We start from the raw sequence: 70386 nt of genomic DNA on the forward strand, positions 1-70386 counted from the left end.
GGAGTTGAAGTCCACAAGTCTTAAAAGTTGCCAAGGTTGGACACTCTTGTAGTAGGCCCAAACCAGATTATGTGATGGAGGCTCCAAGACTGGAAGTTTTTAAGTAGATGCTGGATAACCTTTTGTCTGAAGTGGCATAGGGTTTCCTGCTTGAGCAAGGGGGCTGGACTGGATGACCTTCAAAGTCCCTTCCAACTCTGTTATTCTGTAAGGGTCTCCTGCTTGAGCAAGGGGGCTGGACTAGAAGGCCTCCAAGGTCCCTTCCAACTGTGTTACTCTGTATTTTGTATGACCTGCTCCATACACGATGCTGAGCCACAAAATAAACCCTTGTTGTGGCTTGTTTAAATGCCACCATTTTGCGCAGGAGAGTCCCGGGAGCTGAAAGAAGAGAGTCAACAGCTACCTGGTGTAACCCAGAGTTCTCCCTCGTAGCCAAACTGAGACTCCCAGGTAACACAACCAATGGTATCAGCAGCAGTAGGTGTCCAAGGACACAAGTTTATCAGTTTAAGTTTAGACTTCGATTCCTTTCTCCCAAACCTTTTTGGAATTAATTGTGGGGAGGTCTTACATTTTCACCCCACCCAACTCTCACTACCAGACATTGTGGGTGCGTCCCTGGAGGCTTTTAAGAGGAGCCGTTTGTCTGGAATGGTATCGATCTCTCGCTTGAGCAGGGGGTTGGACTAGATGACCTCTGAAGTCCTTTCTATAATATATAGAATGCAAAATTTATAAGAAGTATACAGTTCTGATGCGTAAGTGGATGCTATCATAATTTAAATAAGGATATCATCTGGGATAGTGATACAGAGTTAGAATTTTTGCAAATAGGATTGTTACGAAAGATATTGATACTGATATGGAAAAGCTATTATAGGTATACATTTGTGTTTCATGTTTTCAATGTTGGAAAATTTAATAAATACTATTTTTTTTTACAAAAAAGAGAAGAGGAGACCGGATAGCCAATTGTCCAGAATGGAATCAATCTCTAGCTTGAGCAGGGGGCTGGACCAGATGACCTCTGAAGTCCTTTCCAACTCTGTTATTCTGTTATTCCTGCCTCCTTGCTTTAGGAAAGTTTTAGAAGGAAGCATTTCTTGAAAGACGGATGCCTAGAATTTAATGTAAAATTAAAAAGTGAGATTTTACATTGTTTTTCAAGTCCACTTACAGCCCTACCCATTCGTCAGTATGAGTGTTGACTTACGGTTGCAGGAACCGGGCCTGGCTAGTCTAGGGAAGAGAAGGACCAGGGCAGACAGGAGAGCATCTTCCAATATTTCAGGGGCTGCCACAGAGGAGTTAGGGGGCCAAACTATTCTCCATGGCACCCAAAGGCCAGAGAAGGAAGAATGGATGGAAACTGACCAAGAAGAGAACCTGGAAATAAGGAGGAATTTCCTGACAGGGAGAACAATCAACCCATGGAACAGAAGTTGCCTTCGGAAGTTGTGGGAGCTTCATCCCTGGAGGCTTTCAAGAAGAGAGGGGACTGCCCATTTGTCAGAAATGTTGAATGGTCTCCTGCCTGAGCAGGGGGTTTGACTAGATGACCCAACTCTGTTAAAAGTGCTTACAAGGAACTTGTATTTGCAGAAAAGGTTTGCGGTTGACACCAACCCTCAAATCAGAACCAAACACGGTGTTTTAACATTTTGATAATTTATTAGGAAAAAGGCTTTTTATACACCTTAGTTCAACAGTACAAAATATAATTAAAAGGCAAATAATACAAAACAAGCAGAACAGTGAAACAAACAGTTTTAAGAAAATAATAACAATCAGTACACCCATTTGCGACACACAAAGGTATTTGTGGCAACAAAACCTGGGATGAATTAACACTTCGGCTATGCAGTGCAGTCATTTCAAGTGCATTTTTTTTCTGACGCGGGGAGAACAAAAACACACAAGTTGGCGATAAACAAGTCGGGAGTGTCGCAGGATGGATATGGACCAAACATAAATGCTCCTTGAAAGATTAAAGCTCTTTGCTGATGGATTATCTGTCTACATTCGTTTTTTGTAAATGCAGATTTTTCTGGCACCATTTGTGGCAAAAGCATTTTTGATCTCCTGGTGGCCCCCTAGAAAGGGGGAGGGTTTCAATGCTGAGACCTCCCCCCCTCTCAAACCTGCCAATCAATTCCCCCCCCTCTGAACACAAACACTGGCTCACCTATTGGAGATCATAGGCAAAACAGTGATTTCTCCCTTACCAAAAAAACAAAGTTTGCTTAACAGATTTATAGACAAAAAAAAATAACAATATTTAAGTGCTATAAAAAAAAGTTAACAACTCAAGAGGATCCGAGTTGCTACCTTTGCATTGTTCAACAAGCTTTTATTTGCTTATATAGGCTCTCTCAGCCTTTAGATGCTGCAGGTTTTACTGCTATAAAAGGCTTTCTCCTTCTCTTTCTTCGCTTCTCCTCTCTCCTCCTTTCTCCTGGCGAGAGGAAGCCCACTCCTCACCTATCCACTCTTCCCCCCTACATGCTCCTTCCTTCCAAGGCTGCCACTATTTAAGACGGTGGGGTTGAAATGACTGGAAAATCCCAGCTCCCATTAAGCCCCCCCCCCCCAATATGAGCAGCTCAGGAAATTCTCCCCTTCCCCACATCATCAAAAACCCTCCAGCCAATTATTCCCTCCCACACCCCAAGCACGAAGGTGGCTGAAGCCCTTTTTTTTTTGTTCGTCGACTACAGAAATTGTAGAGATATGCACATTTCTTTGTGCTGCCTGGGTAGCAGTGAAGTCCCAACTACCAAGCCTCCAAATCTTTTTGGAGTTTTCTTCTTTCCCCCTTTTTTCCAAAGAGGGGAAAAAAATGAGGATTTTCTTCCAAGAACCTGCCTCTAAACCACCCTACAAGTTGCATTAGCACCGGTCAGTTTTGCAGGGGGGCACACGCTCTGCAAAGGCTTTGAGGAAGGAAACACCCCCCCCATACATGCCCCCATTTTTTTTGTCATCTGGAACACGTGTGCTAAGTAAAGGCACCAAGGAAGTTGGTTTCTTGCTCCTTGTTTCCTGAGAAGTCGATTTGACGACTGAAAGTTTTCTGTGCCTTTTTCTGCTGTGTGCAGAATTGCTACGAGGGCAATTTTTTTTTTCTTTTAAAGTCCAGAGAAAAAAAAGCTGGATAAAATCACAGCCACGCCAGGACTTTTCTTCAGCGTTCACTGGACAATGTTGTTGTTGTTGAGAGTGCAAGGATCGATCTGAAAAAAAGAAACAGAAAGGGGGAAGTGTCAAACGGAGGTGAAACGGGCTTCTTGGTGCAGACTAAAAAAAATCTGGAGGTTTTTGAAGAAGAGACTGAACAGCCACCTGTCTGGAATTGTATAAGCGTCTCCTGCTTGAGCAAAGGGGCTGGACTAGAAGGCCTCCAAGGTCCCTTCCAACTCTGTTATTCTGTAAGGATCTCCTCCTTGAGCAAAGGGGGCTGGACTAGAAGACCTCCAATGTCCCTTCCAACTCTGTCATTCTGTAAAGTCTCCTGTTTGAGCAAAGGGGCTGGACTAAAAGACCTCCAAGGTCCCTTCCAACTCTGTCATTCTGTAGTCTCCTGTTTGAGCAAAGGGGCTGGACTAGAAGACCTCCAAGGTCCCTTCCCACTGTTATTCTGTAAGGTCTCCTGTTTGATCAAGGGGGCTGGACTAGAAGACCTCCAAGGTCCCTTCCAACTCTATTCTGATTGAACTAAAACTCAGCTGGAAATCATAGCTTGAATTGAGGGGGGTTAATTTGTCTCATTCTCAAGAGGAATTGGGAGGGGGGGTTTCATAAACTGATTGCCAGCATCACAATTCAACCCCAGACCAGCCTGGTTGGGGGAGTGGAAGGGGGAGCTACCCCCCCCCCCCAGGCAAGGCAACCTGGAACAGACCCTCCTGCTTACAACAAGACCCAATAACTCTGCAAAACTGACTTGTGTAGTTTCCCGTCCCCCCAATTCCCTTATAAATAGAAATCTCACCTCTGTGTAGGTTGGTGGTGGCATGAATTTGAACTCGGGAGCGTACATGAAGATGGGGCTGTCGAAGGAACTGTCCAGCTCGTCCAAGAGAGGCGTGGTGGGGCTTTCAATCCGATGGTCTTCGGGAATGATGTCCAGGTAGCATGGAGGCGCTAAGAGAGGGAAAGAGAGGGGGGAGTCAAACTCTGGACGTCAAGGGGGCAGTTGCGGACATTGCAAAAGGCGGGTGGTCTAGGCTGCTCTCAAGATACAAAGCCAGTGAGAAGGCTTGTGAGGTTCCTCAGAAGGGCCCCCCAACACAGCCCACCTCAAGAGGTAGGCGTGGAGACTCCTCCTTCTCCCCCTGGAAGGGTTGACTCTCAAGACATCGAGGCCTCTCACCTTCTGGAGCATCGGGGATGTTGAGATCCACCCAACTCATCTCGGAGCTGGTCTGGCTTGCCATGCTGGAATTGCGACTGCCAAAGCTGGATTTGTTGCCGATGACCAGGGGCAACTCCAGGATGATCTTTTTTGAGCCCGGGACGCTGACGTAGATCTGTGGAAGGACGAGAGGGACAACGGTGAGGAATTGCTTGGTGGGAGCAACACCTGGTTGAGAGACTCTTTAATTCTTAAAAGCTTAATCCCCATGTGCAGCCAGAAAGCAGGATTGCTCAAGAGCCTCCCTGGAAAAGTGGGTTAGGATGGGGGCCCTGGATTTTAGGTTCTGGGGCCAAACCTTGGCTAAATCACACAGCTAGCTGAAGCTGGACGGTATCTTATTAGACTCAATCAATTAACAAATTAAAAACTGGATTTTGAAGCTTAATTTAACCCCTTGAAGAGGACTGTGATTGACTCCTAGCACTGATGTTAGCTAGTTGGGCAATGAAACGCCTGCAAGTAAACCACAATGCTCAGAGAGCACCAGGGACATCCTCCTCATCCCTTAGACCTGATGATGTTACCTAGTTGGGTCATGAAACGTCTTGCCAGGAAACCAGCAAGCTCAGAGAGCACCAAGGACCTCGCAGATCAACCCTGAGCTACAGAATATCCTCTCTCTTCCGTTAACTAGATCTAACCCGACCTGCGATGGGGGGGCAAAGTAAGAGCTGTAGGGTTGGGGCTCTGCCTCCAAGGAAATGCCCTCACCTGCAGGAAATACTCCACACGCAGGATATTGCAGCCCAGAATGGATGGCTTGATCTTCCTGACCCGGAGTGTCTTTCCCCGCCAGGACTCGGACATGCCGGAGGTGATGTGGTTGCCTCGGACGCAGGAGAGTTTCTGGGAGAACACCTTGGTCTGCCCATTGGCCAGGTAGGTGTGCTTGGCTATGATAGCTGCCTTGGGCACCACGATCCGAGAGCAGGTGTTCTCAAAGTCGGCATTGATGCAGATGTCATCACCTGGGGGAAAGCAGAGGAGGAGGAGGAGGAGGGGAGGTTAGACCCTCAAGAGCACTTAACAGCCTTTGCACTTAAAAGAGTCTCTGTGCTCCGGTCATCCTATGAATCCCCTCAAATTAATTCAATGTTGCCAGGGAGGTTGTTTTCTTTAAAAAAAAAAACACCCCCAAGATTTCATTCAAATCCAGATTCTATACCAGTGTTTCTCAACCTTGGCAACTTTAAGTCCTGTGGACTTCAACTCCCAGAATTCCCCAGCCAGCTATGCGGGCTGGGGGATTCTGGGAGTTGAAGTCCACAGGACTTAAAGTCGCCAAGGTTGAGAAACACTGTTCTATACAAAAACCTAGATAACCAAAAAAGAAAAGAAAAATCCCACAATAGTTTCAAACTATATTTTTCCCTAGGGTACAGAATAGAGAATAGCAGAGGTGGAAGGGACCTTGGAGGTCTTCTAGTCCAGCCCCCTGCTAGGCAGGAAACCCTACACCACTTCAGAGAAATGGATATCCAACATCTTAAAAACTTCCAGTGTTGGAGCATTCACAACTTCTGGAGACAAGTGGTTCCACTGATTCATTGTTTTCAGGAATTTCATCCTTAGTTCTAGGTTGCTTCTCCCCTTGATTAGTTTCCACTTAAACCTTGATAACAAACCAGCCTTAAACTACATTGTTTTGCCCATTTAACATATGCAATATAATGCCATGCATGTAGAAAAGGTTTTGAAATAAAAAACCCAGACAAGAGATCAAAACCCCAAAGCTGGACTTAAAAAAAAACACCTCAGTGCTGTTTTTATCTGCTCCACCTCCAATGGGTGAGAGCTAAACGTTTTACAAATGTAGTTAACAGGTGGAGGTAAAAAGGCAGAGAAATTGCCACGCTCCAGAATCTCACCTTCGCAGAAGCCTTTGCGGTCGATCCTGGCGCTAACCGAGACATGTCCGTCTGGGATGAACATGCAAGAAACTTTCTTCTCCTTTTTGGCAGAGACAGGAGACTGTGGGAGAAACACACAACAAAAGTGAGATACTTGGAGGATAACCAGCACCTGATCCACTCTGAACTACATTCAACTGGATTTTTCCCCCTTGCAAATTCTTCCTTAGCTAACTTCCTTCAAGCCAGGCAGTTATAAACTAATGATCCAGAAACATTTCGCTTCTTGGACACAGGCGATTAACTCCCACCCGAAAGTCATCGCACAAGCCCAAAACTTCACCAAAGGTTTTGAGGGAAGACGAAAAACATCCAGGCATTTAAAGCTGCAATTCTAACCAATGTAACCCTGCGTGATTGATGGGCAGGAGGCAGGAAAGATGGAAGTAAATAAACAGCGGATAGTCACCATAAGATCTGGCGTGTTGACGTCGATCTGGTCCATGACTTCGAAGCGCTTCTTGACTTCCTGTGTTGGGAAAGAAGGGCGATCCAAGAAGACCTTCACCCAGTAATCCACACAGCCGTACTTGCCCTTAAAGGTGGTGCCCAGAGGCCTGGAAAGAAACCCAATGCAGGTTAGACAAAGGAGAACCAGGGCAAATCCATGACGGATGGATTTTACACTGATTTAAAGTCTGTATTGGATCTCTTACTTACCCTTGGGGCAGTTCAAATTCGAACTTGTATCGGTAGATGTTTCCCGGTCTCAGCAAGACAGACCCGTCTTTATCTAAGAAAAATCACAAGAAGCGAAGAAAGGAATCAGATTTATGGATCCCTTTTTTTTCCAAGCTGAAAATTAAACATTCAGAGCAGCCTTCCTTCAAAGGATTTCAAGAGGTTCTCCCTTTTCAAAAGGAGGACCGCAACCAGCCTTCTTTAAAAACTCAAAACAAGTTACAGAAACTGATCTACTTCCCTTTCTTTCCAGCTTTCATTCTCTGGCTGTGAACTCCAGCCAAATTTTGACAGCTAAAGCCTCTCTTCTCTCAAGGGAACACCTGGATGGTGGGGGGAATTTCGCTTCCGATTAAAGAGAGGTTGCCAAAATTGTCTCCTGGCAGGAACATCCTGTTACCACCCAGAATGTCTTTTTCTTGGGAAACATCCAACTCGGGCAAATTTTAAAAACTCCAGGATGTCCCCTCATCGGTCCCTCTCTCGGAATAACACATTGGAAGGGTCCTTGGAGGTCTTCTAGTCCAACCCCCTTGCTCAGGCAGAAGACCCTATACCACTTCAAACAAATGAGTGTCCAATCTCTTTTTTTAACAGCATTTTTAAACCTCTTTGCTCTATGCTTAGTGACTTGACTGCTTCCAATGTAATCAAAATTTATCTTAAAACCATCAATTCCTCCTCCTTCACACCAAAGTAAGCAGAATCACAATCACTTGCCTTGAGCTGGGTGGCTATAAATTGAATATATATACATACATACATACATAAGCCCATATATAAAAGTAAATATATAAATAAAACTAAAGATCCTAGAGACATCCTGGGATTTGTTTAGGAATCAGGACCTTGGATTTTTTGGGATGCCATCTTTAAAAATTGTTTTTAAAATTCGATTTCATCCCTTTTTAAAACTTAAGAGGGATTGTTTTAGCAGAGGGAATTTGCTATTTCTAGCCAATTCCATCAGCTTTTCACCCCAGAGCAGGACATTCTCAACCTCAGACGCTCTTAAGAGACTACCATTCCCATAATTGGCTGGGAGATTTATGGGAGTTGTAGTCCGCCCCTCTTAAGAGTGGCTGAGGTCGAGACGTCCCGCTGTCCACTTCTCCTCCTCCCCAGCCATGCCAAGTGTGGGAAGCCCATCTTCTGCCACCGATAGGGGAGCTCCCCCTCTCTCAGGCTCATGGGACTTGGAGTCCCCTCCACCCCAAAGCAGCCAAAAAAGCCCAGCTCGTCCTCCTCTGCTCACCGGCGGGCTGGTCCTCCAGCTGGAGCACCGATTCGTGGCGCAGGTATTCCATCTCCTGCTTGCACTGCTGGGGACCCCGGATCCACAGCACGCGGGCCACCCCGCAGGCCAGGAAGCGCACGGCCGAGACGCGCGTGACCTCGGCCACCTCCACTTCCACGCGGCCGGCCACTTTCTCGCCGCTGGAGTAGACCCGGCTGTTGTCCTCGAAATCCAGCCGCAGCGCCTTGATTCGCTTAAAGACCACCATGGTTGGCTTTGTGTTAATTGCAAAAATGCAAAGAAGTTGCAAAAAATGCAATGCCTCTCCGGACTCCCGAGGCTGCTTTTTTTTTTAAAGAATAGGAAGCGGGACGAGCGAGGAAGGACGCGGCTGTATGTGACTTTGTTTTGGGACGGACGCACAGCAGACACCTCTCTCCTGCTCGGCTGCTCTCCCACTCTGGCTGGCCCGTGACGCAGGCGGCACTTTTATACCCGCTCCCGCCCTCCTCCCCCCGCCCCCTCCGTTGTTGATCTCAGCGCGCGCCATGCGGCCGGCTCGTGGGCCCGCGTGCTGCGCTCGTGAACAGCGCTCCCATTGGCTCCCTCGCCGTGTTTACCATCCCGGCGGCCAATCGGAAGCCAGCCGGCGGCGCGTGAACACCGTGTGGGGAAAGCCCTACCCGGCCGTGATGATGAACACAAGGAGCCGGGAAACACCTAAGGGCTGACGGACGGCTCAGAAGACCAATCCCAATCTGGCAAAAGGAAAGAACGCTGCGTTCTCCGCCAATCGGGCGTGGCGTCCCGGGTGGGGCTGTTCTAATTGCAGAAACTTCTGCTTTCTGCCCCCCCCTTTGCTTACAAGTTTCAATTTCAAACTGGAATATAAATATATATTCATATTGTAGCTATTTTTTCATCTCCTAACACTAATAACAGGTCAGCATACTTGATAAAGGGGCTCTAAACTTGTCTGGGAAACTTCCACCAATTCTAGGTTAAGGTTAATGAGGGCCATTAATTTTGGGGAAAATAAATGGCATAGATTTGCTATTTTCTTAGCATGTTTCGACTTTTTAAATATATATTTTTTGCAGCAGCCTTGGTACTGAAAAAGATCCTGAGGGAGATGCATGACGTTTTCTCAACCGCTTTCCCAATGTGGGACGTGGGTGACCCATAAAAATAGCATAAAAATAAAACCCAGGGCTTGAGATTAGCAGCCCCAAACATTTAGTAAAACAAAAGAAAAGGTTATTTTTACATCATACAGAGTCAAATTTACTGGTCTTTGTGGACAGCCTTTATTTACAGATCCAAACCTGCCCATCCAAGCCTTTGTGGAGCAAAGAATCCTGTGCCATCTTTTAAAAAAAAATTTACACATTTAAATTTATTTATTTTAAACATTTCACATGAGAAAAACCATGAAAGATAAAAGGGAAACATACAAGAGAATAAAACAGTGAAGTCCAATTAGTAAAATAAAGTCAAGTAAACAAGAAGTCCTCTTAAAAACTAGCCAATATTCTTTAGATCAGAGCTTGCTAAGGAGAATTTTTATTTTAAAAAGGTCAAAATGTGACTGAAATGCGGCATAGCCATGGGAAAGGCAATGAAATACATAGAAAAAACATATATTTTCTAGATTGTTTCCTTAGTTCTGTTCTCTACTTTTAGTGACAGCCTATTGCTGACTTTTTTTTTAACCTAAAAATGAAAAGAATGAATTTGTGATTTATGGCATTCATGTTTAGACAGGATAAATTACAGACAGAAGAATAATACCATGTAACTTTAGAGAGGTTAAAACTATGTTTGGACTGCTGTAAATATAGAAAAACCGCTTCTTTATATCTTTTTTCTGTTTCTCTTCAGCATTTTTTCCTTTCCAGCTTTTCTTTCTTTCCCTTTCTTTCTTTCTTTCTTCCTTCCTTCCTTCCTTCCTTTCTCTCTCTTCTTCCTTTCTCTCTCCTTCCTTTCTCTCTCCTCCCTCCTTCCCTTTTCTTTCTTTTTTCTCTCCTTTCTTTTTTCTTTTCTTTCTTTCCTCTTTCTCACTCTCTCTTTCTTTCTCCTTTCCTTTCTGTGAGTTTTTTTTAATCTTGTTTTGAAGACTTCATAAAATTATGAAATTATTACGTATCAAAAATAGTTTTCATCAGCTCACCAACCTAGGAAACCAAAAAGAAACACAACCTCAGCTGAGAAAGCTTGATTGCATTTTAGAAATGGGGCTGTACAAATAACAGGAAGCTTCTAGGACACAGAGGCACTTTAATTTTCCCCTTTCTCCTCTTTCGCTTATGTCTTTGTTTCACTTCCCTGCAAATTAAGTCCCCCCCCCAACACACACTGCATTGCAATGGCATTTAGGGCAAGGGTCTGCATGACTCTTTGGGGAAGTCCACAAGTCCTTAAAGTGGCCAAGTTTGGAGAATGCTGCTTATTAATCAACTTTAATAAACTTAAATTTTATCCCTTCCCACCAATTTCATCTGGAACAGCCTTAAACTGACTTTAAGGGACTCACCCCCCCCCCACCCTTAAAGGACCCTTAAGCACGTCATGCATTCTGCAGATACCCGAGAAGGTTTCAGGGCTGGTAGCCAAATTTACAATCCGAAACAGATTCCTGGCATAGCCTCAAGAGTTTTTTTGGCCAGAGGACATTTAACCTTTGACACCCTGAACTTAATGCGGCCACCGATCTCACCCAAATACCTGAGTGTGTATGTGTCTTCTATACAGGAATGCCAGAGTAGATGCCAAGAAGGCATCTTCTAGAGAACATCGGTGTCCAGATTTTTACAGTGGGGAGTTTTGTGGGACTGGAAGATCTCCAAGGTCCCTTCCTACTCTTATTATTCTGTTCTGCTTTATAATCTACTCTCCGGTTTGTTCTAGTCTATAATCTATTCCAGTGGTTCCCAAACTTGGCAACTTTAAGACTTGTGGAGTTCAACTCCCAGAATTCTCCAGCCAAGTTTGGGAACCACTGATGTATTCTGTTCCATACAGGTAGTCTCGATTTACAACTGTCCATTTAATGACTGAAGTTCCAACAGCCCTGAAAAAAAATGACTGGACAAGAAGCAACGGATTGAATGTAACCAAGGAGAGAAGCAACTTAGAAATAAGGAGGAATTTCCTGATAGTGAGGACAATTAATCCGTGGAATGGCTTCCCTCCAGAAGTTGTGAATGCTCCAACACTGGAAATGTCTAAGAAGAAACTGGAGAACTATTTGACCGGGGCGATATAGGATCTTCTGCCAGAGCCAGGGGATGGACTAGAAGACCTCCAAGGTCCTTTCCAGCGTTATCATTCTATGAAAGAGAATAGCTGACTGTTCACCTCTTAGACATTCGTGGGGGTGGCAAAGCTAAGCGAGAAAACACACACCTCGCTCCATCATGACTCACAACATTCACACACCATGCCAATGGGATGAGAGTAGTTGAGGCTGATATCATGAAACCATTTTGCTCCTGATGTGATCGCAATTGCCTACGGAGCATCGAAGCAGGAACCAAACAAACTTATCACAGTTTAGCCAAACATATAAACCTCGAGTAATGTATTGCTTAGTTAGATTTGGAGTCTGTTTTTCAAGTTTACTCAAAAGCATATCGCAGGAGGCCTCTGTTTTTATCCCATGACCTGGATAATAAATCTTCAGTCAGGATTAGATCTCAACAAACTTGAACAATGGGCTCTATGCAACAACATGAATTTCGATGTGAAGAAAAGCCAAGTTTTACATTTAGGCAGGAAAAATCGAAGGGACAAGTACAGACTAGGTGAGACCTGGCTGAAAAACAGGAACTGTGAGATGGACCTAGTGGACGATCACTTAAATATGGGCCAGCCGTGTGCGGCAACAGCTAAAAAACCGAATACAATCCTGGGTTGTATAAACAGAGGCATAGAATCAAGATTACGAAGCATTAATATTGCTTTATAAAACCCTAATAAGCCCCATCTGGAATGCTGCATCCAGTTTGGGTCACCATACTAGAAAAAATATGTTGAGACTTTGGAAAAAGTTCAGGGAAGAGCAACTAAGAAGATCAAAGGCCTGGAGACTAAAACATATGAAGAACGGAGGCAGGATTTGGGCATGGCCAGTCTAAGGAAAAAAAGAATTGGGGGGTAACATGATAGCATTCCAGTATTTGAGGGGCTGCCACAAAGAAGAGGGGTTCAATTTATTCTCCAAAGCTCCAGAAAGCAAGAAACAATGGATGGAAACTGATCAAGGAGAGAAGCAACCTGGAATTAAGGAGAAATTTCCTAACCGTAAGGACAATTAACCATGGCCGGCTGGGGAATCCTGGGAGTTGAAGTCTTAAAAGTTGCCAAGGTTGGACACCCCTGTAGTAGGCCCAAACCAGATTATGTGATGGATGCTCCATCACTGGATATTTTTAAGAAGAGACTAGACAGTCACTTATCTAAAACGGCTTGAGTAGGGGGCTGGACTAGAAGACCTCCAAGGTCCCTTCCAGCTCTATTCTAAGATTCTAAAACTAGCGTCTCTTGTTAATGCAATTATAGGTAGTCCTCGGCTTATGACTGCATTTGAGCCCAAAATTTCTGTTACTAAGCAAGACAGTTAAGTCAGTGTTGCCCCATTTTACAACCTTTCCTATCACCGTTGTTAAGCGAATCACTGCAGTTTTCAAATTAGTTAACAGGGCTGTGAAGTGAATTGTGCTTCCCTGTTTCTTGCCAGAAGATTGCAAATGGAGATCACATGACCTGGGGACTCTGCAACCGTCATAAATATGAGTCAGTTGCCAATTTGGATCCCATGATCGTGGGGAAGGCAGCTATGGTTGTAAGTGTGGTGAATGGCCCTAAATCACTTTTTCCCCACTGCTGTTGTGACTTTGAATGGTTGTGGACTACTTGAACTCCAATTCCGCTAATGGCTGCAGGGACTTGGTTCGAATTTCATTTTCGAGACGTAGCAGGATGTAAAGGCAGTGGTGAAATCTAATTTCCCTCCCACTGGTTCTGTGGGCGTGGCTTGGTGGTGGTGGGGTCATGTGACTGGGTGGGCATGGCCAACTTTTTTCCACTTTCACCTATTTTTTTAAAGCTTTTTAAAGCATTTTTCCCCGGCCTATTCACCCGAACCGGCAGGGAAAAAATGCTTTAAAAAGCGGGGGAAAAGCTTCCGACAATCGGAATTGGAATCACAGCTGAGCCGCACGATCCTCAAGGCCTTTTTTTTCTTTGACCAGTTTGCAGAACCAAGGTAAAAAATAATGCTCTTTCCCCTGTGCTAACAGACAGCCTTCTGACAGAGGTGGCCTTCAGCAGGTTCTGACCAGTTCTGGAGAACCGGTAGCGGAAATTTTGAGTAGTTCGGAGAACCGGCAAATACCACCTCTGGCTGGCCACGCCCCATCTATGCCTCCTGAGTCCCAACTGATCGGCTGGGTCTTCCTCTGTTGCTCTGCACAGGAGAACGGAGCTGGAAAGCAGGTTAGTGGGATGGGAAGGGAATGGGGATTTTGCAGTACCCTTCCCCTGCCACACCCACCAAGCCACGCCACACCCACAGAATCAGTAGTAAAAAAAATTGAATCCCACCACTGTGCTTCTGACCTGTGTCCGAGGAACGAGCTAAGGTGACCTCTATTATTGTTTTTCAACTTTGGACACTTTAAGAGTCACAAAGAAGAGAGGGGGCCGAATTATTCTCAGATAATACATAAATAATAAATAAAGCACCAGAAGGCAGGATAAGAAGCAATGGATGGAAACTAACCAAGGAGAGAAGCAACGTGGAATTAAGGAGAAACTTCCTGACAATGAGGAGAATTAACCAGTGGAACAGCTTGCCACCAGAAGCTGTGAATGCTCCAATACTGGAAGTTTCTAAGAAGAGACTAGGCACTAGTCACTTGTCTGAAATGGTATAGATTCTTGAGCAGGGGGCTGGGCTAGAAGACCTCCAAGGCCCCTTCCAGCTCATTCTATTCTAAGATGGGTGGATTTCAACTCCCATCGTTCCCTCAGGTGGCTGGGAAATTCTGGGAGTTGAACGCCAAGCCATTTGGAAGATGTCAAGATTGAAAACAATAATGTAGGTATTTAAATCATTGATATGATGACTTATCTCACAAAATTGACAGAGTTGAACATCTAAAGTCCTTCTTAATTGTGGAGAAAGGCATTTTTGGTTTCAGTTTCACTTCTGCATTTTAGAAAATGCTCTTCGTTGTCTTTGCATGATCCACCCTTTGATTTGGCTACAGATCTTCTCATCAAAGTTCACCTTTCTGTTTCTTGGTCTTGGGTCCTTTGTGGGTACCATTCAACTCCCAGAATTCCCTTCTGTTCCCAGGATTCCCAGCCAGCCTAGGGAATTCTGAGGATTGGAGACCAGAATCGGTGCCACGGTGAGTCAGAGCAAATCCGCTCTCTGCCCGCAAACTCAAAATCCCCTCTCTATGCCCATTGACAACACACAACAACCAGTTACTAGAATTATGAGTGTTTTCTCCCTAAATCCCATAGTTGCTGAGACATAGCAAAGCAAATAATCTTTAGTATCTGAATGGCGAATTCTTTCCGTGGGATATGACCCTAGTTTTATGGATACATACTGCCCCCTTGTGGCGATCATTAGTACTTCACCCTGGCATTCTGATCTGAGCGCTAGAAAAAAATTAATCGTGGCTCTTTGCAAATTTGGGACTAATCTTTATAAACTGGAATGCCTAATTTGTTTATCTTTTTATTTATATCCCACCTTTATTATTTTTAAAATAAGCCTCCATCCCAGCCCACCAAGGGAGGCAGTTTTGTTTTCCTGCTAGTCATCAGAAATAGATTTTTCTGACTTTCCTATTTTAAAATGGTAATCTTTTTACTGAACTGTAAAAATAGCAAAGTAATGCAAACTAAGAAAAATGTGAAAAAAAGTGAAGAAACTGGAAAAAGGGAAAGGGAGAAAAAAATCCGTAAAAGAAAATATGTATTTCTTGATTTTTCTGACTTACTGATGCAACTCATTTAATAAAAATGTTAATCAGAAAAGGGTTGGCTGACTTCATAGAGGGTACAAAGGATAAAATACATTTCTTCTGTTTCTTTCTTTTGCTGCTTTTGATATTAGTTTTTTAAAATTCTGTTTTAACTGAAGTTTTTAACGTTAGTGGTACAAAAATCACTTCTGGGGATTTTGATATCATTTCTTTATATCTCTCTTTTCTATTTTCCTTATTATTTTTCTTTCCTTCTGCATTTTTTCTTTTTATATTTTATAAAAATATATTTAAATATATCTTTATATTTTTCTTGCTTTCTATTGCTTCTTTACTTTCACATTTGTAAACTTTAATGTCAAAGATTATTTTGAAAAAAGAAAAACCTTCTAGCGTAAGTATTACAGTCTCTTATGTCTAATGGTTATTCAATTTTTAACCACGTTAAAAGAACATGCTTGGTAATATTGTTGGAAGAAATGTCCTTATGGGTTCAGTTCCAAGTAGGGAAAAAGACACTGGAAACATGAAGGCTGCTTGGAAAGATGGTTTAATTCAGTGTTTTTCAACCACTGTGCCGCGGCACACTAGTGTGCCGTGACATAGTATAAGGTGTGCCGTGGGAGAATTATTTTATATATAGTCAATATAGGCACAGAGTTAAATTTTTTTAACATTTTCTAATGGTGGTGTGCCTCGTGATTTTTTTCATGAAAAAAGTGTGCCTTTGCACAAAAAAGGTTGAAAAACACTGGTTTAATTAATGGTGGACAGGACAACATGGTTTGTGGTCCTGAACAGAAAAGGGGGATCACATGCTTCCAGATGGAAGATGAAGAAGAAAAGAGATAGAGATGCTGAAAGTCCCTGGTTTTATGCTCTCTCTGGATTTTGATCTTGATCTTGTATTCTGATTGGTTGTCAGAGTCCCAGGGGCAACTCTCTAGGTTGTGTTTTGAGTCCAAGTTTGGTTGAGCCTTGCTTCTTCCCAGGTGCCCTGTGGTGAGATGGGTAAAGGGCTAATACTATCATGCCTTAATCCCATTACCCTGGAGCTGAAGGGGGCAGATCTTTGTTATGTAGAGTAGACTGGCTCAGGCCTTTTAATGGCCCATTGACAAAGGTAGGGGCTATTAAGAGTTGAGTCTGCTTCCTGCCTAAAAACATGTTTCTCCATTTCTGATCCAGGCAAATATAATATTCTGACTTTTTCAATATTTCCCAGGATATTTCATTTTTCTAGGAGAGGGGTGGCTGCTAACTTCCTGCAATATAAAGACCAATCTGGTAGTTCAAACCCTTCATTTTCTTTAGATTCTTGTAACGATTTTCAGTTTTATTCTCACTTTTTTTTCCCTTGCCAAATAAATCTCAGCGTCCATTTGTTTGGATCATCAAAAGAATTTTGTTTTCAATTTTCATAAGTAGCTTTTGGAACAGGAAGAGCAGTTTGGGCAGGATATTCATTTTTATCGTAGCGTTGGAAGAAATGTCCATCTGGATTCAGTTCCAAGTGGGGAGAAAGACGTTGGAATCATGGAAGACTGCTTGGGAAGATGGTTTAATGGTGGACAGGACCACATGGTTTGAGATCCTGGGCAAAAGGAAAAAGGGAAGGGATGCTGAGAGTTCCCAGTTTTATGCCTTCTGTTCGGCTTTGAACTTGAGCTTCTGTTCTGATTGGTGGTCAGACTCCCGTGGGGCCATGCAGGGGTAACTTTGTAGGTTGCTTTTTGAATCCCAAGCTTGGTTGAGCCTTGCTGGGTGATGAGGTAATGAAGAGGCTTTGGGCAATTCTCATTATGGCTCTGCCTGAAGGAGGTAGATCTTTGTTATGTAGAATAGTCTGACTCAGGCCTTAATGGCCCGTTGGCAAAAGTTTCTGCCTCCCTTTTAGGGGAAACATTCTGCCCTTTTAATATTTCCTAAAATATCTCATTTTCCTAGGAAGGTGTTAACTTCCTACAGTAGCTATCCTTCCTAACATTGATAGATGTAGCCTTTTACATTTTTATAAATCTAATTTTACCTGCTTAAGTAGCTTTATATCATTGTCTTCTTTTATCCTTGCTCACCTTGCTGTCAAGTAAATTCCCAGATATTTAACTTTTTTAACTATTTGAAAATCCACTTTTCCTTTTTGTTTTTAACTGTAACTTTATAACTTTAGTTCCCCCCCTGTCAGCCTCTGCTTTGCTGCTGCTTTTCAGCTGCCATTGAAACGGGGAGGGAGGGCATGGTATTTGGGGAGGGAATCATTCTGTACTGGAGGACTGTTTATGGGGAGTTATTCTCACCGTCTCCTTGCGCATGTGGAAGTTTAAAGTTTAAAGTTTAATAACATTTATATGCCGCCCAATCCCGTAGGACTCCGGGCGGCTGACAATACAATAAATCAAAAAGAAAAAAAGAAAAGAAAAGATAGATTTAAAAAGCACACCATGCACTCCATTCTGAGTGGGGAAGGAAGGGAGTTTCCCGCCAAGGCCAACTGTCCAGCATTCCACCCTGATGATGATTTCTGAAGATGTCTCCCACCTGACAGTTGGGTGACCTATGATTGGACTATGGACTGGGGTACCAAGGGGAGGGGAATGAATCATGTAATGATATCTATTGCTTTCGCGCCTTTTTATTCAGATTCAGCTTTGCTTTGCTTCTCATCGTTTGTAATCAGTAAAAGTACACATACTTCTGAAACATGGAGTTGAGTGGTTTCTTTCTTGGTTATTAAATGAAGGGGCAGTGACACCCCCCCCCCTTATTCCCCCTCTTATTTGTTTTCGGTCCTGCTACCCCTCTCCAAACTCCTCCGTCTCTTTTAACAATTTCGGAATGGTCTCTTCTACAACAAATACCAAATCGTCTGCAAATGCTTGTAGTTTATACCTTTCCTCTCTTATCTTGATTTCTAAGCTTGGCATTTTCTTCTTCTTTTTATATTTTCCTTGCTTTGTATCTTGATTGCCTCACCTTCGCGTTTGTAAACTTTCATGCCCAGGGTTATTTCGAAAAAAAGAAAGACCACATTTCAAGGTGCTGCTTTTATTTTTTGCTGCCTAGCTAAAAGATTATGTGTTTTAATCGTAAATTTCTCTGCTCCGGGACAGGCGCCTCGGTCTCTGGATTCTGATTTTGGATGCTCAGCGGTAGAAGATCAGCACCGCGGCGTCTACGATGGTCTTTGAAGAGCTCCATCCGCGGTGAGTCCCGTAGCCGTCCCAGTCCAAGCTGGCAAAATCGCCACATTGGCGGGGGTTTCCTTCTGGGAAAAAGCCCCCTCCTCCAATGCAGTGCTAAGGGAGGGGGAAAAAGGGAGTTCAGTGTCTTGCAGTATTTCCGGACAGTGACAACAATCAATCAGAGCCTCCCGAAGTTTGGAGGTTTTCCAAAAGAGATTGGAGCGTCTGCAGGGGAATAGATCCGTGATGATAAAGCTATGACACGCCTGCAGGCGTGGGGCAAGGCGCATGTGCGCGCGGGGGGATGCTCACATTGCATTTTGGGGCCTCATGCCCTGTTTTGGCTTCCAGGTTGCTGCAGGAGGCCTTCCAGGCCCAAAATGGGTGCCATGGGGCGTTTTCTGACAGGTTGGTGCTGTGCGAGGCTTCCTGCACCAACCTGGAAGCAAAAACAGGGTGGGGGGCGGGGTGCATACAGAGGGGGAGCAAGGGGGGTTGCGCGTGCATGCCTGGGTCAGTGGTGGGTTTCAAATATTTTTAGAACCTCTTCTGTAGGTGTGGCCTGCTTTGTGGGAGTGGCTTGCTGACCATGTGACTGGGTGGGTGTGGCCAACTTGTAAAATGTGTTGAAACTCACTTAACAACGCTCTTGCTTAGCAACCAAAATGTTGGTTCAGAAGCTCAGGCCTCTAATTATATTCCTTTTAGGGTCTTTGGCCTGCCACACTTTCTATTACTTCATTATGCTGTTTCATTAGTGTAGTAGTTGGGAGGGGGGAATAGAAAGGAGTAGAATTGTGGAATGTGTTGTCATTCTTTTCTAGAAGCCAAGGTCATCTTTTGTCTCTGCACCTGACCGGAACCAGCTGGGTGGAGATGCCAGCATGGGGTCGAAGAAGATTGCACTATGTGATGGATTTATGGGTGTGGGGATAGGATCATGAACTTTCAACTGGGTGGAATCCCAGGAAGTTTTTCAGATTTGGGATTCCACAGATGTACCAAGATGTCTGATTTATTAAATTGGAACTTTAAGGATTGTTTTGCCTTGGACTCTGATTTAATTCTACATGATACTTGGAACGCTGACACTGACATTTGAAGCACACAAGTCTTAAAGCTGTCAAGTTACAAGACCCTTGCACCCCTAACCTTTTAGAAAAAAACTCCAGGGGTGTTCAAACTTGACAGCTTTAAGACTTGTGGACTTCAACTCCCAGAATTCTTCCTCATCTTGATGAAGAGGGAGAGGAGGAGGGAGGGAGAGGCCGGGGGAGGGAGCTGGAACCGGTTCTAAACAGCACGGTAGATTTGTGGAACCTCTTCTATAGAAGAGGTTAGAACTGGCAGGAACCCACCCCTGGCCTGGGGGCAGGGTGTCCTGGGGAGAGTTGTACACGCATTGCATTATCACGTCCTTTCGGCACACAACGACAAAAAGGTTAGCCATCACTGGTATCGATTCTCCTGCTTGAGAAGTGGGTTGGACTTGAGGACCTCCAAGGCCCCTTCCAGCCCTAGAATTCTGTGTTCTGAAATGCCACAATATGCTGTGTGCATGGATGACAGGGTGCAAAACTATAACATGCACAAACACAAATCTAGCATTCCAGGAATTCTGAATTCTAGGAATGAAAAGCATAGCTCAAAAGGATGTAGATAAGTCCCTGACTTATGACCAATCACTTAGCAGCTGTCCAAAGTTACAACAGACTCTATGTGCCTTTTTGTTTTGTCTTGCCCTTAGAGTAAGGTGGGGGAGGGGAGGTGGGGAAGGTGTTGATTATGAATGCGTTAATTAGAGAAACAAAACATCTCCAGTTCCCCTGAAGCTGATGAGGGGAACCTGGAAGCTTTTCAAGGACATTTTAGCAGGTGTGAAGAAGAAGGCAGATGGTTCCCAGGACAAAGAAATGTTGTTTACATGAGTTATGTGGAAGCCTGGGAGCTTGGCTGGGAAAACCATTGTTCAATACTATGTTCTGATGCCTGGGAATCTCAGAGTTAGTTTTACTTCGTCATTACCACGCCCCGTATTCATTAAATAGGTTTTCAGAACTGAGATGATCCTGCACTTTTATTTGGATCAACCTGGATGTTGTCACGGCATTTGTTGGGAAGGCCGGGATACTCACATGTTCTGAGTTGCATTGGGTGAGTTTAACACCAGAGCAGAGAGCCAGCGCTGCCTTTTCATTATTAAACACCCGGAATTGGACAAAGCCAGAGATAAATTCACCTGAGAAACAGAAGAGAGAGACTCAGGGAGGTTGGGAGGATTGTAATTATTTTCACAATCTTGGTTGATGACAGCCGACAATCTGGGACTTCAGCTCCCAGCATGCCCCACAGCATGTGTAGGACCTGAAGTCCACCCATCTTGAAGCAAACTGGCTGGGGAATTCTGGGAACTGAACTCCACCCTTCTTGAAGTGGTCAAGTTTGCAATACCCTGTGCCAACCTCTTCCTATTTCTGTTTCGTAGCAGCTGGACTTTTGGAGGGGTACGAAATGCCTCCCCATCGCTAGCTTAACCTGCTCAACCTACTTTCTAAACCATCTCAACTAACCTTATTGCATTCTTTGACAAAGTGACAAAATTAGTGGACCAGAGGAATGCTGTCGATATAATTTACTTGGACTTCAGTAAGGCATTTGACAAAGTAGACCGTAACCTACTACTTGATAAAGTAGGAAAAAAAATGTGGGTTAGACACCTAAACCACCAGAGGGATTCGTATCTGGCTGACTCAATATGTAGTCCTACATCTACATGGAGGGCAAAATGCCCTCTCTCAGCGAACTGGTAGTAAGCCGGTTAGAAATCTACCACTGGGTAGAAGAAGAAGCAATGGGTGGAAACTAATCAAGGAGATAAGCAACTTAGAGAACTAAGGAGAAATTTCCTTTTCAGCTAGAACAATTAATCAGTGGAACAGAAGTTGCCTCCAGAAGTTGTTAATACTCCATCACTGGAAGTTTTTAAGAAGATATTGGAACTGGGCCATCAATTTTGGAAAGGAGCTAATTCTTTTCCCTTCCTCTTGGATCTTAGCTTCCAAAGAGGATGTCCCAGCCTAGGAGACACAGGTGGTCCAATGGTCCAACCCCCCCGTATTGTGGGGCAGCCTTCTAACTGAGGCAAGGATGCTTACCCCGTCCATGAGGAGAGTACAATTCTGAAGTCTTCTGGGCATCACCAACATCATAAACAATAGGGATAGCCGGGCCATTATCATTTGGACAGCTACCAGCACCGTATTTCACCGGGTATTTCTGGAAGGCAAATCACAGCTGGATTATTTCCATGCATGACCGGTCCATCAGCAAAGCAAACAGAAGGTGAAGATGATTTATGGTGTCCTCTTCAACCTGGTTGTAGGAATCTGAGATGACCCGAATCCCAGTCATCAAAACTGAGCTTTAATTTTTGGTGACTTCTTGGACCACGACGATCAAGTGAAGGTAGTTGGCTTTGATCCTCTTTTGAGATGTCTTCTTCCCCTTCCTAGTTCTAAGACACAGTTCTGGGATTCTGATGGCCCCTCAACCAGCCATCAAAGCCTAAAGTTGCTACGAATTAAGTCAGTGAGTGAACCAACCAGTCAGTCAGTCAGTCAGTCAACCAACCAACCAGCCAGCCAACCAGTCAGTCAGTCAGTCAATCAGTCAGCCAGTCAGTCAGTCAGTCAGTCAGTCAGTCAGTCAGTCAGTCAGTCATCCAACTAATTAACCAACCAACCAGCCAACCAGCCAGTCAACCAACCAGTCAACAACCAACCAACCAACCAACCAACCAACCAACCAACCAACCAACCAACCAACCAACCAACCAACCAACCAACCATTCAATCAGTCAGTCAGTCAGTCATCCAACCAGTCAGCCAGCCAGCCAACCGACCGACCGACCGACCGACCGACCGACCGACCGACCAACCAACCAACCAACCAACCAACCAACCAACCAATGAATATTTAGCATTTTAGGATCAGCCAGATCAGGTCCAAGAAAGTCAATGGGCAGAAATATCAGGTTGGTTGGGCTCACCTCATAGAGCCGGAGAAGGTTACCCCCTTGCCCAGACAAGAAGCCTGACTCGGTGTGGTATCTCAAGAAGGAAACGCCCTGCCATCTCTTCATCGGGGTGTTGTTGGGAACATGCCAGATGGCGATATCTCGGGCTATCATAGCGTAGTAGCCTGGGTTCTGGAAAAGAGGAAACACCGTGAAGAACTTTAGAGGGGGCTTCAAGAGTTCATTTCTAAGACCCTCTGAAGGCTGAGACTCTGTAGAAAGACACATTGATATGACACGACACCTGGAGAAGGCCTGTCACCTGTCCCCTCCATCTGCTTTTCTTCGTGGACCTAAAGATTACGGGTGAGAAGATTTGACCCTAGCAACACTCCAGAGGGGTGACCTCTTCCTTGCCCCCACTGACTAGAAGCACCTCTTGAAGAAGGAGCAAAAATACTGGACTGTCACAAATAAGAAGGGTTCAGCCTGTTCTCCGAAGCACCAGAAGGCACAAGAAGAATCAACAGATGGAAACTGATCAAGGAGAGAAGCAACCTAGAACTAAGGAGGAATTTCCTGCCAGGGAGAACAATTGAGTGGTGGAACAGCTTGCCAACAGAAGTTGTGGGAGCTCCATCACTGGATATTTTCAAGGAGAGACTGGACATTCATTTGTCCGGAATGGTATAGGGAGGGTCTCCTGCTTGAGCAGAGGCTGGACTAGAAGACTTCCAAGATCCCTTCCAACTCTGTTAAGCTTATGAAGTACGGCACACTCCAAAAATACCACATAGATGGATAGATTAACAGAGTTGGAAAGGACCTTGTAGGTCATTTAGTCAAAAAACCCCACCCAAACAGGAGACCCTACACCATCCCCAACAAATGGCTGTCCAATCTCCCATTGAAAGCTTCCAGGGATGAAGCTCCCACAACCTCCGAAGGCAACTTCTGTTCCATGGATTGATTGGTCTCACGGTCAGAAATTCCTCCTTATTTCCAGGTTGAATCTCTCCTTGGATCTTTCCATCCATTCTTCCTTCTCTGGCCTTCGGGGGGCTTTGGAGAATAGCTTGACCCCCTCCTCTCTGTGGAAGTCACTCAAATATTGGAAGATGCTCTCCTGTCTCCCCTGGTCCTTCTCTTCCCTAGACTAGCCAGGCAACAGTATGTTTGAGCCTCCAGTCCCCTCATCATCCTGGTTGCTCTTCGCTGCTGTTAGGCCTGCATTTTTATTCCTTTTAGAATTTTGGCCTGCCACACTTTCTCTTATTTCATTATGCTGTTTCATTAGTATAGTCGATGGGAGGGGGGAATAGAAGGAGTAGGATTGTGGAATGTATTGTTTTTCATTCTTTACTAGAAGCCAAGGTCATCCTTTGTCTCCGCACTTTCACACCCGACTGGAAGCAGCTGGGTATGGATGCCAGTGTGGAAAAAGAAGATTGGACCATGTGATGGACTGTGGGTGTGGGGACAAGATCATGAACTTTTAACTGGATGGGATTCTGATGTAACTTCCAGAGCTGGAATCCCACAGCATGATGCCAACATGCCTGTCTTATTAAATTGGAACCTTAAGCATAGTTTTGCCTTCGACTCTGATTTAATTCTGCATGGTATTTGGAACGCTGACAGCTGCACTTTTTCTAGACTTTCAACCTCTTTTTTTAATAGTGTGGGGACCAAAACTGGATGCAGGATTCTAGGTGTGGCCTTACTAAGGCTTTACAGAGTGGTATTAGGACCTCCCTTGATCTTGATTGTATCCCTCTGTTAATGCAGTTCAGGATTGCATTGGCTTTTTTGGCTGCTGCCACACACGGCTGGCTCATATTTAAGTGGTTGTCCACTAGGACTCCATAATTATTGTTACATAACTCTACAGCCACATGTGCCTAACCCAGCACAATCAGGACATTCTGTGACCAAACTGGCCTGCCCGGTCATCTTCGGACATACCACATTTAGGTTCAAGGGGGACCACTGATGTTGAGGGCTCCATCAGTGACAGGGGACGGGCAACATCTGCTGTTTTTTTGCACCAAATATGAAACATAACTCAGCGTTGCCTGTTACTACCAAGTCTTTGAGGCTGATTTTGGCCCGTGGTTTAAAAAAGGCCCTTTTTTTTTTTTAAAAAAGAAAGCTTGCTGTCCTTTTCTCTTCTCTCCCCTCAAATGAGTGACTCCTACCTTGTAATCATCGCTGGTGGCAGCTATGGCTGACCCAAAGGTGTTATTGTTGGACCAGTTTCCGTCTCCGTCGGGGTAGTTGGCATTACTCCCTTGCTGGCTGGACCAGCGATCGCCCAGGGTGCATTTCCCAAAGATGTTGTTCTCGTGGACGCTGGCCACCAGTGTCCAGCCGCCTCCGTTGGTGGACATGTCGCAGAAGGTCTGGTAGACCTCACCATCTTCACTCATCAGGCTATACAGCCCATCTGTCAAACAGTAGATATAGTTCTGTGGTGGGTTTCAAAATTTTTCAAACCTACTCTGTGGGTGTGGCCTCCTTTGTGGGAGTGGCTTGCCGGCCATGTGACCTGGTGGGAGTGGCTTGCCAGCCATGTGTTTTCTTTCTTTCTTTCTTTCTTTCTTTCTTTCTTTCTTTCTTTCTTTCTCCCTCTCTCTCTCTTTCCTTCCTTTTGTCTCTCTGTCCCTTTTTTCTTTTTTTCTTTCATCTCTCCTTTTTCTTTCTTTTTTCTTTCTTTCTTTTTTCCTTTCTTTCTTTCTCTCTCTCTCTCTCTCTCTCTCTCTCTCTCTCTCTCTGTCAGTCTGTGTGTGTGTGTGTGTGTGTGTGTGTGTGTCCGTCCGTCCGTCCGTGGTGGGTTTCAAAAATTTTTGGAACCTCTTCTGTAGGTGTGGCCTGCTTTCCGGATCCACTGGTGGAACCTCTTCTAACCAGTTCGGTAGATTTGACGAACCGGTTCTACCGAATAGGTGCGAACTGGTAGGAACCCACCTCTGATATAGTTAGATAAATAGATATATAATTATAGATATATAAATATAGATGTATTTATGCTCTACTGTTGATATTCTAGATTGCTTCTCTCCTCTTCCTCCCTCCTTCTTCCCTCCTCCTCCCTTCTTCCTCTTCCTCCTTCCTTCTCCTCCTTGCCTTCCCCTTCTTCATTTGTCCTCTTCCTCCTCCTTCCTTCCTCCTCCTCCTCTTCTCCCTCCACCTCCTCTTCCGCCGCCTCCTTTCTTCTTCCTCCTCTTCCCCCTCCACAATTTCGGGTGGCAGGCTGTTCCACTGGTTAATTGTCCTCACTGTCAGGAAGTTTCTCCTTCATTCCAGGTGGCTTCTCTCCTTGGTTCCTTTCCTTCTATTGATCCTTGCCTTGCCCTCAGGTGCTTTGGGAAATAAATGGACCTTCTCTTCTTTGTGGCAGCTCCTCAAATAATGGAAGACTGTCTCATATCACCCCCTAATTCTTCTCTTCTTCAGAATAGCCAGACCCAAATCCTGCAATTGTTCTTCATAGGTTTTAGCCTCCAGGCCCTTAATCACTTTAGCTGCTCTTCTCTGCACCCTTTCTAGAGTCCCAACATCTTTTTTATAGTGTGGTGACCAAAACCAGATGCAGTACTCTAGGTGTGGTCTTACTAAGGCTTTAGAAAGCGGTACTAATACTATTGTGGCCCAGCAGGAGCCGTTGGAGCTGCCACCAGACTCCGACAGCGAGGGGCCCTATGAGTCAGCCCTGGAGGATGTGGAGGACCCTGGACAGGGTCCGACTCCGAGCAGGGTGCAGAGAGACTGGTTGGCCATCAGGTGGCGCCTGAGCCTTGGATCAGTGGGGAGGAGACAAGGGAGAGTGATCCAGAAACCAACTGTGATGCACGCCGTCGAAGAGCTACTCGGTGTCAAGAACAACTACGTAATTACAGGAGGTAATTACGCTCAGCTGATGGTCATTAGGCTCCTCTCCAGACTATAAAAGAGACTGCTTGTGCCATGCCCTTCTTGCAGAAGTCAACGCTTGGACTAAGGAGAAACTAACTTGGCAGGCTGGATTGCTGCCAGAGTTTGTTTGCATTGCTGCCAAGGTTTGTCGGACTTGCTGCCAAGGTCCTTATCTGTTTGTTTACTTGGCTTTTAGCCACCAAGAGTCTGGACTTGTTATTAAAGGACATTCTCATTTAAGCTTGTCTCGGCATTCGTTACTGGACGGAGGAGGGAGTCAGAACATAATACTATCCTGGTTAATACAGATTGACCACAGCAGGGATGTCTAGTGTGTGTGTGTTTGTGTGTGTGTATGTATGTGTGTGATAAAGTCAAAACGGCAACCACAAATGTGAAGTCAAAGCCCCCTCCTCTCTTTTCTATGCCTCCCAATGCCCATCAAGATAAGGTTGGTGTCAGGCCTGCAGCCATCTTTTCTTGTGGGTCTTTGGCCTGCCACACTTTCTATTCTTCTACTATGCCTTTTCTAGGGTGGGAAAACGGGAGGGGGGGATTGTATGGAGTTAGATGATATGTAGCCATAACAACATTCTTTCTAGAAGGCCAAGGTCTTGGATGCTATTTGGCCAAGATTTTGACTTTTTTGCCGATCTCTTGCAAACTGTGGAAACCGGAAGGAGAGACCCGTTTATTGCAAAGGAGCTTATGACGGGCCAAAATTACCCAGAAGCGGAGAGCTTTGATGGGTCAGAAGCGTCCTCTCTACTCACCTACAGCCTTTGGCACGGCAGCCTTGATTTCCTTGCAGCTCTGGTAGAGCTTCTGGGGTTGGCAGGAAGGTTGGCAGGAAGTCTCCGTTTCCCATTTCTTCAGAAGGTCGAGGAGGTCTTCCCTAGCTGTGCTGACACAGCTGCCGCCGGCTGTCGAGACAACGGGCAACAAAAGAGAACTCAACAACCAAGCCAGAAGGATGTTCTCTTCCCACTGGGCATTACTTCCGTTTGATTGGCTTATTTTCAAATTGATCGGCTGCCCATCTTACCACCGGGGGAGGCTGGGAGGCTTACAATATTAAAAATATATATAGCAGAGTAGAATGAATGAGCTGGAAGGGACCTCGGAGGTCTTCTAGTCCAGCCCCCTGCTCAAGCAGAAGAACCTATAGCAGTCATGGCGAACCTTTTCGGCACCGAGTGCTCAAACCGGAATGCGTGCGCATGCGTGAAATCCAGAAATCCGAAGACCAGCTGGCCAGCGCATGCATGCATGTTTTTGGGGCGTTTTGTGGGGCTCTGGCACCTGCGAAGACCAGCTGGCTGGCACGCATGTGCATGATGGAAACCCAAACATCATCTGGCCAGCGCATGTGCCCATAGTGGGCTCTGTGTGCCACCTGTGGCATGAGTGCCATAGGTTCACCAACACTGACCTATACCTTCAGATAAGTGACAGTTTAGACCATTGGTTTTTTCTGGCCATGCCCTACCTAAGCATCTCTAAAATCTCGATGCCCCCTTTACTTTACTCTCACTTTACTCTCACTTTACTCTCACTTTACTCTCACTTCACTCTTACTTTACTCTTACTTTCGTTTTACTTTACTCTTACTTTACTCTTATTTTATTCTTACAGGTACAGTATAGGTGGTACCTTGCTCAATAGCTGTAACTAGGAGAGGGATCTTGGAGTCCTAGTGGACAACCATTTAAATAGGAGCCAGCCGTGGGCAGCAGCTGCCAAAAAAGCCAATACAGTTCTAGGCTGCATCAACAGAGGGAAAGAATCAAGATCACATGAAGGGTTAATGCCGCTTTATAAGGCCTTGGTAAGGCCACGCTTGGAATACGGCATTCAGTTTTGGTCGCCACGATGTAGAAAAAATGTGGAGACTCTAGAAAGAGTGCAGAGAAGAGCAAGAAAGAGGATTAGGGGACTGGAGGCTAAAACATATGAAGAACAGTTGCAGGAACTGGGTATGTCTAGTTTGATGAAAAGAAGGACTAGGGGAGACATGATAGCAGTGTTCCAATATGTCAGGAGTTGCCACAAAGAAGAGGGAGTCAAACTATTCTCCAAGGCACCTGAGTGTAGAACAAGAAGCAATGGGTGGAAACTAATCAAGGAGAGAAGCAACTTAGAACTAAGGAGAAATTTCCTGACAGAACAATTAATCAGTGGAACGAGTTGCCTCCAGAAGTTATGAATGTCCCAACACTGGAAGTCTTTAAGAAGATGTTGGAGAGCTATTTGTCTGGAACGGTATAGGGTTTCCTGCGCAGGCAGGGGGTTGGACTAGAAGACCTCCAAGGTCCCTTCCAACTCTGCTATTGTATTGTGTTGTGTTGTGTTGTATTGTATTGTACTTTATAATTCTTACTTTACTCAAAAAGTGAACTCTACTCACACGGAGGAAGCCTAAAAGGCCATTAACTTGGTTTAAACAAGGTTCAAATTGTTCCCATTAAAAATTAAATTTCCCCCCTGTGGGGAGTGGGCCCCATGTTGGGAACCACTGGTCTGGACTCTTCAAAACCTCCAGTGACGGAGCTCCCACAACTTCTGGTGGCAAGCAGTTCCACTGGTTAATTGTCCTCACTGGTAGGAAGTTTCTCCTTCATTCCAGGCTGCTACTCTCTTTGGTTAGTTTCCATTAGTAGTCCTCAACTGAGGACCAGCATGGAGCCCAGCATTTCTGTTGCTAAGTGAGATGGTGGTGGTGAGTTTTGACCCATTTTACGGCTTTCCTTGCCAGAGTTGTTAAGTGAATCACGGCAGAAATTAAGCTAGTAACACGGTTGTTAAATGAAGCTGGCTCCCCCTCGCTTGTCAGCAACTGTCATACGTACATGCCAGTGGCCAAGCAGCTGAATTCTGATCACGTGACTACCCGGGGATGCTATAAAGGTCGTAAGTGTGAAAAACGGCCGCAAGTCACTTTGAACGGTGACTAAAGGACCGTTCTACCTGTCACAGGCATGCTTTGAACATTTGGGGAGAACCAAACTATTTATTTTTAGAATTAAATACCGATAGCCCTATCTGTATTTAACGGTCCCATCCCGTTACTTATTTTACTTATATTTATCTTTTAATGGCTTAATGGACATCTCCTATTTTCCAGCTTTCAATTTCCAAATATTGGGCATGCTCAAACGTTGTGATATGCTGTTCTGAGCGAGGCTTCCCGAGAGCCTGAAGCAAACTCCTCGTCCCGACAAAAAAAACCCCTTTTATTAATTGACTGTGAATTCTGCTCACTCACCTCCAGCCAAGTCTTTCAAGGGAGGATTTATTTACAGTCACAGACCTTCTCTGGCTTGGAGAGCAGCCAGGCCGATATCTGCAGAACTTGACCAGGAGCCTCGGAGAGTCACGAACCAATTAGGAGCCGAGGTGGCGCAGTGGTTAGGGTGCAGTGCTGCAGGCCACTTCAGCTGACTGTTATCTGCAGTTCAGCGGTTCTAATCTCACCGGCTCAAGGTTGACTCAGCCTTCCATCCTTCCGAGGTGGGTGAAATGAGGACCCAGACTGTGGGGGCGATATGCTGACTCTGTAAACCGCTTAGAGAGGGCTGAAAACCCTATGAAGCGGTATATAAGTCTAACTGCTATTGCTATTGCTATTAAGCGAACTCCTGAAAACTCCACTCCCCTTTTGCTCCCCTTTTATTCCCTCTGGGAGGGGCCATTCATTGTGCACCTGTGGCCTTCCTCCCAAGTTGATCCCTGTTGTTTAGCTCTTCCCTTCGTCTGGCAGCTCTGCGCATGTGCACACTGGGAACAGGCTCCAGCTGTTCTTCTGCCTCACTGATATCTGACTCCAAAGGCAGGTGATAACTGGCATACGTCTCTGGCCCCCTCTCTGCCTCCGACACAGAGCCTTCATCAGAGCCTCCCCCAGACTCCAGGACTGGCCCATCTTCCTCCCCAACCCTCCTCACTGTCTGAATCAGCTGCCAGCTGGCTGGCCGCAACACATACCTTGGAGATTGTAAAGATAAATTTGTTTACTTTCATATAATTTATATGTGCTTGATAAAGAGCTACCTTTTGTAAATATCATAAATTTTCAGACCAGCAATTCAAGCAAGAACATTGTTCTGTGTGCAGAGAGGAGAAATATTTTTTTTTAATCATTTCACTCCAGGGAAAGGCTCAAAACCAGGAAAACCTGCTTAAGGGATTGCCGCAGGGGTGGGATCCTGCCGGCATTACTACTGGTTCGGCGCCTGAAAAATTTTGCTTCTGACAAGCAAAGCCAGAGTCTCTTAATGGCCACTTAATTCACTGAACCACTGCAGGGATTCACTTAACAGCTGTGGCAAAAAAAAAAAGGTCATTAAATTGGTGCGACTCTCTTGTCAGTCACTTTAGTGCCAGAATTGTGGTTGTAACTTGAAGACTACCTTTTTTTTTTTTTTTTTTTTGCAAATCAGGAGAGTCATTTGTGCATTTTTCAAAATTATGCATTTTGCACATCAAGGTAATATTCCGATCCATTTTCTGAGCTTGGCTAATACAGAATTCATGCTTCGTGTGCTGGATTTCCCCTCCGATATAACCCGATACTGACTATTGATGAAAGGAGGAGTTCTTTTAATTATGTATTGTTATTTTAATATTGATGAAAGAATTTCTAAAAAGTGTTCAGAGAAGAGCCACAAAGATGATTAGAGAACTGGAGCCTAAAACGAATGATGAACAGTTGCAGGAATTTGGTATGTCTAGTTTAAGGAAAAGAAGGACTAGGGGAGACAGGATAGCAGCCTTCCAATATCTCAGGGGTTGCCCCAAAGAAGAGGGAGTCAAGCTATTCTCCAAGGCACCTGAGGGCAGAACAAAAAGCAATGGGTGGAAACTAATCAAGGAGAGAAGCCATCTGGAACTAAGGAAATATTTCCTGGCAATGAGAACAATTAGCCAGTGGAAAGGCTTGCCTTAAGAACTTGTGGTGCTCCATCACTGGAGGCTTTCAAGAAGAGACTGGACTGCCATCTGACAGAAATGGTATAGGGCCTCTTGCTTGCGCAGGGGGTTGGACTAGATGATCGACAAGATCCCTTCCAACTCTGTTGTTCTGTTAACCTGACTGCATTTACTGAGCAATTGATCTTGTTGCAACTCTGTTAATCTGCATTTCCCACCAGCAAGATTGGCAAAACTATATAAAAAGAGATCTGTTGGAAGTGCAATCAAATACCGGGTTCATATTCCCATATATAGTGGACAGGCCCAAAAGCTAAAAAAAAATATTGGATGAAAACACATGCTTGTTTGGAAAAAAATGATAAAACAGCACCTAGATTTGAAACCAGAGATATTTTTATTGGACATTTTACTGGAAAAATATGATAAAAAGACTATGTATTTTGTTTTACATGTATTAACCGCAGCCAGAATTTTATTTGCACAATAATGGAAGAATGATGAGATCCCGACAGATGAGAGGTCAATTAAGAAAATATTAGAATGTGCAGAAATTGATAGACTAACGCTCATTATGAAGGACGAAGGAGAAACTGAATACCTTTTGGTATGGGATTTATTTTATCAATGGTTAGAGAGCAGATACAGAAATTAGAAATGGGGAGGCATAAAAAGAGGAAATGTGGAAATGGAGAGTTATTAAAGTATAATGTTAAATATTATGGTTATTAGATTACCAATATTATTGTGATGAATACTATTGCAAATATTTGGATTATGATTGCTCGAAGACAATTGTGCACACAATCACACACTGTTTGATGGAAACTGAACTTTCTTATGTTATATAAGATAAATAAATAAAACATGAAGAAAAAAAGAAGAGATTGGACAGCCCTGTGTCCATGATGTTTTAAGGTCTCTTGCTTTGGGAAGGGGGTTAGACTAGAAGACCTCCAAGATCCCATGCAGCCCCAGGATTCAGGGATTCTTTGAGACCCCCCCCCTTTCCCTCAAATCCACCAGTTACTCACTCACCTCCAAATTGTGCTTTTGCAAAGGCAGCCCAGACCAGCAACAGAAGAGCCAAGGACTTCATTGTGGATCAGCCACTAGAAAAAAATGTGAAATAATCTGTCTGTGAATTACAGATTAACAGAGTTGGAAGGGACCTTGTAGGTCATCTAGTCCAGCCCCCCACCCAATCAGGAGACCCTACACCCTTTCTGACAGATGGCAGCCCGCTCTCTTCTTGAAAGCTTCCAGGGATGAAGCTCCCACAACTTCCAGAGGCAACTTCTTTTCCATGAGTTGATTGCTTAGTAGCAGAGGATCTGTGCAAAGTTACAATTGCACAAGAAGATGCTACTGGCACTGCCACAGAGCTGAGGTGGCACAGTGGTTAAATGCAGCATTGCAGGCTACTTCAGCTGACTGCAGTTCTGCAGTTCGGCGGTTCAAATCTCACCGGCTCAAGGTTGACTCAGCCTTCCATCCTTCCGAGGTGGGTAAAATGAGGACCCAGATTGTTGTTGGGGGCAATATGCTGACTCTGTAAACCACTTAGAGAGGGCTGAAAGCCCTATGAAGCGGTATATAAGTCTAACTGCTATTGCTACTGCTTAATTGTCATTGTTAAGCACACTTTGTGTCTTTGTGTCTAGTCCATCTTCTTGACAACTTCCAGGAACTGAGCCGCATTGTTTTTCAAACTCTGCCCAGCTGCCAAGACCCAGACTTCAACAAACAGCAGTAATTGTTTTACATGGATTTTTTTAATAGAATAGAACAGAATTCTTTATTGGCCAAGTGTGATTGGACACTCAAGGAAATGGTTTTAAGTTGTAAAATACATTATTCAGATTTGATGGGGGATTGGGCTCCAATGATTTTGCTGCAGGAGTTCTGAGAAAAGAAAATATTAAAATCACTTCTGGCAAATGACCAAAAGTTTTCTTTGATTTGATGGACAATTTAGGACTGGTTGAAACACAAAAACAGAAAAATTGCAGTCCATACCTACTTTTCTGAAGAACTGACCTATTTTTAGGAATAAACAGGAATCCATCTCTCTTTTTTAGGGATACATCTCAAAAGTACTTGGCTACTCAATTTTTAAGGTAGATTTACTCCCCAAGACTTTTTTGGATCATAATCTTACGAGTTTGGCTTATAAAATAAAACCATATTCTTTTAGACGGACAGTAAGGGCAATCAATCCATGGAACAGAAGTTCCCTTTGGAAGTTGTGGGAGCGTCATCCCTGGAAGCTTTCAAGAAGAGGTGTAGGCTCTCCTGCTTGGAAGAGGGGGGGGTTGGACTAGATGACCTACAAAGACCCTTCCAACTCTGTCAATCTATAAAATCGGGACTCTCCAAACTTGGCAACTTGTGCATGCTAGCTGGGGAATTCTGGGAGTTGAAGTCCCCAAGTCTTAAAGTTGCCAAGACTCCTATTTTAGATGAAGACTTTGGGAAAAGCAAGAGCAGAGGATTGTACAAATTGGTTGGTTGTAAAAAGGGGCATAATTTAGGTAAGGCACAGATTTAAGACTGGTTTGGGAAGCAAGTAAAGTCTTAAAGTAAACCCAGAATGGCATAGGGTCTCCTGCTTGAGCAGAGGGCTGGACTTCAACCCTGTTATTCTATATGCTTTATTAGAGGTTAATTTTATAGGACATGATAACGAAGAGTCGAAAGCAAGTTTGACAGCAGATCCAGCGACACAGAGTCTCCTTCATTGGATGGGAAGCAGGGGCAAAAGGGGTTGGTCTAAGTGACCTCAAGGATATTTCCATCTCTGTAATTCTATGGCTGCATTCTTACCTCGTGCTTAATCTGGTGACTGAAATCAGTTCAGTTCTGGAATTGTACAATGCAAACTAACCAAAGGGTGTTAAATCAGCAAAAAAAAAAACCTTTAATGATGATTAATATTGTAATATTAAGAAAATTATGAATTCTGGGTTTAAAGTGGTCTTTGGCTATTGGGTTGAGCATGCCTACAATCCCCATTTAACAAATGTCTCCATTTTTCTACTACCCATAAATAAAAAAGGCAGACTTTTAAGTATTGTGCGTTGCAGAATCCATGTTTTTTTCTGGGTTTTCCACCTGCACCCCAAATTCTGGCAAATTTCTGACTTACCTGAGCGATCTCGAGTGTTTCTTTGCCGTCTCTGTGATCAATGCCCTGAGCACAGGTTTGTCTTACCTGGATGAGGAACCGCTTCGCCTGAAGAAAGTAGGAAGCTCAAGTCAGCCTGGTCTTCTCGCTCGACTTTATTAAGCAGCTGGATTTCGAAATTCCCATCAAGACAAGGAAGTGAAAAGCAGGAAATCCTGAAATGAAGAAGGGCTGTTTGCACACTCAAGATAAAAGGGTTTCAGTAACAGAGTTGGCCAATGCAGAAGTCAATAAATAGCATAATCTGGGTGCTCTCTGACCTTGGTGGTTTCCTTGCATTCCTAGCAGAACGACGGAGCTGGAAGGGATCTTGTAGGTTATCTAACCAATTTAGTTGTATGCATGATGCACAATGACAATACAGACTATACTACTATCTAGTCCAACCCCCCACCCAAGCAGGAGACCCTACACCATTTCTGAACAAGTGGCAGTCCAGTCTCTTCTTGAAAGCCTCCAGGGATGAAGCTCCCACAACTTCCGAAGGCAACTTCTCTTCCATGGGTTGATTGTTCTCCCTGTCAGGAAATTCCTCCTTATTTCCAGGTAGAATCTCTCCTTGGTCTGTTTCCATCCATTCTTCCTTCTCTGGCTTTTGGGTGCCTCGGAGACTAGCTGGATGCCCTCCTCTCTGTGGCATCCCCTCAAATATTGGAAGATGCTCTCCTGCCTCCCCTGGTCCTTCTCTTCCCTCGACTAGCCAGGCCCAGTTCCTGCAACCGTTCATCAGATGTTTTAGTCTCCAGGCCTTTGACCATTTTAGATAGATTCAAATTAACAAAGTTGGAAGGGACCTTGTAGGTCATCTAGTCTAACCCACGTCCCACCCAAGCAGGAGACCCTGCCTACTCCATTTCTGACAGAGGAAGTTGTGGGAGCGTCATCCCTGGAGGCTTTCAAGAAGAGACTGGACTGCCACTTGTTCAGAAATGGTGTAGGGTCTCCTGCTTGGGTGAGGGGTGGTGGACTAGATAGTAGTATAGTCTTTATTGTCATTGTGCATCATGCATACAACTAAATTGGTTAGATAACCTACAAGATCCCTTCCAGCTCCGTCGTTCTGCTAGGAATGCAAGGAAACCACCAAGGTCAGAGAGCACCCAGATTATGCTATTTATTGATTTCTGCATTGGCCAACTCTGTTACTGAAACCCTTTTATCTTGAGTGTGCAAACAGCCCGTTGAATCTCTCCTTGGTCAGTTTCCATCCATTATTCTTTGTCTGCCCTTGGAGAATAGCTTGACCCCCCTTCCTCCTCTCTGTGGCAGCCCTTCAAATATTGGAAGGCTGCTTTCCTGTCTCCCCTGGTCCTTCTCTTCCCTAGACTAGCCAGGCCCAGTTCCTGCAACCGTCCATTGTCTGTTTGAGCCTCCAGTCCCCTCATCACCCTGGTTGCTCTTCTCTGCACCCTTTCTAGAGACTAAATGTCTTTTTTTATAGTGTGGGGACCACAACTGCATGCAGGACTCTAGGTGTGGCCTAACTAAGGCTTTATAGAGTGGTGTGATTGTATCCCTCTGTTAATGGTTTAGGATTACATTGGCTTGCTTGTCTGCTGCTGCACACTGTTGGCTCATATTTAACTGGTTGTGTACTAAGACGACAAGATCCCCCTCATAGTTGCTGCTGGTTTCACCAAGTCTATATGTGTACTTTTTTTTTTACTAGAGCCGAGGTGGCGCAGTGGTTAAATGCAGCACTTCAGGCTACTTCAGCTGACTGCAGTTCTGCAGTTCGGCTGTTCAAATCTCACCGGCTCAGGGTTGACTCAGCCTTCCATCCTTCCGAGGTGGGTGAAATGAGGACCCGGATTGTTGCTGGGGGCAATGTGCTGACTCTGTAAACCGCTTAGGGAGGGCTGAAAGCCCTATGAAGCGGTATATAAGTCTAACTGCTATTGCTATTCTTGCCTAAGGGTAGGACTTTACTTTTCTCTACAATGAATTTCATCTTGTTAGAGAGGGCCTAGTGTTCAAGTCTGTCAAGATCCTTCTGGATCATCTTCAAGGGTGTTAGCTGTTCCTGCCAGCTTAGTAACATCTGCACATTTGGTTAAGTTCCCCTTCTATTCCCTCATCCAAGTCACTTATGAAGATGTTGAAGAGTTCTGGGTCTAAAACAGTGGTACCCCACTGCTTACTTCCCTCCATGTAGACGTAGACCCATTAAGGACTAATTGAGTACAGTTTGTCAGCCAGGTGCAAATCCATCTGGTGGTGAAGCTGTCTATCCCACTTTTTTCTAGCTTACCAGGAAAGTTCAGACAGGTGTTCTCTTAATATATTTTTTTTGCTTATTTTAACTTTTATTTCCAGTCTGTATTTTGCAGTTATGTTTTTGGCAGGCTGGGCTGTTGTTTCTTTTGGCGTGAAGATTGATGGAAAGAACGAGTTAAGCAGCTCTGCTTTCTTTCTGCTGCCTGTTACTTCCTTGATGTCTTATCTCTTTCGTGGGCCTACTTGCTTCCTTGATTGTTTTCCCCCTTGTTATTTATATGTTGCAAGAAACTTCTTTTATTATTTTTGTTTGACCTCTTTGTTCATTCTGAGCCTTTGCTTCCCTGACTCCATCTTTGCAGATGCTGGCTCTCTGCTGATATTCTGCCTTAGCTGGGTGTCCCTCTCTCCATTTTTCTGTACTCTTTGTCCTTAGTTCAGATTTCTTTTTGTCTTTCAGATTAGGTAACATCTTCAGTGCTAGATAGAGGGGGTTGCAGAGAGGAGGAGGAGGAGGAGGAGGAGGAGGAGGAGGAGGAGGAGGAGGAGGAGGAGGAGGAGGAGGAGGAAGAGGAGGACTGTAGGGTCCTGCTACTCTTTGAACTTGCAGACGTTTCATGACCTTACTAGGTAACATCATCAGTGTTAGAAAGAGAGGGTTGCAGAGGGGAGGAGGGGGGAGGAGGAGGAGGAGGACTGTAGGGTCCTGGTACTCTCTGAACTTAGTGGTTTTCTTGCAGACATTTCATGACCTAACTAGGTAACATCATCAGTGCTAGAAGGAAGTGTGATTTGTTGTCTGTTCATATACTAGTGATTTGCTTTGTTGGTGCTGGTGGGAGGATTGTTTTTTTCTTGGTAGTTCCTTGATTAGGCTGCTGTTCATTATTCGGCTGTTTGTCTGGGGTTAATCCCTGCTTATCCGGGTGTTGATTGCTAAGGAGGTGGTGTTTTAGTCTTTTTATTTTGATTGTCTCTTTTATTTATTTATTACATTTACATACTGCCCATATCTCTTTCCATAGTGATGGTTGACAGTCCCATAAAATCATAAATATAGAAACATTAACAGGACTTAGGTTGTTTGTTTTTTTAAACCACTATACACCAAGCATACGAACAACTGGTTCCTGAAATAGGATTTTTCCAGGACCACGAATGAATTCAAAGAAAAAAAGGAATCCTTTTGTATTTAGCTAGCACAGTGTCATCAAGACCAAAATCTGTGCATGTGCTATACAATTTCTCCCCGTTGGGCTCTGGAATAGAACCTTCAATGAGATGCGTATTTTGAATGGTGTGGAAATATTGTTTATCTCTATGTGCCCCTTGATGGCTGCTTTCTCCGAATGTTAGGCTTCTCTTAGCATTTTTGGTAGATTTTATCTACTGTAGGGGGCTCACTGTTTTCCCGTAGCTTTTGGGGGGGAAATGGCATTTTCTCTTTGCCATTCCTTGGAATTGCTGCTCTTCCTACAGGCCTGTCCTCATTGATTGATGGTGGGGGAGATGCCAGGCTGGCCCAGCCAAAGAAAGGAGGAGGGCGGCATATAAAGAATATCAGAGTTGGAAGGGACCTTGGAGGTCATCTAGTCCAACCCTCCAGCCCAAGCAGGAGACCCTACACCCTTTCTGACAGGTGGCAGTCCAGTCTTCTCTTGAGAGCTTCCAGGGATGAAGCTCCCATAACTTCTGAATAACAGAATAATAACAGACTAACAGAGTTGGAAGGGACCTTGGATGTCATCTAGTTCTAGTCCAACCCCCATGTGCCCAAGCAGGAGACCCTACACCATTTCAGACAGATGGCAGTCCAGTCTCTTCTTGAAAGCCTCCAGGGATGAGCCTCAATCACCCTTCCAGATGTTGACCCTGAAGGAAAATGCTTCATTGCAGAGACATCACTGGAGTAGAGAAGAGAAAGGAATTACAGGTAGTCCTCGGGTTACGGCCACAATCGAGGCCAAAATTTCTGTTCTGTTAAGTGAGACATGTCTTAAGCGAATCCCTCCTCCATTTTACAACTTTTCTTGCCGCAGTTGTTAAGTGAATTACTGCAGTTGTTAAGTTAGTAACCTGGTTGTTAAGTGAATCTGACTTCCCCATTGACTTTGCTTGTCAGAAGGTCGCAAAAGGGATCACGTGACCCCTGGGACACTGCAACCATCACAAATACGAGTCAATTGCCAAGCATTTGAATTTTGATCGCCTGGGGATACCACAATGCTCCTAAAGTGTGAAAAACGATTGTAAATCCCTTTTTCGGTGCTGTTGTGACATTGAAGTGCCACGAAGTGAATTGTTGTAAGTCGAGGACTCCCTGCATTTTAGTTTACCTCTGAATGCCGACCTAGTTTTGCTCTGTCCCAAAGCCATTTGCAAAAGGGCAATCATTAAAAATAAAAATCTTTCTTCTTCAAATGTTTCTAGGCAACTTCCCACCCTCAATATCAATATTGTGGAGGCCGCCTTAAATGGGACCCGCTTGTGAAATGATTTACAAGCTGCAGCCTAATCAACCCTTTTGCAATCTCCAGGTTTCTCGGGAAAAATTACAACAGAAATGGGCCAGTCACCCATTGCACAGAGAGATTTCAAAAGCATGGGGGATTCTGGAAGTTGAAGTCCACCCACCTTAAAGTCGACACGGTTGAGAAACAGACAACGATAGACAACAGACTAAAGCATCTCAGGGAAGTATTCCATTTGGAAGGAAGGAATCAGATTATTGAGAAAGTTACTCCTGATTTGCTCTCTTAAGCAACAGCTCCCTTTTGGGAGAACATTGGAGAAGATAAAAGTGTAGCTCCTTTTCTAGAACTTCATGGTGTCCACCTTGGACGTGAAGATCCTTGGAAACCCTTCAAGAATGGCCCTGGTTCTCCAAGGCTTTGGATACGGACGTCTCAGGCTCACTTGTGCCCTTATGGCTCATAAACACCTTGACCAGGAGCCTGTGGGCATCAGTTGCCACATCCTCCACAAAGGCTTTCAACATGCTGTAGACCACAGCGAACGACAACCCTACCGAAGCCATGGGCACCAGCTGCTTTGGTAGGTTGGGCGCTCTGCTGGCCGCTTGGATGAGAAGGTCCACCACAAGTCCTTTGCTAACTGCAGCAGCCAGTGGAGACCTGACCAGGGCTCTCAACTGCTCAACGGGCTGGACTACATGTTCAGCGGTCCTCCGTAAGGACTCCTCTTCCAAGCCAAAGCTGATGCAGTAACCTCGCAGGGTTCTGACCAGCAGGTCCACATTACACACCACCGAAATATCCAGGATAGCTTCCGTCTGGATCCCACAGGCCACCACGGCCACCAACCACAAGTGCTCCAGCATCATGTCCTTCTTCTTCTCCAAGATGCGATGGGAGCTGTTGGGGGTGGCAAGCAGGAACGAATGGCTCTTCGGGAGATCCAGGCTCTTCTCCAGAGCCTCTTCCAGAAGATAGAAGTCGTACTTGCTGAGCAAAATGCTGGAAATAAGGAAGATCTTGGGAGATCTCACTTTCTCGGCTTGAAGGTCTTGAAGGCAATCTTCCCGGATCTTCTGCAAGGTGACCATCTCGTTGAAGCTAGCTGGGTTGCTCTGACGGACCGATTCCAGATCTGCCTCCACTTTGGAGCGGACAAAATAGAATCCTTTGCCAGCTTTCTTGATATAACGAGCCAGATTAACATGGAAGGACCTGAAGTGCTGAGAGGCAAGGATTAAGAAGAAGTCATAGGAGGCCACATCCATCTTCTCCGTGTAGCGTTTGGCACTGAAGCCTGGATCCCCGATGTCCGGCAGATCCCACAGGATTACTTTGGGGTACTTGGGGTGTGGATAAGCCACAGGGGTTTTACGGGCCTCCCCCTTTGCAGTAGGAGCTGCTGCCCCTTCATCTTCCTCACACAGATCCCGGAAGATGTTGATGAAGTTTGCCCGGTCTTCTCCCGATTCTCCAACCACGGCCACGTTTAAGCTGATGTTCTCCAGGGAGGAGAAAGCATCCTGGAGGGGTTTGGTCAGCTGGTCAAAACTCCCCGTCGTAAAGGCAGCCTTGAGGTCCTGGATTTGTTTTTCGGTCAGAGCAATTTTATCCTCCTCCGCTTTTGGTGCCATGGGATCAACAGCTTAACTTTGCTGGTCAACCCAAGGAGGCAGATCTGAAGAATTAAGGGAAGAACAGCGTGTTAGTAGACATTGAGTGATAAAACAGAGGCCTGCGTGTATATTTTCACCATGAAGGGGTTGATAAAATGTGGTCTGGCAGTTGGATTCCCTCCCGCGTCAATCCTGCCACAGAGCAAAGGTCGATAAGGGGCCACGGCTAAAACCTGGTCGTACTTTTAAACGATTACATGAGGTTTCAGTAATATCACCTCAATATCTTATAGGGCTTTGAGTTCTCACTCAAAATTCAATGAGATGTTGACCCGATTGGCTGGGAAATCTTATGAGGATTCATATTTCTTCCTAAAGTCAGGCAGAAATATATGGCTATTGCTATATATCCTAACAATTTCAACTGTGAAGCAAAAAGCATGATAGGTAGATGATTGAGTGATGGATGGATGGATGTAGATACAGTAGATTAGATTAGATAGACAGACATATGGATATAGATAGCTGTAGATAGCTATATAGATAGCTATAGATAGATATAGATAGGTATAGATAGATATAGATAGATATAGATAGAGATGGATGGGTGGGTATAGATAGATATAGATTAAATAGATAGATGGATGGATGGATATAGATAGCTATAGATTAGATGGATGGATGGATGGATGGATGGATGGATAGATAGATAGATAGATAGATAGATAGATAGATAGATAGATAGATAGATAGATAGATAGATAGATAGATAGATCAACAGTAATTGCAACAGACTTATATACTGCTTCATAGTGATTTTACAACCCTCTCTAAGCGGTTTACAGAGTCAGCCTCTTGCCCCAACAATCTGGATCCTCATTTTACCCACCTCAGAAGGCTGGAAGGCTGAGCCCACCTTGAGCCAGTCAGGATTGAACTGCTGGCAGTCGGCAGAATTATCTTGCAATACTGCATTATAGCCACTGCTTCACCATGGCTCTGTCTCTAAGATAGAAATAGATGATAGATAGATAGATAGATAGATAGATAGATAGATAGATAGATAGATAGATAGATAGATAGATGATAGATAGATAGATAGATAGATAGATAGATAGATAGAGACAGATAAGAGAGAGAGAGAGATGGAGATAGATGGATAGATAGATAAGAGAGAGAGATAAGAGAGAGAGATGGAAATACATGGATAGAGATAGATATATATATAATAGATAGATAGATGATAGATAGATATAGATAGATAAGAGAGAGAGAAATGGAGATAGATGGATAAATAGACGAGAGAGAGATGGAGATGGATGGATAGATAGATAGATAAGAGAGAGAGATGGAGATAGATGGATAAATAGATGAGAGAGAGGGAGATAGATGGATAGATAGATAGATGGATAGATAGATAGATAGATAGATAGATAGATAGATAGATAGATAGATAAGAGAGAGAGATGGAGATTGATGGATAAATAGATGAGAGAGAGAGAGATATGGAGATAGATGGATAGATAGAATAGAGAGGGAGAGAGATGGATAGATATATAGATGAGAGAGAGAGATGGAGATGGATAGATAGATAAAAGAGAGAGATGGAAATACATGGATAGAGATAGATAGATATAAGAAGAGATAGGTAGATAGATAATGATAGATAGATAGAGATAGACAGACAGACAGACAGACAGACGAATGATAGGCTGGGGAATCCTAGGAATTGAAGTCCATACATCCTAAAGTGGCCAACCTTGAGAACCACTATTCGAAATACATATACCACGCTCTATTTAAAAAAAAGTATTATTGTTTTGAATGAAGAATCTTTTAGGACTGTGCATTTCATACAACCTCCAATGTTTTTCTCGCCAGTGGAAGTTTTCTCCTATGCAAGAGCCTCTTTTCCATGCTCTCTGTCTTCCCTGCAACCCCGTTGCCATTTCCCCACATATTAGCATCTCTGGAGCCAAATCCAAGGGCCAAAAACAGGAGGAGTTTCCCAAGTATGTTGAGTTGAAGGCCAGGTGTGGTCACCAGATTCGGGGGAGGGGGGAAGTCTTGCACAAAGGAGGATAACGGCAGACAGTCGAGTCCCCTGTTGCAACCCAAAGCTAGATTGGCTCGACGCCAACTCTGCGGCAGGAAAGCAATGCCAGCATTCTCTCTCCATCACTCTCAAGTTTCAAAACATACAGGTAGTCCCCCACTTATGACCACAATTGGGACTGGAACTTCTGTAGCTGAGCAATGTGGTCGTTAAGCAACTCCCACGTGATTTTGTGAATTATTATTTTTTTGCTGCTGTCGTTATGCAAATCTGGCTCCCCCCAGCCCCCCGTTCAGTGAGTCGCGGCCAGAGGTTGTATTCAACTAGTTCTATCGAACGGGTAGTAATGATTCTGTACAGTTCGGAGAACTGGCAAATCGCACTACCGGCTGGTCCCATCTACCCCGCCCTAAATATCTTGCTGAATATGAATCCAGATTGGGAATTGCTTATGTTGCTATATAATTGTTACTGATTAAACCCATATTCGCTGTTTGCTTCTGATACGATGTACTGCTAGAAATCATTTATTAAGAATTAAGCTTAATTAATAAGCTTCTGCTTATATTAGTGCAGTCAGAAATTAGTTGTTTTCCAGCCTAGCAAATTGTAACTTTAACATTGGATGGCATTACTGCAAATGTTATCTCACTGCTGCCTCTCACTTCTATTTTTGGCTTCAAAACTAGGCACGTTCTTGAAAGCTAGAAGAAGAAATTGTTACAGGGGAATATCAGGCCCCATAGATAAAGGAACCAAACTAGGGAGTTTTCCTGGCTCATAAATCCTTAAAGCATCCTGCCGAAAAACAACTTGGCCAAGGGGGTGGGGCTGCCACCTCCTACACAAGGCTATAGGGATCCTCCATAGAGAAGGGAGACAGAGACAGGAGCTTGGACAAAAGGATCAATGAATAAAGATCTTTAAAGATCAATGAATCTTTGTCTCTGATTGGATAAACTTTGTTTCTATCTGCCTAAAATGCAGATAATACTCTGAGCCCCCCTTGTAGGGGGCGGCTATTCCATGCATTTGTTAGTGTGTTTTGGATATAGTTTGGTCACCCAGATTTTGCTACAGCCATCAATAAAAGCTGGTACTTTTTGCAAGCCTCGTCTGGAGTCTCCACTCTCTCTTGGGCATCTCGGTGGCTCCGGGAAACGGCTGGGACCTTACATTGCTTTCGCTGCGCAGCCCAGCTAATCTCCACGCCTCACCTGCTCTGCTCACCCAAGGTAAGCAGTCTGCTGGGGTCGCGTGACCCCCCCCCCTTTTGCGGCCTTGTAACGAGCACAGTCACGTTGTAGCCGTGTTATTGACTTAACAACCACAGCGATTCACTCAACAACGGTGGCAAGAAAAGTCCTAAAAAGGGGCAAAACTCCCTTAACACTTGTCTCGCTTACCGACAAAGAACTCTGGGCTCAGCTGTGGCCGCCCGCGGAGGACTCCCTGCATTTCCTTGCCTTTCCCCCCACCTTTCGCTTGCAGGGGCCCTAGTCTTTGTCGCACTCTTTCCGGATTGCACCCGGCCCAGGGACACCCAAGACGCGTGAAGTCCTGCGAAGTCCCACTTATTTCCTAGCAATTCCCCTGGATGGAAGTCACCCTTGTCTGGCTTCTAAGCAGCTGCCGTAGATACGGAGAGCCAGCTGGCCCAGCTGAGCCTCCCAGTGTGAGGTCAGCGATGGAACCATCAGCAGGAGGAGGAGAAGAAGAAGAAAAAGTCAGCTGAAGGAATGGAAAAGATTTGCATATTTTATAACCAAGGAGCACAGCTGGTCCACCTGGAAGGCAAACAGAGTGGAGCTCTTTACAGGTGGGCTGCGAGAGACGAGGCGAGATAATATTAGGTATCGCTTGCACATGATATTGGCTACTTTTACACCAACTGTGATAACACAAGGGCTATCAATAGATACCAACTAAATGTAATCCCTTTTAACCTTGATTGCAGGGAAAACTATTTCAGCAATAGTGTAGTAAATGTCTGATTTACTACCCTACCTGATCCGGTTTTAGTTCCTCTAACCCCCATACCTTTTACCTTAACGTTGTTGCAGAAAATGACAGGCTTTAGACTTCTCAGGATACAGGAAAAGTTTATTTGGCAGCCAGGTTCAGAAAGCGAGCGAAATGGCTAGCATTGCAAGTTCTGAACCCCCTTCATTATCGAAGGACGCGTTCTTATACATCCTCAAAAGCATTGCAACACAGAAACACTTAACTCATTGGTTACCTTGAGGAGGAAGCCTTATAAGGAGTCGGGGTCTTACTTCTCCTTTTGTTTACGGAGTACGTTTCATTAACGAACTTTAATTGAACCTTGGACTTTTGACATAGGTTTTGACATAGGGACGTTGGCTTAGAACATCTTGTGGTTAGGCACTGGCTTCCTGTTCTTTTGCAAGCTGCAACTCTGCCTATGTGACCTTTAATATAGAAGTAACGGGGTCCTGAGAGGCTGTCCAGCCTGACCCAATAGGTTTCACACTTAATGTCCAAATCTCACTTTGCGTCCTATGTTATCCTCCCCTTCTAGACTCTATTAATACCCACAATTGAATCTAGCCTGTTAGATTAAAAATATAAGCATGCAGAATACAGAATAGCAAATAAAAGCAAGCATACAAGCAATACACATCTTAGGGCTTATCTTCTGGACTCACTTTCTCTACTTCTAAGAGTGCAATTTGAATATAGGAGCCAGTATCTGAAGCTTCATCTTCCTTGAGGGTATGTGGGATTAGGCTTTCCATTAACATTCACTCCTTTTCAGCCCGTATCTCTTTTACAGACCTCATAAGGAGCTGTTTAAGCGAGGGTTTTATGCAAGGGAGGAATTCTAAACTTGCGATTCCACATAATAAAAGAAATAGCATTTGCTTAATCCAACCTGTTCCTGGTAGCCAAGAGAACCATTCAGAACCTTGTGGTCTTTAACCAATTGAGGAAGCTGGGTTTTGTAGTTCTTTAACCACCCTTCCCAAGACCACTCCTGATTTATTCATAGAAACAGCAATCTTCTCCCAGGAATACACATAGTCCACCTTTTCCAGCAGTTAAAAGATCTATGACATGCCAGTTCACAATTTGGTTCAGGCTTTCTTGGAATTCTTCTGACAGCTGCCTGAACTGTGTAATGGAATAGGTCATTCCACCTACACCCGTTCCAACTGCAGTCCTTATTCTCAAGATCGCTAATAGCGGAATTAGGAGTGGCACTCTTTCCCGGACATGTCCCATGAGGGGTACAGGGAGGGTCTGTTCCCCACTTACCACCCATTCTAGGGAGGAGGTGTGTTAGAGTGCATGTGCCAGTCCAATTGGTGGGTAAACATAGATATGCGTTTCTCCCACATAGAAAGAAACCTCCATTTTCTCCTACACATACGCCGATGTTCATGGAGAAGGCATGGGCTTGGAGGTTCCTTCCATTAGTCCAGACTTGTAAGATTCCTGCTAGTAACATACCAGTCAGGGGCTGTAATAGAATCCATTAACTTATTCCTGAGGCCTGGTCCTTCACAGAGATATTACAAAAGTAAACACAAACTCCCTTAGTGGACTGTATTGAAAGCCAAACGGGAAGTCGGGGTGGGTGGAATGGCCTTGGGCAGCTTCCAGTGGTCAGATTCCCCTCTCTTCAGTTCAAAACAATAGGAGGAGGGAGCGAGAAAGTGACTTTCTGTTGGAAGAGCTTGTGAGCAGAGGGAGACATGCTGCTATTCAATTTTACGTCGACAAGGGTTTCCCTGGGGGCAAGGTACATTTCAGATGGGCATTCTTCCTCTGATAAGGACCCCACAGGAATGCCAGGCTCCTGATATCGTTTGATGCACAAGGAGGGCGACCCTATAATCTCTACACCAACTGCAATGGGGCCAACCATGGGGAGACGGCTCATCCCCAGTCTTTTTGCCACGTAGCTGGGCTTCTGCCCTTTTAGTTCCCCATTTACCTCCCTTGTCAAAGACAATCCTAGCTCTGGTCATTTCCCCAAAATCTGGCTCAACTGGAACAGCATTGTAAGATTAAGAGGTTGCAGACAAGCACAACCAGCATTTTTAAATAGCTCCACGAAACCAAGAAAGAAAGAGAGAAAGAACAGAGAATGTTTCTCACGAAGACGCCCAATAGAAAAATCAATCAATTAATCAACCAACCAACCAGCAAATAAGACCCCCCCCCCCAAAGACCGTCATTTGTCTGAAAAGGTATAGGGACTCCTGTTCCTGCAGGGGCCTGGACTAGATTAGGGGTTCCCAACCTTTCGGATCTCGGGGACCACTATATTCATAATTTCAAATCCCGCGGACCACTAATATGATCTGCCTAATGACCGGCTGAGTGGGTGTGGCTAGGTGGTCATGTGACTCAATGTTAAATTGAGGGGCGCCTCACCAGCCCCTCCTCGCCTGCCCGCCCGGGCTCCTTAGGGCCCCAACAGGAAGCCGCTGATGGAGCTAAGCAGCCCCCAGGAGAAAGAGTTGGCAAAACAGCTCAGTTCAAATTGGATCTGACCGAGAAGGAGGCTCAGCAGAAGCACCTCACTGAGGACTAGGAGCATAGGCTTCCCAAGCAGAGGGAAGACCTGCGGGAGTGCAAGGCCAGATGCCGGCACCTGGAGGCTCAGTGGGCTGAGATGGTCAGCCAGTTCCAGGCCATGATGCAGTCCCACTGGAACTAGGCCCTCCGGCTCTTCACCACCAGCGGTGCTTCCCTCCCGTCTTGGCCCAAAGCCCCCCACCAGGAGGCTGAAACAGACCCCGAGTCGGAATTTCTGCCCCCCTCCGACCCACACAAAAAGACCCCGAAGGGGGAGACTCCCTGCAGCAGCACAAGCGTCCATTGCACGTATCCATCCCAGGGGCCGCAGTTTGAGGACCCCTGATTGAGGGCAATATAAAAAATGCAAATAGTTTTTCTGCAGACCACCAACATTTTCTCGCAGACCACCTGAGCAAACCACCGACCAGCAGTTGGTGACCGCTGGACTAGATGACCTCCAAGCTCCCTTCCAACATTTGTTATTCTACGTTAAGATATCTGCAGGAGCAAACTAGCAAAGCCATTCTTATGGATCCTGCACCATTTTTGGGGGGTGGAAAAGCAATGTAATGTAAAGAAATGATTTTGACCTTTAAGTGCAAAGGAGAAGCGTGTGCTCCTTTGCACAATTATCTTCAACTGTCGGCAACCTCGGTGGCTCCCCCACCCTTCATTCCGCCCATCCTCTGTTCTTGAGAAATTGCCAAAGCACAGATTCAATCAGGTTTATGCAACTGCTGAGGACTGCAGCAAGAAACACAAAAGGCAACGTGTTAACCCTGAATCGGGATGCTCTGTGCACAGTCACTCATTTCCTCATCCTTTCTCGCCTGGACTACTGTAACGCTCTCTACATGGGGCTGCCCTTGAAGAGCACCCAGAGGCTTCAGCTGGTCCAGAATGCGGCTGCGCGGGTTATCATGGGGGCACCTAGGTGGTCCCATGTTACACCCCTTTTAGGCGGCCTGCACTGGTTGCCGGTTGTCTTCTGGGTGCGATTCAAGGTACTAATTATGACCTTTAAAGTGCTCCATGGTTTAGGCCCAGGATACCTGCGAGACCACCTACTGCCACCAGTAGCCTCCCACCGTCCACTGCGATCCCACAGAGTTGGCCTCCTCAGGGTGCCGTCGGCCAGACAGTGTCGGCTAGAGACCCCCAGGGGGAGAGCCTTCTCCGTGGGACCCCCTTCCCTCTGGAATGAGGTGCCCCCGGAGCTTCGTATAATCCCCGACCTCCGGTCCTTCCGACGCGCCCTAAAAAGTTGGCTTTTCCAGCAAGCCAGCCTGGCCTGAACAAAACAAAATAAATTATTGATCACTGTTAATTTTAATTCAATTTTTTTAAAAAAATGTTATTGTCAATTCTAATTGGGGTTGTTTGGTATATTCTATTTAATTTTTTTAACTTTTGTATTATTTGTTTCTTTTAATGTTGTACGCCACTCTGAGTCCTTGGGAGAAGGGTGGCATATAAATCTAATAAACCAAAACAAACTCTCAGTCACAATCTTGAGGAGCCTGGGGGGGGGGTTAAAAAGACCCCTCCCGGTGAGATCCGTGACACTTGACTGCAACGAAAACAAATTGTGAGCATGGGGCGGGGGGAGGCATGTGCTTAGCACCTGCACTTCATTTGATTGCAGTCTCCAAACTGGGTCGTGGAAAAAAACACACCCTATGAATAGAATAGAATTTTATTATTTGTATGCCTCCCTTCTCCGGGAGGACTCAGGACAGCAAACAATTCAAGGGGGAAAAAGGGGGAACATAAAAAGACAAAATACAAATAATAAAAGTCAACAACAGTCGCACAACCATACATGTCGAGAGGGGAGGGAACTCATCACCCCCAGGCCTGCCGGCAAAGCCAGGTTTTGACGGCTTTTCGGAAGGCCTGGAGAGAGGTGAGGGTCCGAATCCCTGTGGGGAGTTCATTCCAGAGGGCCAGAGCTGCCACAGAGAAGGCCCTCCTGGGTAATAGCCAGGTGGCATTGGCTGGTAGATGGCACCCGGAGGAGGCCAACCCTGTGAGATCTAATGGGTCTATGGGAGGTAATTGGCAGCAGGCGGTCTCTCAAGTATCCAGATCCAATACCATGAAATAGTTTTAAAGCTAGAACATAGAATCCTAGAGCTGGAAGGCACCTCGGAGGTCTTCTAGTCCAACCCTCTGCTCGAGCAGGAGACCATCTCAGACAAGTGGCTGTCCAGTCTCTTCTTAAAACCTCGCACCTACAACTTCTGGTGGCAAGCTGTTCCACTGGTTAATCATCCTCATTGTCAGGAAGTTTCTCCTTAATTCCAGGTTGCTTCTGAATAAATAAACCCCGTCTTCTTTGTGGCAGCCCCTCAAATACTGGAAGGCTGCTATCATGTCACCCCTGGTCCTTCTCTTTGTTAGACTATATATGTCCAGTTTCTGCATCTGTTCTCCATCTGTTTTATCCTCCAGCCCACTCATCCCTTTCGTTGCTCTGCTCTGCACACTTTCTAGGACAGTGGTGGCTAAACTTTTTGCCATCATGTGCCTAAAGTGTGGGGAGTGTGTGGGTCCTGTGCGTGCGTGCCCACAGTCATAATTCTATGCGCCCTCTCCCTCGTGCATGTGCATGCACCCCCCCCTTGCCCTCCTTCCTGCTTTTGGTGCGTATTTCGCCCTCCCCAGGCTCCAGAGGCTTTCTAGGAGCCCGGAGAGGGTGAAAGCAGCCTCCCCTGTACCCCCAGAGGCCCATTTTTCGGCTTCCGGTTTTCCCATTGGGCCGTTTTTGTCCCTCCGGAGGCTTCCCTGCACTAGGAGGCTGAAGCAGATCCTAAGTTGGAATCCCCCCCCCCCCCGACCTGCATTAAAAGACTCTTTTGGGAGACTCTCTGCAGCAACATAAGCTGTCAGACTGGCAGTCATATTCCTTTCAGAACAGTGTTTCTCAACCTTGGCAACTTGAAGATGTCCGGACTTCAACTCCCAGAATTCCCCAGCCAGCGAATGCTGTTTCATTAGTGGGGTAATTGGGCGGGGGAATAGTGAGGAGTAGAATTGTAGAATGTGTTGTTGTCAAAATAAAACACTTCTTGAAGAACCAATAATGTTGGATACATGGGGAAAGATTCTGGGTAAGAAATGTAAAGTTTACACAAGCCCATGCTGAGTGTGATTGTACAGGCAACTGTGGATTTTCCGATTGTCAGGGTTCCGAGTAATAACACCCTTAGTAAGCAGAACGCCACCACCAGTAAAGTCCTCAAAGAATAGTTTTCCGGGATATATCATATTGACACAGATCTGGTGAAGACCGACTCTGAAGCTTCCCAGGGTTTTCACCTAATTCAGGGGTCGGCAATCTTAAACACTCAAAGAGCCATTTGGACCCATTTCCCACAGAAAAGAAAACACCGGGGGCCACAAAGGTCCTAACCGGAAGCCCCCTGTTCAATTCTGGGGCTGACCGGAAGTTCAATTTCCCCCACCATAGAGTCTCCTCCTAGCATGGCGTACTTTTTCCTCTACCTGTCATAACCGAAAGCCCTATCAATTGTGGAGACAACTGGAAAACCCTCTCCTGGCCATAGAATCTTCTCCTGGCGCACTGTGCTTCTCTTCCCCCTCCCCACTGGAAGCGCCTCTCAAAATTGTGGCGTCAACCGGTGACGGAGACGCAGCAGAGGGAGGAAAGAGCCACACATGCGGCTCTGGAGCTGCAGTTTGCTGACCCCTTACCTAATTAAAAATGAAGTTTTTCCCTTTCCCCAAACAATCACTCACATGGTCCAATCAGGGTGCTGTCTGGTAACCTGGTAACATCACCCCTCCTTCCTCTGACCAGGTGTGAGAATGTCCTTGGTTCCCAGGAGAAAGTATTTTGTTTTGGCTACAAAACCCCAGCTATTGCTATTCCGCCCCCCCCCCCGGTGCTATTCAATCATATTGAATTAGATAAATGGGAACAATTTGCGGGACAAATTTAAAAAATGACACTATTGGTTGCATACAAAGAAAACCGATGCAAAATGTTTTACAGATGACACCTACCACCATCAAGATTAGCAAAAATCTCAGCAAATATTTCATCAAAACGTTGGAAATGTGAAATAGCACATGGGACATATTATCACCTATGGTGGAGGAAGCCAAAAAGTATTGGAAAAAGATTAAAAATTGGTTAGAATCGATAACAGGAGTCAAAGTTGATTGGAAACCAGAAGTGTTTTTATTAGGAATAAGGACCACCAAATATAAAAAAGAAATCCAGTATTTAATTCTACACATAATTTTACGGTGGCGAGGATTGCCTTCGTTCAGAAAGGGAAAAATAAATTGATACCAAGCGAAGACGAAATAATAAGAAAGGTTATGGACTGTGCCGAAATGGACAAATTAACAAAAGAAATCCAGGGAAAAGAAGAGAGAGAATATTATCAGATATGGGAAAAATGGTATGGGTGGATAGAGGAATGAAATAAGGGCCAATGAAAAAAGCCAATAAAACCCCAAAGTAGAAGTTAAGGAGGATTGTTATGTATATATGTACTCAAGAGAGTTTAAACTTATTAGAGGTAATCACCCAATATATCAGATAGATAAGTAAAACAAAAGGGCTAAAAATGGTGAAACTCAAATGAAATCTATTAGAAGGGGAAATAACATAAGGAGAATTGTACCGATTTGAAACTGCTAAAAGAAGGAACATATGTACTGTATAAATGTAGTTTATGTCTAAGTTTTGTTTTTGTGTATTTTGTATGTTTGAAAATAAACAAAATTAACAAAACTAAAATCACATCAGCTCTTCTCCCCCCCCCTCCAAATCCTCCGGTTCCCCCTTTGCAATATTTTTCCCCCAATTGCTACAAAACTTGGGACTGTGAAAAAGGCAGAGAGGAGAGAAGGGTGGACGACGCCTTCGAATTGGGGTGCTGGAGGAGACAATGACACATTGCATGGATTGCAGGCTAACTCTCTTGAACCATGCTGAGAGTGACCAGTGGAAAAAAATGAGAAAGCTGGACACTGCAAGATGACACCGGGATGGTCATGGCGGATTTGAAGGAGGCGGTGCAAGACCATGGGGCGTGGAGAGTGCTGAAAGCAGCAACTCTCGAATGTTGTACTTCATTTTAAAATCGATATAATTTTTACCAGATTGCATACGGAGTGGTGTGGCCTAGAGGTGGGTCTCTCCCCTCACAATCAGGAGGCTGTGAGTTCAATCCTAGGTAGAAGCAAATATTTCTCTCTCTGGGCCCAATGAGAATATATCTGCTGAACAAAACTCCTCATTGGCAACAGGGAAGAGCATCCGGCCAGTAAAACACTCAGCTCCATTCAGGTCCCCAGAACTACACCCCACAAGGGATTACGTTGTCATTAAATAAGGATGGTTACCAGATTGCATACTCTACCAAATGTTCTCCTTCCCTTTGATTGTTCTGATAAAGAGTGGGATACTTTTAGGTGACCGACATGTTCTCATATTTAAACTATTTCTGCATTTAAACCTACCCATCTCTCTGTGAACGAGATCTTTTCCAAAAGTCGAATCTTTGAGGGAAACAAATGCTATTTAGAGCAAGTGACAAGCATAAAAACAAAAGACACGGGGGAGGGGGGCAGAAACCCACCTGCACCCACATTACAAAAAGCAGCCACTGAAAAAAATCATCTAAGAAGCATAATTTACCAATAATTTATCATGCGATTAGGGGACTGGAGGCTAAAACATGTGAAGAACAGTTGCACGGTTGTTGTGAGTTGCAAAGTCATGTCCAACCCATCGCAACCCCATGGACCACGTTCCTCCAGGCCTTCCTGTCCTCTACCATCCTCTGGAGTCCATTCAAGCTCACACCTTCTGCTTTGGTGACTCCATCCAGCCCCCTCCTTCTCTGCCATCCCCTTCTTCTTCTTCTGCCCTCCATCGTTCCCAGCATGAGGCTCTTCTCCAGGGAGTCCTTCTTCCTTCTCATCAGGTGGCCAAAGTCTTTTGAGTTTCCTCTTCAGGATCTGGCCTTCTAAAGAGCAGCCAGGGTGGATCTCCTCTAGGACTGACCGGTTGGATGGCCTTGCATTCCAAGGGACTCAGTGCAGGAGTCTTCTCCAGCACCAGAGTTCAAAGGCCTCCATTCTTCAGCCTTCCTTGTGGTCCAACCTTCACAGCCATCCATGGCAACTGGGAAAACCAGAGCCTTGACTATGCACACTTTTGTTGGCAGGCTGATATATCTGTTTTTTAGTCTTTGCTGTCTAGTATAGTGAAAAGAAGGACTAGGGGTGACATGATAGCAGCCTTCCAGTATTTGAGGGGCTGCCACAAAGAAGAGGGAGTCAACCTATTCTCCAAAGCACCCGAGGGTAAGACAAGAAGCAACGGATGGAAACTAATCAAGGAGGGAGAAGCAACTTAGAACTAAGCATCTATGGAGATCCTCAGTCATCTAGCACCATTTGTCCCAAAAGAGCTTTTCCAAAGAGCAACTCAACTTTCTTTGGTTTTTCCTTGAAGATGTTTTGCTTCTCATCCAAGAAGCTTCTTCAGAACTGGATGAGAAGTGAAACATCTTCAAGAAAAAGGACCAAGTCCAGGTGCCTTTTGAAAAAGCACCTTTGGGACTAGAACTAAGGAGAAATTTCCTAATAGAGAGCAATTAACAATTAACCACAACCAGAACAATTAACTATTGGAACAGCTTGCCTCCTGAAGTTGTGGGTGCTCCTTCACTGGAGGCTTTTAAGACTCGGCCTCCTGCTTGAACAGGGAGTTGGACTAGAAGACCTTCAAGGTCCCTTCCAACTGTTATGTTCAGTAGAGTGGCCGAGGGTCAGACACATCTGAATGGCTGACCTTTTGTTTCTTTGTGCTCCAGGTAGTCTGAACGATTAACAGATTAACAGAGCTGGAAGGTGCCTTGGAGGTCATCTAGTCCAACCCCACTCGCCCAAGCAGGAGACCCTAAAGTTGCCATAGTGAGAGAAGGGGAGGGGAGCGCACACCACGCATACTTTCGGCTAGAATTGGATCTCAGATTATCGCAGCAGGCTTGAGAGGGGTGCACCTCATTGGGGAATGTGATTTATGACACAGACTGACGGGAGGGAAGGAACAGGCAAAATTCAAATGAGGCTAAGATCTGACTGCAATGGGGTATTGCAAAATGGTGCTCCTAATAAATGACTGGGTTTCTTTTGAAACTTGGCTCGAGGCTCATGGATTAATTAGGACATTTTTTTTGGAAGCCTGACAACTTGTTCAACGTCACTGCAACTCCGAACAGTCCCTAAGAGAACTGTTGTAAGTCAAGGACTCCCTGTGCTTTACACAAAGCTAAGATCAAGATAAAATTTTAACACAACACGTTTGTTGAATCAAAAGTTTATTTCCAGTTTGGTGTCCAGCATTTTTTTTAAAAAAAGAAACCGTATCAGAATATCATAATATTAATAAAGGCAAATATTGGTAAGACAGAGAGTCCTAGCTGGAGTAATTTTACCATGCCTAACTCACTCCCTAAGGAAGAGAGGTTTAGCAATCGTCCTTCAACACAACTTCCTTGATGGAAAGAAGATGCAGGGTGGCTGTTTTATCTGCTACACAATTAAGTACAAAATGCAGGACTTGGTTTCTTGTTCAAATTTGGCAGAGGCAGATATTTCTCTCTCTGGGCACCCTGGGAATATATCTGCTGAACAAAACTCCGCATTGGCGACAGGGAAGGGCATCCGGCCAATAAATTCTGCTAGCTCAATTCAGCTGCCCAGACTCCATCCCACAAGGGATTATGGGGCCGTTAAAAGATGATGATGATGATGATCAGTATTTCTCAACCATGGCAACTTTAAGATATGTGGATTTCCACTCCCAGAATTCCCCAGTCAGTTTGGCTGGCTGGGGAATTTTGGGAGTTGAAGTCCAAACATCTTGAAGTTGCCAAGGTTGGGAATGACCGATTTCCGAAGGGCAGAAATGCAACGGAGTCCACTTCTTAACCTCTGTCCTTAAACGCATAACTACCGCAAACTGAATTTGCGTGAAAGATCAGCCTCAAAAAATTCGGCACACTACGGAATTCAGTAATTTTGTGCTAGAACTCCAGGCTCACGATCCTAAACGCTGAAAATACCCTGAAAAGGAAGGCTGGAAGCACGGCCTTTTTAAATAGCAACTGTTTAAAAAAATACGTAAAAGCAAACTATTATTTTATACATATACATATATTTATATATTAAAAACAAACAAACCATTGAAAAAAAAATCACACTTAATTACAAAAATCCTCCGAGAACATTTACAGCGGTCCTGAGCCGGGTAGAGAGTTTAAAACACGAAGCCTGTAAACCACGATCAGACCAAGAAGGAAGAAGTTTGTTTGAAGTCACTCTGAAAAAATAATAATCAAAAGGTGGAAATTTTGTTTTGATATAATAGCAATAGAATTCCTGGTGCTTCTTGGCTGGAAATTCTCAGTTTGGATAACTTGGAACTGTGTTGCAGTCAGACTTAGATATTGCTTACAAAATTATATGTAGCAATGTTTTACCTGTAAATGGCTTTTTCTGCTTTAATCGCAATAATTCACGCACGAAAAACCGCTTGAAACTCAACGTAAAATCGTTCTAAACTTGACTGCAAAAAATACAATTTCTGTAATTGAGTAGCTGAAAATCCGGTGTTGCCCGGGTATTTATAGGCGTTGAAGTGTTTGTCTGACAGGGAGCCATTGAGTGGGGCCTGTCTTCCCCCTACTCCCATGCTCTCTCCCTCCCCCCATGTGCTCCTCTTTCCCACCCTGTCTACGATCTGGGCACTTTGCCCCAAATCCATCAGGTGCTTCCTCATTGGTCCACTGGAGAGCGAACGTCACGGCTGGCTTTCCAGAGGAAGCTGCGAAGGAACTGACATCACAAACAATTGCCACTCTAGGACACCGCACTCACTCTCCTGAGCAGCCCAGCCATTCCAGAGTTATGCTGGAACACACACATACACACACACACACACACACATACACTGAAAGATATCCGCCTGGCCACTCTCCAAGCCTGATCAAAGTCAGTAATTGGGAACTCTCTTGAAAGACTGTGGGAGAGGAAAGACTTTGCTGGAGAGGAAGTCACTGTCAATTCAATAAAAGGAGTTTATCGGGAGAAAGACTCGGCTTCGGGCTACTGGGGAAGCCCAGAACAGGTGACTGGCTTCATGAACACATTTATTTATTAATTAAATTGATAAGCTGCCCATTTTGCATTACTTGGTGACTGAAATTCTGATCTCCATTGTGGTCGTTAAGGTGAGGACCACTTGTATTTCCATTGTGTAGAATAGCATTTCTCTAAAACTCTGTCTTAAGAGGAAAGTATTTCTGGATGGCCACTTGGTCCCAATTCAGATATCTTCAGAAACTTTAAAAACACAGATTAGCTGCGTTCTAAAGACTTTGATTCCCATTTCTCTCAACACTGAGAAGGCAAGTCGAATATTATTATAAAATCTGCAACAGGCATTAAATCCCCCTCCCGTTAAAACGAAAAGCTCCAAATCAGCCTTTGGGGAGGGCAGCAGGGGAGTTTCTCCTTCTACTTACGCCGCTTCGGTTGGAAGGCTGGCTGTAAATGACCTTCTTACTGGAACTTCTGGAAAAGATTGGAGAAGGGGAAGACGAGAGGTTAGGAGATGTTTCTCAACCGTGGCAACTTTCAGATGGGTGGACTTCAACTCCCAGAATTCCCTGGGCAGCATAATTTAGGACTGGTGGACTTCAACTCCCAGAATTCCCTGGGCAGCATAATTTAGGACTGGTGGACTTCAACTCCCAGAATTCCCTGGGCAGCATAATTTAGGACTGGTGGACTTCAACTCCCAGAATTCCCTGGGCAGCATAATTTAGGACTGGTGGATTTCAACTCCCAGAATTCCCTGGGCAGCATAATTTAAGACTGGTGGATTTCAACTCCCAGAATTCCCTGGGCAGCATAATTTAGGACTGGTGGATTTCAACTCCCAGAATTCCCTGGGCAGCATAATTTAGGACTGGTGGATTTCAACTCCCAGAATTCCCTGGGCAGCATAATTTAGGACTGGTGGACTTCGACTCCCAGAATTCCCTGGGCAGCATAATTTAGGACTGGTGGACTTCGACTCCCAGAATTCCCTGGGCAGCATAATTTAGGACTGGTGGACTTCAACTCCCAGAATTCCCTGGGCAGCATAATTTAGGACTGTGGACTTCGACTCCCACATGTCTTCTCCAATTGAGGAGTTCCATGACATTCTGGAAATGGTCCATTGGAGGATTCTGGGAATTTACATCAGGGGCTGAAAGCTGAGGAACATCGATTAATTGCTTGAACGTTAATTTTGATTATTTTTGTTTCATGGCTTTTCACTTACTGTACAGGTAGTTCTCGAGTTACGACCACAATAGGGCCTGGAAAACTGGTCACTAAGCAATGCAGTGGTTAAGCCCATACATCACATAGCTCATAAGTGCGGGAACCAGCTTCAAACGGTCACTTAGCAAATGGTCGTAACTTGAGGACTACCTGTAGTTTGCTCTTTCTTTTTTTAAATGAACTGGGGTCTCCCACTTTTTATCAGTGGAATAAATCCCGTAAACCAGAGAGAAAGTGCCAGGATCAGCTGTGCCTCTCCCTCATCCCCCCTGAAAAGGGAACCTCACGGCAGGGCTGGTGGTTACGCGGCAAAGAACGGTGGGCCGGAAGGAGGACCTGGCTACTCACGTTGTTCTTTCTGGAAAAGAAAAGAAAAGACAAACAACCAGTTAGCCAAGAAAGGAAGAGATGGCGTCTCTCTTGCCGGGCTAGAAAGGATCAAGGCCTGTTTGTTCAGGCACCGAGATTCACTTGGCCTCTCCTCCAATTGGATCAGCCCCCCCAATCCCCCCCGGGACTCCGGGTTTGGGGGGCACACTTAGAAAGGGTGGACTTCGGCTCCCAGAATTCCCCACCCAGATTACTTTGAGTGGCGTATACACGGAGTCCTCCACTTACGGCCACGCCAGAGCTTCAGATTTCCATTGCTAAGTGAGACGGTTGTTAGATGAATTCTGTCCTGTCTTAAGACCGTTCTGGCCACAGGCTAAGCAGTAGTGCACTTAATGATGACAGTGATTCACTTAACAACTACAGTGATGCACTTAATGACTGCAGTGATTCACTTAATTGCAGTGATTCACTTAACAACTACAGTGATGCACTTAATGACTGCAGTGATTCAGTTGAAAACAGTGATTCATTTAACGACTGCAGTGAATCATTTAATGACTGCAGTGATTCACTTAATGACCACAGACACTCACTTAATGACTGCAGTGATGCACTTGATGAAAGCAGTGATTCAGATGAAAGCAGTGATTCACTTAACAACTGCAGTGATGCACTTAACGACTACAGTGATGCACTTAACAACTGCAGTTATGCACTTAACGACTGTAGTGATTCACTTAATGACTACAGTGATTCACTTAACAACTGCAGTGATGCCCTTGATGACCACAGTGATTCAGTTGAAAGCAGCGATTCACTTAACGACCACAGTGATGCACTTAACGACTGCAGTTATGCACTTAACGACCACAGTGATTGGTCTGCAGACATTCACTTAACGATTGCAGTGATGCACTTGATGAATGCAGTGATTCACTTAACAACTCTGGCAAAAAAGATGATAAAATTGAGTGCTACTCACTTAACAGCTGCCTTGCTTAGCAATGGAAATTCTGGTTCCAATTGTGGTCGTCTGCCAAAGACCACCTAACTAAAGCAATCTTGTTGGCTACTAAATTCCACTCAATTCCCAAATCTTAGAAAATCTGCTTTTGAGTCGGAGGGCTGGGGTTATTAAACAGGATTTGTGTTGTGACTCGGGCGATGAGGAGGTTGGGGAAGAAATTGGGCCAGTGCTGGAGCCTGGGGAAGGCTCTGAGATGCTAAGAGCCAGGGCCATCCGACATTTCCCAGCCACCAGAGAGGCAGCTGCCTTTGGAAGCGGAGATAAGTGGGGAGGAAGAACAGCTGGGGCCTGTCCCAGATGTGCATATGTGCAAAGCTGTTAGGAGAGGAGAACAATGGAGGACAAGGAGCCAGCACGGGAAGCAAGGCACATGTGGATGCTGAATGGCCCCTCCCTGGCTGAGGAATAAACAGAAGGAAAGGGGAGGGGTGGTCGTAGGAGACAACAGTTCGTATTTCTGAAGATTTTGCTCATTGTGTTTTGTGCATCAAAGACTGCTTGCCAGAACTTAATTTGCAGCTTTTCGGCTGGGAGCTCAGAGCCTGGACATCATCACAAGGAACTTATAAGGTCTATTACTGCAGTTAACTCTTTGAAGGACTATTGGCTGGACATTAATTCACAGAAGATAAATAGAGTTTTTTCGGGACAAGGAGTCTGTTTCTTGTTTCTGCTAAGGCTGGGTCAGAACTATTAGGAACACCCACCCACCCCCCCAACAAAATTAGGATTTTCCTGCTCTGTGAAAACAAGAAGGGCACAACTGGCCACTTACTGCTAAAATAGCCGCGATTGTAAGCGAACCAAATGCCGAAAATGACCAGTCCCAGGATTATCAGGACAACCACCACAGCTGCCACGATCCCACCCACGTTGAGTTTACCTGCAGAGCAATAAAAATTGTTAGAAAGATCAAATGTGTAATTCTCGGACTGTAAGAATTTATGGGTGTCAAGATTGAACTGCTTTGCTTCTTTCCACCCTAAACACTTTTCAACTTGCCAATGAACTGGGGTGGGTGGGGGGAGGGAAGGGGGAAATCGAATGCTCAGAATGAGTGTGTGGACCGTGAGAGCCTGTGCAACTATCAAGGTCACTGCTGCAGGTGCTTGAGAAAGAGACGGACTGTTCCCATAACAAAAGGACGTCTCACAATTGGACAATGTGATCACTCAGGGGTAGGGAGAAAGGGAAGCTGTTGTTTAACTAAGCAAGCATTTGCGTGGGAAAAACCAGAGCTGGTTTTGATCCTTCAGTACCAAAATGGTGAATCCAATAAAGTTTTACTTTGGGGATTTTAAAAATCGCAAGAGTGTTTCCTTATTTTGGCTTTACTAGTTGGATAGTTGGCAATAAGTTTCTGTAAAGCAGAAAAATGCCAGCACACTATTCATCAATGTTCACTCGGTCTTTGCCCAACTAGAGCCGAGGTGGTGCAGTGGTTAGAGTGCAGCACTGCAGGCCACTTCAGCTGACTGTTATCTGCAGTTCAGAGGTTCAAATCTCACCGGCTCAAGGTTGACTCAGCCTTCCATCCTTCCGAGGTGGGTGAAATGAGGACCCAGACTGTGGGGGCGATATGCTGACTCTGTAAACCGCTTAGAGAGGGCTGAAAGCCTTATGAAGCGGTATATAAGTCTAACTGCTATTGCTATTGCTATGGCTATTGCTAACTATGGCCAATAAAAGTGAATAAAATTAGCACCCAGGAGCATCGTTTTTAATGTCTTCTCCCCTTTGTGTTCCAGATAGAATCTCATCTCAAGCAGAAGTTGATTTCAAGTGAAGAAATACAGGCAATCCTCGACTTACGACCACAATTTCTGTTGCTAAGTGAGACAGTTGTTAACTGAGGTTTGCCCCATTTTACAACTTTTCTAGCCATAGTTGTTAAGCGATTCACTACAGTTGTTTGCACTGTTGTTAAGTGAATCTGGCTTCCCCATTGACTTTGCTTTGCAGGTCGCAAAAGGGGACACTGCAACCGTCCTAAATATGAGTCAGTTGTCAAGCACCCTAATTTAAATCACATGACCATGGGGGATGCCTCAACGGTCGTAAGTGTGAGAAACGGTCCTAAGTCACTTTTTTTTTCAATGTCTGATTTTTACTGAAATGTTAACGTATTCAAAGAAGGTTAAAGTACAAAATGCCAAAATATTTTTAAAAGGAAAAAAAAAGAATTAAAAACAACAACAAAGATGGTATTAAAAAGAAAAAGTGTCAAAAGAAAAAGAAAAAAAGAGCCACACACACATATACCAAACATCTTCCCTAGTTGAATGCTGATTAATATAATACAACAATGTTAGTTTCCCACTCCTTGAGAAATAGGCCCAAAGAATTTTAAACTATTAAACTACTAAATCCATTTAGAAATGGTTAGCCCAGTGGTTCCCAAACTTGGCAACTTTAAGACTTGTGGACTTCAACTCCCAGAATTCTCTAGCCAGCACTGGGTTAGCCTGTCATCTATACCTTATATTAATAATGCAGTAGTTAACAGGAAAAAACAATAACAAGGAATCCTATAAAAGTAATAAAATTTGTGAACAAAAATGAGAGAAAGACAGGATTGAGATCTCGAAGCCCTCTGTTAGCAAACTGTTATTATCATCAACCTGTAGAAAATTTACCATGGCCTCAATCCAAAACCACCCCCAATATTAACCCCAATTGGTCCTCAATCGAATATATACGTCTCTAAATGGACTGTTGTTAAGTTGATGACTACCTTGTAGCTTTACAGAGTTGGAAGGGACCTTGTAGGTCATCTAGCCCAACCCCCTGTTCAAGCAGGAGACTGTCAACTCCCCACGTTGTCATAGGAGACAGGGAGTGGGAATACATTCCATGCATACTGTCGGCTGGAGTCAGGGAGGGCTGCATCTTACAGGGAAATGTGATCGATGACACAGAGTGAGGGGAGGAACAGGGGTAAAGTTCAGAAGAAAATCAAACAAAGCACAGGCTTAACTGTGAACAAATCTTGCCTAATGAAGCTCCTAATAAACCACTGGTTTTTGTATTAAAATCTTGGCTCGATAATTATGAATCGATTAGGGCATCTTTAGGAAATTTTACAGAGACCCTACAGCATTTTGACAAACGTCAATCCAATCTCTTCTTGAAAGAACTACCTGTATGTATCAATAGAAATATATCAATTATAAGGAACCAGTTTATTCAGGGATACATTCTCACCCTTAGCAACTTTAAGATGCACGGATTTCCAAAGCCAGAGAGTATTGGCTTAAAATAAAGGAATGGCTGGAACAAATTACAGATCGAATGGAAACCGGAACTATTCTTATTGGGCATATTAGATGATAAAAATGGGTAAAAAAAAATCCCAATACATAATATTACATATATTAACTGCAACAGGAATAGCATTCGCTCAAAATTGGAAACAGGATAATATCCCTACAGATGCAATGATCATAAGAAAGGTACTTGAGTGTGCAGAGATGGATAGGTTGACCATGGAACTGAAGGATAGAGAAGAATCGGAGTATTATAAAGTGTGGAGTAGATGGTATCAATGGTTGGACGATAGACCCAAAAATACTGTATAAGAATTAAGTATTACGTACAACAAATATGATAACACTGTATATATCTGTAAATATTATTATATTCCAAACAACTATATAATATAGTGTCAGATATCCTAAAAATGCCCTAATTGATTCCTGAGTATTGAGCCAAGTTTCAATAGAAAACCAGTTGTTTATTAGGAGCACCATCAGGCAAGATCTGTTCACAGTCAAGTCTATGCTTTGATTTTCATCTGAATTTTACCCTTGTTCCTTCCCTCCGCTCAGTCTGTGTCATAAATCACATTCCCCTATAAGGTGCACCCCTCCCAAGCCGACTGCAGGTATCTGAGATCTGACTCCGGCAGACAGTATGTGTGGCATGCACTCCCCCCACACACACACATGCTGTCCCCATGACAACACTGTGAGTTGACATTGAGTATATTAGAGAATATAGAAATAGAGCTCATGTAAATATGAACGACATTAATGATACTGATACGGAACCGCTGCAATGTGTGGAAATTGGTGTTTTGTTTTTTAATGTTTAAATAAGTCCAATAAAAATTATTTTTTTAAAAAATAAAGATGCCCGAGACTTCAATTCCCAGAATTCTGTTGGCTGGGGAATTATGGGAGTTGGAGTTCTGACATCTTAAAGCTGCTAAAGTTCGCACGCACTGTGTTATCCTTTTTGGAATTTCACATCTATTGCACAATGACAACGAAATTCAAATTCAGCCCATATCCTTATCGGTAGTCCTCAAATTACGTCAACTGAGCCCAACTCTTATGTTGCTAAGTAAGACATTTCTCAGGTAAGCTTTGCCCCATTTTACAACTTTTCTTGCCCCATTTGTCAGGCGAATCACTGCCGTTGATAAGTCAGAAACACGGTTCTTAAGTGAATCTGACTTCCCCGTTGATTTGGGGGGGTCAGGAGGTCGCTAAAGGGGATCACAACTCCCCAGGACACTGCAATCGTCATAAATGTGAGTCAGTTGTCAAGCATCCAAATGCAAACCACATGTCATAAGTGTGTGAAAAACAGTCCTAAGTCCCTTTTTTCCCGATGTCTGATTGTTATTGAAATTTAAATGTATTCAAAGCTGTTTTTCCTCAATCGGCCATAAGAGGGAGCCAGAATTTATTTATTTATTTATTTATTTATTTATTTATTTATTTATTTATTTTATTTATTTATTTTATTTATTAATTTGTATGCCACCCACTCTCGAAAGACTCAGGGCAGCTTACAATAAAAAGGGAAGGGGGAATAAAGAAAATAAAAACAACAATTAAAAATTCAACAACATTCATAACTTAAGATGGGGCTGGATAATTCAACAGCCCCAGGCCTGCCGGAACAGCCAGGTCTTGGTCGCTTTGCGGAAGGCCGGAAGGGTAGTGAGGGTCCGGATCTCAATGGGGAGATCGTTCCATAGGGCCAGAGCAGCTACAGAGAAGGCCCTCCCCCGGGGGGGGTCGCCAGCCGACATTGACTGGCAAATGGAATCCGGAGGAGGCCTAGTCTGTGCGATCTAATAGGTCTCTGGGAGGTAATTGGCAGGAGGCAGTCTCTCAGGTACCCAGGTCCAATACCATGTAGGGCTTTAAAAGTAACGACTAGCACCTTGAAGTGTGTCCAGAGACCAATGGGAAGCCAGTGCAGCTCGCAGAGGATAGGTGTAACGTGGGTGTACCTAGGTGCACCCACAATCGCTCGCGCGACTGCATTCTGGACTAACTGGAGTCTTTGAACACTCTTCGGGGGCAGCCCCATGTAGAGCGCGTTACAGTAATCCATTCTTGAGGTGACGAGGGCGTGAGTGACTATCCGAAGGGTCTCCCGGTCCAGATAGGGTCGCAATTGGTGCACCAGGCAAACCTGGGCAAGGCTGACATGTTCTAATGTCAGCTGCGGATCCAGGAGGACTCCCCAAATTGCGAGCCCTCTCTGAGGGGCATATAATTTCACCTCCCCAGGCTGAGAGATGGAATAGCTGGACCATCCTTGGGAGGGAGCATCAATAGCCACTCAGTCTTGTCGGGATTGAGTGCAAACTTGTTCGTTCCCATCCAGACCCTGACAGCCACCAGGCACTGGTACATCACTTCTATCGCTTCACTGAATTGGCACGGGGCGGACAGATACAATTGTGTATCGTCCGCATATTGATATTTAATCCCGTGCCGGCGTATGATCTTACCCAGCGGCTTCATGTAGATGTTGAATAGGAGGGGGGACAGGACCAAACCCTGCGGCACCCCATAATTGAGGGGCCTAGGGGTCGATCTCTGCCCTCCGACCAACACCGACTGCGACCTGTCCGAGAGGTAGGAGGAGAACCACCAAAGAACGGTGCCTCCCACTCCTGCAACCGTCGCAGAAGGATACCATGGTCGATGGTATCGAAGGCCGCTGAGAGGTCAAGAAGCACAAGGATAGAGGAATGACCCCTATCCTTGGCTCGCCAGAGATCATCGATCAGCACGACCAAAGCAGTTTCCGTGCTGTAACCAGGCCTGAAACCAGACTGAAAGGAATCTAGATAATTGGTTTCATCCAAGGACCGCTGGAGTTGAAAGGCCACCACTTTCTCAACAACCTTCCCTACAAAGCGAAATGGCGAAGGTTTTTCCTCAATCGGCCATAAGAGGGAGCCAGAATGACTGTTAGCTCTCTGTTTGTTAGATGCTGATCTGATCTGAGTGTTTTGGAAGCTGGCTGTTAGAAAATGTCGTGGGCTACTGTAAATTTTGCAACTGCTAGCAAACTTTGAGTACCGGGCAGTTTGTATGATTATGGACTATGTTATTTGGATTATCCCTTAACTGAAAGACGTTGATGACTGACTGTCTTATCCGTGTATGACTTGGACTGTTTGATGGACTCTGATACCTCTATTTCCATGAAAGTAAAAGCCTATTTAAACTGCAGTGTCTCTGTATGCTGGTTTGTGTGTTCTCCAACACAACTCTCACAACGCTCCTCTGAACGCACCCGCTCTCCCAACGGCGAGCCTACCTAACTGTTAAATACAAAATGCCAAAATATTTTGAAAGGGAGAAAAAGAATTTTTAAAAAAGCACAAAGATATGATGAAAAAGAATATAGCCATAACATGGCCATAGAAATGCTGCAACGGTCATGTGCGAAAAAACGGTTGTAAGTCATTTTTCAGTGCCGTCGTAACTTCGAACAGTCATTACTCTGCAAAACTAGGAATTTCCACCAAGCCCTTGGCGTTGATTGCAAAAGACAATTGGACAGCCAGGGTTGAGAAGGCGCTAGAACGCGCCACCCCAAAGAGTTGGTGCCCGCAGGAGAGGTGCCAAGAGGCTTACTTACTGGTTTCCATGTGAATGACCTCCGACCTCTGGGGGGGCCCCACCTTGTTCTGGGCTTCGCAGGAGTAGTCGCCAGCGTCCAGGGCCGTTGCGGGCTCAAAGGCCTGAAGGAAAGAGGCATTGAGAGAGCTCAGTTCTTGACCAAGGACACACCGGTCTCCTCCAGAGGTTGAGCCAGTGGTTGTCCTCAGTATCTCTCTGGGATGCCTGTGGGGAGCCAGGCGATGGGTGCGTGGGAGGAAAAACCACAACGGCACTGCGCAAACACAAGCAGATCCTCGGGTTAAGACCATCGGACTAGAATTGGAATTGGAATTCGAATAGGGAATGGAATGGAATAGAAATAGAAATAGAAAAAGAATAGAACAGAACAGAACACAATAATAATATAGAATGGAATAGAATGGAATAGAATGGAATGGAATAGAATAGAATAGAGTAGAATAAGGAATAAATAATAATATGGAATGGAATAGAATAGAATAGAGTAGAATAAGGAATACAATAAGGAATAAATAATAATATGGAATGGAATAGAATAGAACAGAATAGAATAAGGAATAGAACAGACTAAGGAATAGAATAAGGAATAGAACAGAATAAGGAATAGAACAAGGTTAGAACAGAATAAGGAATAGAATAAGGAATAGAATAGAATAAGGAATAGAATAGAATAAGGAATAGAACAGAATAAGGAGTAGAATAAGGAATAGAACAGAATAAGGAATAGAATAAGGAATAGAATAAGGAATAGAATAAGGAATAGAATAAGGAATAGAATAAGGAATAGAATAGAATAAGGAATAGAATAAGGAATAGAACAGAATAAGGAATAGAATAGAATAAGGAATAGAACAAGGAATAGAATAAGGAATAGAATAGAATAAGGAATAGAACAGAACAGAATAAGGAATGGAATGGAATAGAATAGGAATTAGAATAGAATTAGAATAAAATATAGAATAACTCTGGAGTGCCTCAAGCAATTTCAACCAAACTTGGTACATAGATGACGGGGTGGGGGGAGGACACTCCTGGGGTCTGTGTGTGTTTGTCTGTATGTGTGTCTGTGTGTTCCAGCATAACTCTGGAACGCCTGGGCCATTCAGGAGAGTGAGTGCAGCGTCCTAGAGCGGCAATTGTTTGTGAGTACTGGGTGGAAGCGGGGCATCCTGCTTGCAGCCCCCGCACAATAAACACATCTTAAAGTCAGTAACAGAGGAACATACCAGCACGCCGGTGTCCGGGTCGATGGTGTAGGACGAATTCTTGAAGATGGTGCTGGTTTTGGGATCGGGGGGCATCTGGACATTGTTCTTGAACCACTTGAAAGTCGGCCGGGGGTTGGCGTCGGTCTCCTCACACCTCAGGACCGCCTTGTTTCCAATGGTCACCACCGATGGAACATGGGCGGTGGGCTTGGTGGCGGGCACTGCCCAAAAAGAGGGGGTTGTCACAGGTTAGGAGGCCAGTTTGGATGGCATGAGGGACCACGCACACAAAATGGCTGGCGGGGAAAGGCAGTCCTTGATTTAAGTCAGGTCTCCCCGCAATCCAGTGTCGAAGTTCCAAGGTCCCCCCCCCCACGCGCGTGATGGAGACTTACAAGGATTTTTGCAAGCAAACTAGGGGGTGTCCTGTAAACTCCACTCTCCTTTCCCTCCCTTTTTATTTCGTCTGGGAGGGGCCATTCATCGTCCACCTGTGGCCTTACTCCCAATCAACCCTTGTTCCTTAGCTGTTCCTTTCTCTTGGCAGCTGGGAACAGGCTCCAGCTGCTCTTCTGCCTCACTGATGTCTGTCTCTGAAGGCAGCTGATAACTGGCATACGGCTCTGGTCCCCTCTCTGCCTCCGACGCAGAGCCCTCGTCCGAGCCTTCCCCAGACTCCAGGACTGGCCCAGGTTCCTCCCCAACCTCCTCACTGTCTGACTCTGCCGCCAGCTCCACCGGCTGCTGGCAGGCCGCAACATGCTCAGAGTGCTTTTCACCTTGAGTAGCTGTTGGTGATCAACTGGCATTAGAGGATTAGATCAAACATAGTGTTTTTTCTGCAAGAACTTCCTGGATCGTTCAACACAGCCTCTAAAACAGTGTTTCTCAACCTTGGCAACTTGAAGATGTCTGGACTTCAACTCCCAGAATTCCCCAGCCAGCAATCGCTGGCTGGGCAATTCTGGGACTTGAAGTCCAGACATCTTCAAGTTGCCACGGTTGAGAAACACTGCTCTAAACCTTGTTGAAAGCTATAGCAACACCACTTCACCATCCATTATAAAGTCAGCCTACTACGACCCATAGGTGGGTTCCTACTCGTTTGTTCCGGTTCAGCTGAGTAGGTAGTAACTCGGCTGGACACGCGCCCAAACTGGTTTTATCCTCGGCAGCGGCCTTTTGATTTTCTGTTTTGCCCACACGCAGAACAACATGCACAGACCTTTTTTAGGTGCAAAGGCACACATGCGCAAAAATTTTGTGCGGCGAATGGGCAGCGATGCAGGCAGCGGCCCAGCCGCTGCTCTGACCCCCAACAATCTGGGTCCTCGTTTTACCGATGGAAGCCTGAATCAATCAGGATTGAACTGCCAAATTGCACGCAGCCGGCAGTCAGCAGAGGTGGCCTGCAGTACTGCACTCTCACCACTGCGCCACCGTGGCTCTTACTAGACTTGATGCAAACTCTTCCGTGTTCATGCTAAGAACTTTGCACCCAACAGCCCTTTCGTAAAGATCCCTGTTCATGTTTTGCTCGGTTGAAACGACCCATTTCCCCAACTGTAGAGAGCCCCGGGGCGTGGAAGTGGTACCTTGCACAATCAGCTTCACTGCCGACTCCCCGAAAGAATCTCCGAGGACTTCGCAAATATAGGTGCCCGAATCTTTGCGTGTCACTGACTTGAGCTGGATCTCGTATGGGGTGAAGGTGGCCCGATCCTTGTAATTAGCTGAAAGACAGAAATTCGGTCATGTCGGAACTGTGTATAAAAAGATTCTCATTCTCTTTAAGTTGCTCTCTCTTTAAAGGTAAAGGTTCCACACTCACATCTGTGCTAGTCGTTCCCGACTCTAGGGGACGCTGCTCATCTCTGTCTCAAAGCCGAAGAGACAGCGCTGTCCGAAGACATCTCCATGGTCATGTGCCCGGCATGACTAAATGCCAAAAGGTGCACGGAACGCTGTTATACCTTCCCACCAAAGGTGGTCTCTATTTTTCTACTTGCATTTTTACAGACTTTCGAACTGCTAGGTTGGCAGAAGCTGGGACAGGTCACGGGAGCTCACTCCATTATGCGGTGCTTGGGACTCGGGGTGGGCATGCATGCAAGGGCTTGTGGGGTGTATGCGGGACCAGCGCACGTGTGCACAGGGGGCCCATCTGCATTGCATTTTGGGGATTTGGGTGCGCGCGCACACTTTGGCCACTCGGTCCGGAGAAGGTTAGCCATCGCTGACCTAGATTATACATCCTTCCATTCCCCACCATCCAGTCCGAGCTGAAGAAGCTTCTTGGAGGAGAAGGGAAGCGTCTTCAAAGAAAAACCAAAAAGCCCAGTTGCCTCTTGAAAAAATAACACCTTTGGGGCAACCAGGACCTGGATGATAGGCGTTACTTCAGCTTCTTCCCCAACCTGGCACCATCCAGATTTCTTTGATTAGGTCCCATAATCCACAGCCAGCAGATTTTGGACACTATTGTTCTAGACCATTGGGAAGCACCCTGGTTCAAAGGGTTGTTCTAGACCCCAACAAACTTGGAGCCACACGGAGAGCTCGGAAAGTGGACCACTGAGTAATCCATCCACCCTGTCATGCCCCGATGATGAGGAAGATGAGCAGGAATTGGAGCTGGTGGAGATCGAGGGGGAAGCTTCATTGGCTTGGGAGGAAAATGGGGAAGGGCAGGGCCGGTCAGGCCTTTCAGGAGTAGGACACTTTGTAGGCAGGGAGGAAGGGCGGGTAGGATGACCAAGTGAGGCTAAGCGGTGAACATGAGAGAAAGAGCTCAGGCGAGGGGCAAGGACCACCCGCTCCTGATCCAAGAGCATGGAGAGTGGAGAGATGGCGAGAACAGCACAGACTGACCTGGCTACTTGGGAGGAGAGCGCCCTGCCCCCCTTCACAAGGCACACCTGGGGACTGAGACTTAAGGAGGGGAATTTGTTGGGAACAAAGTCTGAACTTTCCTGGATTCCTTGCATTCTTTCTGGATTTCGTGTTTTTTTGTGTGTTTGCCACTGCTCTGGGACTTGCCCGAAACGTGGGAGTGTTTGGGGGAAATTTGGAGCAATAAAGGGCGGCTTGAACTGCCAGCTGCCTGCGTTGCCTCCGTGCCGTGTCCCGGGTCATGGCGCGCTCT

At 45.0% G+C, this 70386-nt stretch overlaps 4 protein-coding genes across 6 annotated transcripts in view; all 4 read right to left on the reverse strand.

The window, feature by feature from the left end:
- Window positions 1-1654: 1654 nt before the first annotated feature.
- TXNIP (thioredoxin interacting protein) lies at window positions 1655-8704 on the reverse strand. Its single transcript, XM_014073668.2, has 8 exons — window positions 8267-8704; window positions 6991-7063; window positions 6740-6887; window positions 6289-6391; window positions 5132-5388; window positions 4376-4532; window positions 3995-4146; window positions 1655-3236 (listed from the first exon to the last, which is right to left on the reverse strand). The coding sequence occupies exons 1-8, from the start codon at window positions 8514-8516 to the stop codon at window positions 3195-3197; spliced, it is 1182 nt and encodes a 393-aa protein (XP_013929143.1). The 5' UTR covers window positions 8517-8704; the 3' UTR covers window positions 1655-3194.
- Window positions 8705-18281: 9577 nt separating this feature from the next.
- On the reverse strand, window positions 18282-34617 carry ITLN1 (intelectin 1). 2 transcript variants are annotated; one of them, XM_087703046.1, is made up of 8 exons: window positions 34508-34617; window positions 32332-32405; window positions 27138-27287; window positions 24648-24895; window positions 22483-22641; window positions 21590-21710; window positions 20570-20673; window positions 18282-18548 (listed from the first exon to the last, which is right to left on the reverse strand). In XM_087703046.1, the coding sequence occupies exons 2-8, from the start codon at window positions 32390-32392 to the stop codon at window positions 18396-18398; spliced, it is 996 nt and encodes a 331-aa protein (XP_087559172.1). In that variant the 5' UTR covers window positions 32393-32405; window positions 34508-34617; the 3' UTR covers window positions 18282-18395. The 2 variants fall into 2 exon arrangements, with proteins under 2 accessions (XP_087559172.1, XP_087559173.1); XM_087703047.1 differs by having other exon boundaries at window positions 34442-34576.
- Window positions 34618-39377: 4760 nt separating this feature from the next.
- Window positions 39378-44479, reverse strand: LOC106554916 (interferon-inducible GTPase 5-like). The gene is made up of 2 exons (XM_087703051.1): window positions 44250-44479; window positions 39378-40849 (listed from the first exon to the last, which is right to left on the reverse strand). Exon 2 carries the CDS (start codon window positions 40803-40805, stop codon window positions 39561-39563), a length of 1245 nt encoding a protein of 414 aa, XP_087559177.1. The 5' UTR covers window positions 40806-40849; window positions 44250-44479; the 3' UTR covers window positions 39378-39560.
- Window positions 44480-54744: 10265 nt separating this feature from the next.
- F11R (F11 receptor) overlaps window positions 54745-70386 on the reverse strand; it is a 34880-nt gene continuing 19238 nt past the window's right edge. For both annotated transcript variants that reach the window (XM_087703079.1, XM_087703078.1), the window contains 6 exons: window positions 68837-68974; window positions 67260-67462; window positions 66032-66134; window positions 59913-60020; window positions 56970-58135; window positions 54745-55765 (listed from right to left, as the gene is read on the reverse strand). In XM_087703079.1, coding sequence (XP_087559205.1) covers window positions 58122-58135; window positions 59913-60020; window positions 66032-66134; window positions 67260-67462; window positions 68837-68974 — 566 coding nt within the window. In that variant the 3' untranslated portion in view covers window positions 54745-55765; window positions 56970-58121. The remainder of the gene's footprint in view (window positions 55766-56969; window positions 58136-59912; window positions 60021-66031; window positions 66135-67259; window positions 67463-68836; window positions 68975-70386) is intronic.

Source organism: Thamnophis sirtalis, unplaced genomic scaffold (genome assembly GCF_051295495.1).
Source record: "Thamnophis sirtalis isolate CommonGarterSnake01/CBP01778 unplaced genomic scaffold, rThaSir2_p1.2 scaffold_19, whole genome shotgun sequence".
Taxonomy (NCBI): domain Eukaryota; kingdom Metazoa; phylum Chordata; class Lepidosauria; order Squamata; family Natricidae; genus Thamnophis; species Thamnophis sirtalis.

Excerpts from the sequence above, each read along its gene's own strand:
- TXNIP (XM_014073668.2), bottom strand. The coding sequence starts at position 8,516 with ATGGTGGTCTTTAAGCGAATCAAGGCGCTGCGGCTGGATTTCGAGGAC. Across the intron at positions 4,533-5,131 it reads GTGTGGAGTATTTCCTGCAG|ATCTACGTCAGCGTCCCGGG; the intron begins GTGAGGGCATTT and ends GTCCTTCCACAG. Across the intron at positions 4,147-4,375 it reads CATCCCCGATGCTCCAGAAG|CGCCTCCATGCTACCTGGAC; the intron begins GTGAGAGGCCTC and ends TCCCTCTCTTAG.
- LOC106554916 (XM_087703051.1), bottom strand. The coding sequence starts at position 40,805 with ATGGCACCAAAAGCGGAGGAGGATAAAATTGCTCTGACCGAAAAACAA.
- ITLN1 (XM_087703046.1), bottom strand. The coding sequence starts at position 32,392 with ATGAAGTCCTTGGCTCTTCTGTTGCTGGTCTGGGCTGCCTTTGCAAAA. Across the intron at positions 27,288-32,331 it reads TGCAAAAGCACAATTTGGAG|CCGGCGGCAGCTGTGTCAGC; the intron begins GTGAGTGAGTAA and ends TTGTCTCGACAG. Across the intron at positions 22,642-24,647 it reads CCACCAGCGATGATTACAAG|AACCCAGGCTACTACGCTAT; the intron begins GTAGGAGTCACT and ends CCTCTTTTCCAG.